At 39.4% G+C, this 72,089-nt stretch overlaps 1 protein-coding gene across 1 annotated transcript; it reads right to left on the bottom strand.

The window, feature by feature from the left end:
• Nucleotides 1-47,134: 47,134 nt before the first annotated feature.
• Nucleotides 47,135-71,185, bottom strand: LOC109239863 (insulin-degrading enzyme-like 1, peroxisomal). The gene is made up of 26 exons (XM_019406454.1): nt 70,997-71,185; nt 70,790-70,865; nt 67,483-67,550; nt 67,269-67,360; nt 67,087-67,160; nt 66,950-66,993; nt 65,796-65,847; nt 57,229-57,351; nt 57,040-57,152; nt 56,221-56,383; nt 55,423-55,515; nt 55,186-55,271; nt 54,135-54,221; nt 53,608-53,711; nt 53,376-53,478; nt 53,169-53,264; nt 52,666-52,855; nt 52,410-52,471; nt 51,922-52,026; nt 50,200-50,401; nt 49,914-50,122; nt 49,556-49,680; nt 49,403-49,454; nt 49,218-49,304; nt 48,058-48,180; nt 47,135-47,801 (listed from the first exon to the last, which is right to left on the bottom strand). Exons 1-26 carry the CDS (start codon nt 71,129-71,131, stop codon nt 47,550-47,552), a joined length of 2,916 nt encoding a protein of 971 aa, XP_019261999.1. The 5' UTR covers nt 71,132-71,185; the 3' UTR covers nt 47,135-47,549.
• Nucleotides 71,186-72,089: the final 904 nt, after the last annotated feature.

The following is a 72,089-nucleotide window of genomic DNA, read 5'->3' as shown; positions in this document are numbered from 1 at the left end:
CCCCGGCAATGGATACTTTTTCTTGATAGTGACTTTGTTCAACTGCCGATAATCTATGCACATCCTCATCGATCCATCCTTCTTTTTCACGAACAACACAGGCGCACCCTACGGCGAGACACTAGGTCTAATGAAGCCCTTATCAAGAAAATATTGCAATTGCTCCTTCAATTCTTTCAACTCTGGCAGGGCCATACGATATGGCAAAATAGCAATGGGCTGAGTGCCCGGGGCCAAATCAATGAAGAAGTCAATATCTCTATCGGGTCGCGTCCCCGGCAGATCTACAGGAAATACCTCTAGAAACTGACTAACCACTGGCACAGAATCCAACGAAGGAAGCTTCGCACTAGAATCACGGACATAAGCCAAATAAGCTAGACACCCTTTCTCGACCATATGTCGAGCCATCATATAAGAGATAACCCTGTTGATAGAATGGCCAGGAATCCCTCTACACTCTAATCGAGGCAGCCCCAGCAAGGCTAAGATCACCATCTTGGCATGACAATCCAATATAGCATGACAAGGTGACAGCCAACCCATACCCAAAATGACATCAAAATCAACCATATCGAGAAGTAAAAGATCTACGCTAGTCACAAGACTCCCAATGGTGATGACACACGAACAATAAATACGATCTACCACAGTAGCATCTCCCATAAGTGTGGACACATACACAGGAGCACTCAAAGAATCACGAGGCATAACCAAACATGAAGCAAAATAGGACGACACGTATGAATAAGTAGAACCCGGATCAAATAGAAATGAGGCATCTCTACTGCAAACTGAAACCATACGTTAGATGACTCAGCCTTAGGCTTGGGTGAAAAGGCATAGCATCGGGGCTGGGCCCCACCACTCTAAACTACATCTCTAGGACGGCCTCCTGTTGGATGGCCTCTATCTCTAGTGGCCTGACCTCCACCGCTAGCATCCTGACCTCCACCTCTAGCGGCCTGACCTCTACCTCTGGCTCCCTGACCCCTACCTTTAGCTGGCTGAGCGGGTGGTGATGCAACCGATGCTGGAATCATGGCACGAGAACTCTGTTGTGGCATGCCACCCAATAATCTCGGACAAGTCCTCCTTATATGCCCAAACCACCACACTCATAACATCCATCCTGGTGCTATGGCTACTGAAACTGAGAATAGGCCGAACAGGCCGGATGACCACGGTAATAACTCTTAATAGGAGGGCACCGATAGGAGCTGGCGGTGCACTGAAGGTTGGCTGCCCAAAATGAGGCACATAAGGATAGCGACTCTCTGAAGCACTGTGGGATGCCTAAAGCGCTGACTGATATGGCCTAGGAGGATGGTCCCTACCAAAAGTACCCCTGCCTCCAGATGAGTCACCACTAAAACCACCTGAATGATGAGGCTCTTATCTGACCCCTGCCCTCTCTCTTGTGAAAGAACATCCTTGATCTACCTGGCGACATTGGTAGCTGTCTAAAAAGAAATCTCACTCCTGGTTTCCTTGGCCATCTGCAACTTGATAGGATGAGTGAGTCCCTCAATAAACCTCCTCACCCTCTCTCTCTCTCTCTCTCTCTCTCTCTCTCTCTCTCTCTCTCTCTCTCTCGGTAGGAAGCAGAAGAATAGCATGACGGGCTAAGTCTACAAAGCGAGTCTCATACTGGGTGATGGTCATACTGCCCTGCTAGAGGAGCTCGAACTGCCTGCAGTAGCCCTCTCTCTGAGTGATAGGAAGGAACTTCTCAAGAAATAGCAGAGAGAATTGGTCCCAAGTAAGAGCAGGCGACCTCGCTGTCCTGGTCAACATATAATCGCTCCACCATTTCTAGGCAGAACCCGACAACTAAAATGCAGCAAAATCGACCCCATTGGTCTCCACTATACCCATGTTCCATAGCACCTCATGACAGCTGTCAAGATAGTTATGGGGGTCCTCTGAAGATGCACCACTAAAGTGAACTGGAAAGAGCTTAGTAAACCTGTCCAATCTCTATAAAGCCTCAGAAAACATAGTTGATCCATCACCGGCATGTGCCGCTACACTCGGTGAAACTACCCTAACTGGCTGGGCAGCTTGAGTCTGAAATTGGGGAGCCATCTGCTCCGGAGTGTGAATAGCGGGAGTCTGTGCTCCTCCCCCAGCCTAAGAGACGGCTGGTGCCACAGGAAATGTGTCGGCCTGAGCCACACTCTCCATAAGGCCCACCAAACGGACCAAAGCATCCTGAAGTACGGGGGTGGCGATGAACCCCTCCGGGACCTGAGCTGGTCCGACAGGCACAGTCTGGATGGAACCTCCTCACCAAACTGTACATGAGGCTCCACCACCGGTGCTACTGCTTGAGCTCTGGGCTGAGCTTTGCCCCTGCCTCGGCCTCTGGAATGACCTCGGCCTCGACCTCTCCCCCTCGTAGGAGTTGCTACTGGGGCTCCGGCTGTTGTCCAGCTAAAGATGCGGTGCGTGTTCTCGCCATCTACGAGAGAAGAGAATAGAAGTGTTTAATCAGCAATGATAAAATGAAATCGCATGACAGAGAAGAATAGAAGTGAAACTGTTCCTAACTCCATAGCCTCTGGGAGATAAGTACGGACGTCTCCGTAGCGATCCCCCAGAGTCTACTAAGTTTGCTCGTGACTCGTGAGACCTATGTAACCTAGTGCTCTGATACCATCTTGTCACGAACCAAAATTCCCACCGTCGGGACCGTGATGGCACCTAACATTTCACTTGCTAGGCAAGCCAACGTTAGAACATATTATCCATTTTTAAAAGTTGGATTGGATAATGAGAAATACTGAAACAACAGAAATATGAATGCGGAAGCTAAAGCTGTCAAACACCTTCAACAAAATCCCTAAACCTGGTGTCACAAGTGCACGAGCTACTAGAATAGTACATGCAAGGGTCTGAAATAAATACAAGTTGTCTGAATGAAAATACACAGCTAAATAGAAAGGGGAAGGGGACTCCAGGGGTTGTGGGTGCTGAGCAGTCGTACTTCAAGTCTCCGCAACTGTTCGATCCGAGCTCTCTAGTAGCCGCCGCTGGGACTAACTCCAAAATCTGCATAGATCGCTGAGTGTAGTATCAGTACAACCGGCCCCATGTACTCGTAAGTGTTGTGTAACGACCCGGCCGGTCGTTTCATGAGTTACCGCCCCGTTTCCCCCATTTCCACTTATTATTGTCTTGTTCAACTGTATTATGTGTTATCGAGTTGGTTGGCTCGGGTTCAGAGAGGTTTTGGTAAGGTTTGAGACACTTAATCTCTTTTGAGAAAGCTTAAGCTGGAAAAAGTCAACCGGATGTAGACATATGTGAAATGGGGCTCGGATATGAATTTCGATGATTTGGATAGCTTCGGGAGGTGATTTGGGACTTAGGAGTGTGATCAGAATGTGTTTTGGAGGTCCGGAGTAGATTTAGGCTTGAATTGGCGAAATTGGAATTTTGGCGTTTTCCGATTGATAGGTGAGATTTTGATATAGGGATCGAAATGGAATTCCGGAAGTTGCAGTAGGTCCGGTATGTCATTTGGGATGTGTGTGCAAAATTTCAGGTCATTCAGACGTGGTTTGATAGACTTTTTGATCAGAAGCATTTTTCAGAAGATTTTGGAACTTTAGGCTTGATTCGATGTTGTTTGAGGTGTTTTGAAGATTGTTAGAAGTTTGGATAGTGGTATGTGACTTGTTTGTGCCTTTGGTTGAGGTCCTAGGGGCCTCGAGGTGATTCTGGATGGTTAACGGGTGATTTTGAGACTTGGTTAGACAGGTGATGTTTTATGGCTAATGTCATAACCACATCTGCGGTTAGGAGACCACAGGTGCGACTCCCATAGATGCAGAACCAAGCCGCAGAAGCGGCCAGGCAGGGTGTCAGGCGGAACCGCAGAAGCGTGCGCCAAGGCGCGGGTGCGATTGCGCAGGTGCGGAAGGCTGACTGTAGGTGCGGTCCCAGCCGCTTAAGTGAAAATCGCAGATGCGGTTGATTTGACCGCAGAAGCGGTGCCGCGGAAGCGAAAAAGGACTGCAGGTGCAGAATCCCTGGGTCAGAATGTATATAATTCTTCCTTTGCGATTTTCAGTGGTTTCACCATTTTTAAACACATTTTCTGGAGCTTTTGAGCGATTTCGAGGGAATTCAAGGGGACTTCATTGAGGTAAGGTTTTGGATCATAAAAACTCGTCCCTATGGTATTATTTCACGGATTAGACTTGGACTTTGTGGAAAAATTGGGTAAATATGGAAGAAACTAGGGCATGGGAATTTAGGTCTTTGATTAAGGATTTGAAGGGCCATTTGGGGTCCGATTTTGGTGCTTTTGGTGTGTACGAACTCCTGGCGCAGTAAGGATTTCCATTAATGAAAAAATTGTCGAATTTCGAGACGTGGGCCCGAGGGTCGGGTTTGGTTAATTTCGGGATTCATGTCGTATTTTCATTATCTTTGCATGGGCTTCGCTCCCTTAGTATATTTTGACATCGTGATTCTGATTTTAGTTAGATTCAACACGAGTTGAGGCCGAGACGAGAGGCAAAGGCATCGCGGGCTAGAGATTGGACCGGATAGAGGTAAGTAATGATTGTAAATGTTTTTCTGAGGGTATGAAACCCCGAAATTCATATCGTTGTGCTATTTTGAGGTGACGCACACGCTTCGTGACGAGCGTGGGGTCGCGCACTTTTGGGGATTCTGACTTAGTCCGTCCCATATGACTATTTAATTGCGTATTTGATTGAAAAATGTCGATATTATCATGTTTTGGGCTGAATGCCATATATGGGCCTCATGCCAGGATTTTTACTGCTATTCCTCACTATTTTGACTTAATATTTGTAATCAGTCATGCTATATTCTACTGTTTTCACAACTCAGTCGTCTTTACTCATTTTTGATATTTTTATGATATTTTTGGGCTGAGCCTCATGTTTTACTAATGCCCGTATGGCTTGTGAGATTCTGACTGATTAAGGCCGAGGGCCTGTGCTGTAAGGATACTATGGGATTGGGCTGCACGCCGCAGCATGTGGTACTGATTGTGATATATGAGAGGCCGAGGGCCAGATTTATTATTCCACGAGGTGGCTTGTGATTTATATGAGGCCGAGAGCCTGTAGATTATGCCACGAGATGGCTTATTATTGCGCTTGGGCCGTAAGGGGCCCCTCCCAGAGTCTGTACATCCTCAGTGAGCGCGGGTACCCAGTTTGTGATGTGATATAGCCCGAGGGGCTGATGTTGTTCCATGTTGTTGCCCGAGGGGCTGATACGAGTGATTGTGAGATAGCCCGAGGGGCTGGTTTTATTGGTATTTTTGCCCGAGGAGCTGTTTGTTGTTTCTATATTTTTATACTGGTTTCATTCACCCGTTTGAACTGCTAAAACGTGTTTTTAAAATGGTTTTACTGAATTAAGAAGTTTTTATGAGTTTTTACTGTTTATTGTATTGTGTTGGTTTTACACTGCCTCGCTGTAGCATTTTGCTGTGTATTTACGTGTTTTCTTATCTCTCAGCTACCTTTACTTTTATTACTTACTGAGTTGGCGTACTCACATTACTCCTTGCACCTCTTTGTCTAGATTTAGGAGTCTCAGGTCACACTAGCGAGGGTTGATTTTCTTCCAGCAGGCTGTTTGGAGTTGACTAGGAGTTGCTCGGTGTTCGCAGCCCAGTGCTTCTCCTTCCTACTTTTATTTTGTTGTCCTAGTTTCGTAATAGACTATGTTGTCTTTTCATACTCTTAGACAGATTTTAGATGCTCATGACTGGTGACACCCCGATGTCGGGCTATGTTTTGTTTCCGCAATTGATATATTTTCACTTTGTTTTGGAATTTATGATTATTAATGACTTGATTATGAATCATTATATCTGTTAATTAAACTTGGGGTTTGTGTCGGCTGGCCTTGTCTTCACGAGATGCGCCATCACAACCGGGTCTGGGTTTAGGGTCGTGACATGTTGAGCTTAACCTCGATGAAGTAGTGACGAGGCTAAGGCGGTTCACTTACAATACAACATGTATGTAGTATAGATAATGATGACAGAAAAATAGAAATACTGAACAGGAAGAAACAGTCAACTGAAAATGATAATTACCGCCTCAGGAAATAAACCAATATTGTCCACAATTACAAATCCTTAACAATTCAAGTGAGAATACCGAAAACCATCACAGCTCAAGTGTCATGACCATAAATCCAAACAGTCGTGATGGCACCTAACCCATCTCTCTAGGTAAGCCAACTCATCAACTCCAATACAAATATAACTTACTGAGGAAAAATAAATGATCTCACATACGCCTCCCAAGGACTGGTAGTACAAATCATGAGCTTCTAACAATAGAGTTTACAAAGCTGGTATGAAATAAATACATCATTTGTTTGGAATATACATAAACAGAGATTTATAGATCTAAGGCTACCAAGAACAAGAGGCAGCTATAACAGGGATGCAGGTACACCTTCAAATCCAGCTTTCGCCATGCACAGCAACATCGGCATCTGAAATCTGCACGCAATGTGCAGGAAGTGTAGTATGAGTACTACCGACGCCATGTGCTCAATAAGTAACAAACCTAACCTTTGGTTGAAAGTAGTGACGAGCTGGAACATAGGTCGGGTCCAACACCAATAACCAACAGCAGTTCATAACAACGTATGGCATATAAACAAGGAAATAACTCAGAGATAAAAATGTTCAGCTTTTGCATAGTTTTTTTGAAAATAGTTCCGCTTTTCAAGAATATCAGAGAAAACCCAAATCCTTTACCGAAATCGTCGAAAAAATATGAGACACTTTGAAAACTGTAATTTTCCTGAAAAATCGTTTCCAAAATAAATAAAATGTTTCATTTCCTTTCCAAATAACAAGTGTGAAATACCACTCTATGCCACATATCAATGAGTGTAAAATTCATGAATGATGTGATATCGTACAGCATGAGGAAAAATGCATGTCTATGCATGTATGCTATGTGTGCATGCCAATGCCATGTATCTCAGAGATGAATCATGTACTCACACTCTCAGAGTACTCAATCTAACTGTCTCACACTTTCCACTCATCATACTCAACCACTCGGTACTGTATATGGCCCATACGGCCCGGGGAAGATCTATCCCGGAATATATACATCACTGACCATCAAGTCACTCAGTTACCGAGGAAGGCCAATCCAGCCCCATGCAGAAGATCCATCTCCACGTATATAAATGCTTCGGACAAGATCCATGTCCAGGGAAGATCCATCCCTCAATATAATCAACCGGCGCTCATTAGGGGTGTGTTATAGACCCCGGAGAGGCTCCTACAGCCCAAGCGCTATCATTATCATCAATATAACCACTGTGGCGTGCAGCCCGATCCCATAACTGTCACTCATAATCAGGCTTTCGGCCTCACTCAGTCAACAATCTCTCCAGTCTCACCCACGGGCTCACAAATGTCATAAAAACTGACCCGGAACAATGGTATGGTGTATCAATAAATAACAAGTGAGACTGAGATATGATATGAATGCAAGAATATAACCGAGTACATATCAGTAAAATCAGTGAGATGACAACAAGAAATGACCACTATGGGTCCCAACAGTATCGGCATAAACCCTAACATGATATCTAGCATGATTGACAGCTCAATTACTTTATCACATGGTGAAAACACAAATAACAACAAGATAGGGCCATTATACAGTGCATAGAAACAACAGAGTCACAATTCACAGGGTGCACGCCCACAGGCCCGCAGCCTAGCATGTGCGTCACCTCAATTCCAATCACATAACACAAAATTTGTGATTTCATACCCTCAGCACTAAGCTTAAAAGAGTTACTTATCTTGAACAAGCCGACTCCAATGCCGAGCAAGCAACCAATACTCCGAAAATTCCATTATATGCGTACCAACCTTCGAACGCCTTCCAATCTCCTCAATTCCACACCAAACGATTCAAAACTAGTCAGACAACGTGCAAATTAATCAAAACATACTCAAATTCTTACAATTTAACAATTTATGAAAATTCCCAACTCCGCTCAAAAATTTGACAGTGGGGTTCACGTCTCGGAATTCGATGGAACTTACAAGATCCGACAACTCATTCAATTACGAGTCCAACCTTACTAATTTTACTCAAATCCGACTCTGGATCGATGTTCAAATCTCAAAAATTCATATGGAATTTCAGAAAATTCCTCCATTTCTCTTGAAATATCAATAATCTAACGCCAAAAATGAAGATTAATTCATGAAATATAATCACAAGGGAGTCAAGAACACCTTCCCCAAGTTGTGTGGTGAATTTTGCTTCTGAAAATCGCCCAAACCGAGCTCCATAGCTCAAAATGTCTAAAAATGGCCGAATCTCCTGTTTATAGAGTTTTACCATTCGGGCGCCACAGGTGCGTGGGACGCAGCCAGTTGAGCTATTCCAGTAACAAAACAAGTTCCCGATGCCAGGGATAGCGCCCCATGCTACCCTGGGCGCTGGTGATGGGAAATTATTTTTCCCCGACACGAAAATGGGCATAACTCTCTCATACCATGTCCGAATTCGACGATTTTTTTTGCTGTGGCTCCGAAATTTCAATAAGAATCTAATGCTTCAATTAAAACTGAATTTGGAGCTCGTTTTATTAATGTGATACCAATTATTGAAGAAGCGCATTGAAACATTCTTTAAATGCCCAAATTAAACTCCGTTACCCATCTGAAATCCCCCTGAAGCCCTCGGGCCCTCAACCAATTATTCCAAAAAGTCCTAAAAACATCATATGAATTTAGCCGATGCCTCAAATCACATCAAACAACACTAAAAACATGAATCACCCCCTCCCCCCCATTCAAGCTTAAATGAAACTAAGAACTTCCAACTTCTATATTCGATGCCGAAACTTATCAAATCAATCCGGAATGACTTCAAATTTTTCACACAAGTCATAAATGACATATCGCAGCTATTCCAATTCCCGGAATCGAATTTCGACCCCGATATAAAAAAGTCAACTCTCGGTCAAACTTCCGAATTCCATTTTTCCAACTTTTGCCATAATGCTTCAATTTATTCTACGGACTTCGAAATAAATATCCGGACACACTCCTAAGTCAAAAATCATCATATGGAGCTATTGGAGTCATCAAAACTCCATTCCGGGGTCGGTTACACATAATTCACCATCCGGTCAATTATTTCAACTTAAGCTTCCAAAACAAGATTGTCCTTTCATTAAATCCCGAATCATCCGAAAATCAAACTTGACCACCCTCGCAAATCATAATACACATTTCAAAGTTGCCTGAGCCAAAGGGAAATTTAATTCTCAAAACGACAAGTCGGGTCGTTATATTCTCTCCCACTTAAACGTATGTTCGTCCTCGAACGTGCCAAGAGTTGTTCCTACATCTTCAGATCACTATTTCACCTTATCACTCACATACGTGGGGGTGATTCCAGGTCACCCTATTCCATATATGCCTGACGGCACCACATAACATAAATGAATATCATTACTTTAACCTTGGCCCATACACCTTGGAACCAAATTTCTAACACACGAAATTCTTTTCAAGGCCCGAATTTTACATTTACACATTTTATAAGACTGAACAAGCTGTATTAAGCCTTAACCATAACCCAAGATATAATCACATAACATACCACACAACTCGTATACTTGCAACACCAGTTTTGATCATAGTAACTATACAAAACCAACCAGGTACTAGTATTAAACCCCATATAAAAAAAAACCACGTTCCAAAACCTTCGTATATTGTCGATAATGCAAGAAACACGCAAAATTTCATAGCCGCTTATCAGACCACCAGGTCGTGGAGCTTTCCCTCGTTCAACAAGCACCATAGACAATTATATAAGCTGAATTCTAAATTATTCTTCCAACACACTGTAATCAAACCTGATAGTATCCATTTTAGGTCGAATGACCTTATATCACCAAACACTACTATTCTGGTTATTCCGGTGTAATCGCGCCTTTCCGGCACATAACATTATTTAAAACCAACTCATCAAATTCCGTGAGAAGAACATATGTGCGTTCGTGTGCACAATTTCCTCAAATTGCCCTAATCAGGCAATATCCTAACATGTAGAGGAAAGAAAGAATTAGTCAGATAAATGATCGAGGAATCGCAAAATTTTGCTCACTGCACGAACAACTCATGTGCTAATAATGTACCCGCACGAAAAACTCACGTGCCAATAATGTCAACATATGGATCTGCATGGACAACTCACGTGCTAACAATAGTACCCTCACGGACAACTCACGTGCCAATAATATCAATATATGGGTCTACATGCACAACTAACGTGCTAATAATATAGTCTGCCCGGTATAGTCCCAGGCCTCCAGTCCAAACATATTATGTGGGAGCCTTTAAAAAGGTATACATGTATATGATGAGTGAGATAAGATTATCATGTTCCTGGACTGGTATAAAAGACATGCTAAAGTGTAGGCATGTACAAAGTATGCTATCGTAGCTCAAATCGAAAATCTCTAGTCACTGAGGCATTTATCTAAGTTCATTCAGGGATTTTAACTCCTATGTAGCCTCAATCACGGCTAAAATAGCTCACGCAATGTTATAGATATGAGAAACATCATAGCTTAAAGCTCAATAGTTGATTCCAGGCTTATTATAGCCCAAACGCAATCTGAGCATGGATAAATAGCCCTCTAGAAAGTCCTCAATGACTTAACCATAACACGTACTATTATCTAGTTAACTTGGCCACATTTTCATAGTATGGGCCCCGAAACAATTTCCTTTTGAGAACTCCTAGTCCCAAATTCATAGAACACATGAACCACCATAGCTGATAACACCTCCAACACAGGAATGACTAACACATCCCTCAAGCACAAACATCCCACTAGGAATACTTCCCTGATTTTTTTCCGTGCCACGTAGCAATAATTTGAATACCGACAGTCTATCAACCAGGTGAGTACCACAATTCCAATGAACATACGTAAGTTAAAACACAATGTGACTTCTGAGATGTGCATCATTCTCGGGAATTATCGAGCAGTTAATAACATTCATCTAAATATCTCAAACTGCCCATGATGTCAAAAATTCATGATCTTCTATTCAAGACTGAACTGCCACCTTGTACATGCAATTCTTATTCCCACATGACATACCGCCTCTATTAGACCACCATACGAAAAGTACGAGAATTTTATATCAACTCTGAGTCACCAGTAGAATGCATACCCGATTATTTAGAAATCTTCCATCTTCCCCCTTCCAGGAGGAAATCACAATACACAACACGTTTCTCACACCGGTAGAAAATATCCGGCTCAAACCATAGTAGAAATCGTCAAGAACACTTTGAAATCTGTTTGCACATAAACAAGCTATCAAAACTGAATTCCTCTAACTCGACCAAGCCACGTAGGTTACCTAACCTAAAAATATTGCCACCTAAACATCTGTAGAGCCTCACCATATCATAATTACCCTCATAAGTACCACAATCGAGACACCCACTCTGAAGAGACCTTATGTGAAATTAAAATTGTTCCTTTTACCTTTCTTATACCGAAATGTAGAATCCATAGTCATACAGAATTACCGCAAGTCCCGGCACCATCAAATGCAAATCTCAGATTTTATCCATACACAAGCCCAGAAAATTTCTCAATTATCATATATAATTCTCGAACCCATTAGAACCTTCTCGAGAGTCATCCACTCCACTCAAACATGAATTGCACCGCCCAAATGGGCCGAAAGGCACATGCCCCGTTAGTACAATAACACTCAAAGAAGTAACCCTGCATTAACATCACCGGTCGAGTTCGTTGTTCCATGCGCACTACATTCTTTGCAATTAATAACTTAATCATTCCATGATTTTCATATACTTCATAAGTGCATTATATCCCGTATTCAGGAAATTTTACTCAAGTCATCCTCGATCTGAACCTATGCAGTCATAACTGTTCCACAAGTATGTCTCGAACCAAACCCTATTTTTAACATATAACAATGAAATTAAATTGTCAACAGCAGGCTCCCCCACTTGGCTTAAAGTCATAGATAGAAACATTCAAAAAATTTCAATACCCCCACTCATTTACCGCCATAACAACGTAGTGAGATTTAACTAAATTCTTTCCAACTCATGCAACGCAACTTATATGGCACCTCAAATCGTCTACTAAGCTCTCCTTCATTCTCGTGACGGTCAGGTGAACTTTCTTGACTAATTCAAATTCAAATCCCAATACATCTAGCCTACTGGTAGTAAAGAAAATTCTCCACATAACATTTTAAGGATCGCACCTCTGTAGTTTATTCCGCAGGTGATAACCCGCTTGTTTAGCCTCAAACTGGCATCTTTCTATACATTTTTTTACTGCCATAAACACTATGTAATCACTTAACTTTCCTGGGTTTTAACTCATCAACAAGTCATGAAAAATTTAATTTGTTCCACAATTACCCCACATGAAAGATCCTTCAACATGCTCATAACTCAATATTATAAGACAATTCAAGACATTTCAATCAACTCCTTCCATCACAATCAAACCATCTGAACACATTCCACAGTCGCATCATAATCATCATTTAGTCATTCCATTGCTCGTCGAGACACAAATTCCACTCATACGGACACTACCAGAAGCATAAGTCTAAATGTACAAGTTCACACCACTGAAGCTACCGAGCCTAAGCTGCGGTCAAAACCCAGCCTCAAGCCCTCCAAATTGGCCCATTACCGAAACACAGAATATACATCTCGAATCTAGTTCATGGAATCACAAGGTGGCAATGCACATCTGATACCGAGCGATCATATGTGCGCATAGGAATGCGTGGAAGGGATTTCAAGAGATTTCAAGCAGAATAAATGCCGAAACATAAGAAAGAAAGATGGGAAGTATATCCTAAATGTCCTGTAGCCTCTCGAAGATAAGTATGGACGTCATCATACCGATCCGTAAGACTCTACTAGACACTTGCTCATGACTTGTAGAACTGATGAACCTAGGGCTCTGATACCAATGTCACGACCCAAAATCCAACTAATCGTGATGGCACCTAACCCATCCCGCTAGGTAAGCAAACTCATCAAGCCCAATACAAATATAACTTACTGAGGAAAAATAAATGATCTCTTATAAGCCTCCCAAGGATTGGTACTACAAATCATGAGCTTCTAAGAATACAGTTTACAAAGCTGGTATGAAACAAATACATCATCTATTTGGAATATACATAAACAGAGTTTCATAGATCTAAGGCTACCATGAACAAGAGGCAGCTATAACAAGGATGCAGGTACACCTTCAAATCCATCTTCCGCCATGCACAGCAACATCGGCATCCAAAATTTGCACGCAATGTGCAGGAAGTGTAGCATGAGTACAACTGATCCCATGTGCTCAATAAGTAACAAACCTAACCTTAGGTTGAAAGTAGTGACGAGCTAGAACATAGGTCCGGTCCAACACCAATAACTAACAGCAGTTTATAACAACGTAGAGCATATAAACAAGGATATAAATCAGAGATAAAATGTTTAGATTTTGCATAATTTTTTCAAAAATAGTCCGCTTTTCAAGAATATCAGTGAAAACCCAAATCCTTTACCGAAATCGTCGAAAAATATGAGACAGTTTGAAAACTGTAATTTTCCTAAAAAATTGTTTCCATAATAAATAAAATGTTTCATTTCCTTTCCAAATAACAAGTGTGGAATACCACTTTATGCACACATATCAATGTGTGTAAAAATTCATGAATGATGTGATAGCGTGCAGCATGAGGAAAAATGCATCTCTGCCTGTATGTCAGGTGTGCGTGCCAATGCCATGTATCTCAGAGATGAATCGTATACTCACACTCTCAGAGTACTCAATATCACTGTCTCACACTTTACACTCATCATACTTAACCACTTAGTACTGTATATGGCCCATACGGCCCAGGGAAGATCTATCCCGGAATATATACATCACTAACCATCAGTCACTCAGTACCGAGGAAGGCCAATCCAGCCCTATGCATAAGATCCATCTCCAGGTATATAAATGCTTCGGACAAGATCCATGTCCAGGGAAGATCCATCCCTCAATATAATCAACCGGCGCTCACTGGTGTGTGTTACAGACCCCGGAGGGGCTCATACAGCCCAAGCGCTATCATATCATCAATATAACCGCTGCGACGTGCAGCCCGATCCCATAACTGTCACTCATAATCAGGCTCTCGACCTCACTCAGTCATCAATCTCTCCAGTCTCACCCACGGGCTCATAAATATCAAAAGAAACTGATTCGGAACAATGGTATGAAGTATCAATAAATAACAAGTGAGATTGAGATATGATATGAATGCATGAATATAATTGAGTACGAACATATCAGTAAAATCAGTGAGATGACAGCAAGAAATGACCACTATGGGTCCCAACAGTATCGGCATAAAGCCTAACATGATATCTAGCATGATTGACAGCTCAATTACATTATCACATGGTGAAAACACAAATAACAACAAGAAAGAGCCATTATACAGTGTCATGGAAACAACAGAGTCATAATTCACGGGGTGCACGCCCACACGTCCGCAGCCTAGCATGTGCGTCACCTCAATACCAATCACATAACACAAAATTCGGGGTTCCATACCCTCAGCACTCAGTTTAGAAGGGTTACTTATCCTGAACAAGACGACTTCCAATCTCCTAAATTTCCATTATACGTGTATCGACCTTCGAACGCCTTCCAATATCCTCAATTCCAAGCCAAACGATTCAAAATTAGTCAAACAAACGTGCAAATTAATCAAAATATACTCCAATTCTTACAATTTAACAATTAATGAAAATTCCCAGCTCCGCTCAAAAATTTGACAGTGGGGCCCACGTCTCGGAATCCGACGAAACTTCAAAAATCCGACAACCCATTCAATTACGAGTCCAACCATACTAATTTTACTCAAATCCGACTCCGGATCGCTGTTCAAATCTTGAAAAATCATTTTATGCAATTTTAGAAAATTCCTCCATTTCTCTTAAAATATCAATAATCTAACGCCAAATATGAAGATTAATTCATGGAATATAATCACAATGGAGTCAAGAATAGTTACCCCAAATTGTGTGGTGAATTTTGCCTCTGAAAATCGCCCAAACCGAGCTCCATAGCTCAAAATGTCTAAAAATTGCCGAAACCTACGTTTTATAGATTTTTACCATTCGGACGCCATGTCGCGCCCCTTTTTCTCGCGAAATCGGGTTTCGACACATGATAACTCTTTTAAGAAAGGGTAATAAAAGAGAAGAGTCACCACCTAATGGGTTTAAGGCGCGTTAGGGCACCTATTTGCAAATAACTCAGGTTTAACCAGTTTGCGTTCGGGTAAGGGCTCAAAGTACCTCGAGGAGAAGGTGTTAGGCATTCCTCGAGGTCCACAACTATGGGTCCCGGCCGAACTCGGATTATATGAATTAGTCCAAAACAAGAGTTAAAGACAAAAGGTTGGGAAATTGTTACCAAAAGTCTTTGAATAAACATAAATAATTGATTTAAAGACAAGGTGGGGCTCCTAAATTTTTAAGCCTAAAGGAGAACATCGTGCAACATAAATAATACTTTGTAACTCCCTCGAGATGGAATGTTACTCGTATTATTCAGCGAGAAAAGACTATCATCTCCTACTACTCAATTACTGTCTTTAAGTTGTTACCTAAAGCGCACTAGTTGATTCTAAACTATTCCTTATGCATGCACTACCCGTCCCATGCCTACGGTCCAGGAGGCTTTGGACCTCTATTTGGGTAGTTCTAGACTTTACTCAGGCTGCTCAAAATGATAAAACTAACCGACAAACAAAACATATATAGACTTCACACAAAGGCAACTAAAGGCTCACATTGACCCCCACACTTAGATAGCAAATGCACGCAAACTCATATGCAAATTAGGAGATTTCAGAATTCAGAACCTTGGACCTATAGACATGATTCCTAGATGATTTTGAACCAAAGTACGGGAAGTTCCAGATGCAAGGTGCCATTTTACACTTATAGACAACTAATAGTTTTAGGGGGCGTATTTGGTATTACAAGCTGATTATTACATTGCAAATTATAAGTGATTAAGCCTATAGACATGAATGCTAGGTGATTCTGGATTCCAGTATTATAAAAGTAATGTTGTAGTTTCTGACGTATTAGGATGTTGCAGGTCCTATAAACATGATATCTAGTCGTTCGTATAAATGGACAGTGAAGTCGTCAATAAACATCCTCTGAGCATGTCTTCTAACGATTGACAATTGGCCTTGATTTTAAATGCTTTATCCCTATAGGCATGCTTTCTAGGCGGGCAATATGATGCAATAGTAAATTTAAATAGTTAAAATCCTATAGGCATGATATCTATTATACAATGTAGGACAATAGAAAATAAAGTTATTAATCCTATAGGCAAGCTTTCTAGTGATCATGCTGAGGTGAATTGAAGAATAGTTCATTGACGTTTGTTCCTAGAGGCAGGTTCTCTAACAATGCATAGCAGTAGGAAACAATTCGTGTTTGCTAACAGGCAGTGTATATGTGTGTGCTTACCCTATTGACATGATCTCTAAAGCGCACATAAAGATCAAGCGGCACATATAGCAAGTGAATCAATAGGTCATGCATATTATCTACCCATTATCATGCAAACACTAAGAATCTACCCATTCTCCATTTTTACTAACACCCAGTAGTTCATTACAAAGATATTACAGGCCCAATAGTGATGTAATTACAAGTATTGTACAAATAACGACAGTAGGCTCATAGCAGGCCCAAAAGGAAACACATTGCTTGGGCTTTCAGCAACTCTTATGAAGCATACCCAGGAATCATATTCATCAGCACGACCCAGAATTCATAGAACAACATAGGCTAGATCACACAACCATAGATTGACCATCCAATTTACATATTTAGTAGACCATACGCAGAAAGAGTGGAGTGTCAGGAAAAATGCAGGTTTCAGCAATAGAGGGAGTGATTAAAGGACCCCAACTCTTAGTGTGTCAGAGTTCACAAGGGCCTCAAATGGACCCCGAGCAGTGCTCACACTAGGGAGATCAGTAGTAATGTAACGACCCAGCCGGTCGTTTTAAGAATTAATGCCCTGATCCCCTATTAACTGCATTCCCCGTGTTTGTTTCTGCTATTGTGAGTTGTCGGGAGGGTCGTTTTGAGTTTCGGAGTGTTTTGGGACACTTAGTCCATAAATGAGAGCTTAAGCTTTAGAATTTGAACCGTAGTCGGAGCAGTGCGAAGACGGCCTCGGAATGGATTTCCATGGATTCCGTTAGCTCCATTGGGTGATTTCAGGCTTAGGGGCGTATTCGAATTGTGTTTTGGAGGTCCGTAGCTTAATCAGGCTTGAAATGCCGAAAGTCAAATTTTTGAAGCTTCTGATTCAATAGTGAGATTTTGATATCGGGGTTGGAATGGAATTCCGGAAGTTGGAGCAGGTTCGTTGTATCATTTGGGATGTGTGTGCAAAATTTCAGGTCATTCGGACGAGGTTTGATAGACTTTTTGATAGAAAGCGGAAATTGGAAGTTTTGGAATCCTTAGGCTTGAATCCGAGGGTGTTTGATGATTCGTTGTTGTTTTAAGTGTTCCAAAGATTGGTACAAGTTTGAATAGTGGTATATGACTTGTTCGTATTTTTGGTTGAGGTCCCGGGGTCCTCGAGATGATTTCGGAAGGTTGTCAGAAGAATTAGGAGTTTGTTTGAGCAGCTTCAGTTGCTGAACTTCTGTCATCACCGCACCTGCGGATTGGGGACCGCAGGTGCGTGATCGCAGAAGCCTGGGAGCAGCCGCAGATGCGTCCATACGCTAAAAGACCAGAAGTCGCGGGTGCGAGAGTCTGAGCGCACCTGCGAGACCGCAGGTGCGGTGAATGAAGCGAAGATGCGGTTTTTGGGAGGTTAAGTGAGTTTCGCAGATGCACACCTGGGACCACATGTGCGGGTCTGCAGGTGCGAGAAAAAGGACGCAGGTGCGGATTTCCTGGGCCAGAACCTATATAAGGTTTCTTTCGCGATTTCAGCTCTATCTTTCACCATTTTTATTTGGGATTGAAGCTTTTTGGGTGATTTCTAAGAGAGAATTCAAGGGAGCTTCGAGGAGGTAAGATGTTTGGAACCAAAACTCGTTTATATGGTGTTATTTCACTGATTTGGCAAGAAATTTATGGAAAATGAGGGTTAAAATTTGGGGTTTACAGTTTGAAATTGGAGACCTTGATTTAGGAATTTGAGGGGTTGCTTGTGGTCCGATTTTGATGTATTTGGTATGTATGAACTCGTGAGAGTGTAAGGATCCTAGTTTTGCAAATTTTATCCGATTCCGAGACATGGACCCGGGGAACATTTTTGGCGATTTTCCTAATTTCGCGTGTTAGCTTCGAATTTATTAGTTGAATTAGGTACTTGCAGTTATATTTATATTATGCAATTAATTTGAATAGATTTGGGCCATTTGGAGTCGGGTACTCGTGGCAAGAACGTAGTTTCGAGTTGATTGAGCTGGTTCGAGGTAAGTGGCTTGCCTAACCTTGTGTGGGGGAACTCCCCTTAGGATTTTGTATTGTTGATATATGAAATGCCTTTTACGTGAGGTGACGAGTGCGTACATGTGCTAATTGTTGAAAATCCTATTTTCATTAAGTAACTACAATTATGTTTTCTTCCTTGTCGAACTCTACTTGCAATATAAGCCTACTATTAGCTTAGGGAAGCATGTCTAAGTGATTTAATTGCCTCACTTGCTCAAACTGCTTTATTCGAATTTTGTGCAGCATGCTAGGTTAGAAATATCTATTTTTCCTTGGTATGAAATTAGATAGAATTGAATATTCTTTGTGATGCTGTTGTGTGTTTACTTTGGGACTACGGGCGATATCCCGGGGAGATCCCCTTGCTTGTTTATTTGGGACTACGGATTGGTATTCCGGGAGATCCCCCTGCACATTTATATTGGGACTACGGGACTGCACCCAGTAGATTTCCCCATGTACTGGAGATTTACATTTGGGACTACGATTGGTATTTCGGGAGATCCCCTGCGCATTATAAACTGGACTACGGGACGATATCTCGGGAGATCCATTGGATATTTACATTTGGGACTACAGGATGATATTGGAGATCCCATGTGGCCATCTCTGTGTGGAGTTACTTTCTTTCTGTGATTTCTCTCTCCGTTGTTGATGTTATTATCTTTATTACCTTGTGTTACTTCATACTGTTTTAATATTTTGATATATATATATATATATATATATATATATATATATATATATATATATATATATATATATATATATGCATATGAGCNGACGGAAGTAACTTTCAACCCACAGCAAGAATATTACTAGTACTACTGGTGAACCTATGAAAAACTCGCAACTACCTGTCAACCCACCACCTTAATCCTCGACCTCCTCACCTTCCTATCACTAGTCATGTCCTTAGTTAGGTGAAGCACCGACAAGTCCTGTCTAATCACCTCTCCCCAATACTTCTTAGGCCTACCCCTGCCCTTATATATATATATATATATATATATATATATATATATATATATTCATATGACCGGTAGGGGCCCTGACCTTCCTCGTCACTACTCGACCGAGGAATTACTGGGTACCGCCGTGGTGTACTCATGCCCTTTCCTGCACATGTTTTTTGTGTGCAGATCCAGGTTCATCGGCTCAGCCATATCGTTAGTGAGGCGAGGCAACCTTCAGAGACTTTGAGGTATATCTGCCGTGTCCGGAGACCGAGGAGTCTCTCTCTCTATTCCCTCTGTTAGCTATAGATCTTCTGTACTTCCTTTTGACTAGACATTCTGGAGTTAAAACCGTATGTAGTGTTTCTCAGCTTGTGATTTCATGGGATTCCGGGTTTTGGGAGTTGATTCAGTTTTTTAGAGCATGTATTGGTTTATGCCGAGCGGCATCTCAAACGTTTCTATTTTGTTTTATCTTCAGTTTTTATTCATTTTCGTATTTCATTTCTTTTCCGCAAATTGTTAGGCTTACCTAGTCGTAGAGACTAGGTGCCATCATGACAGTTCACGGAGGGCAAACTTGGGTCGTGACAAGTAAGAGCCTGGATAGCCTTGGCTTTCGGCCGGCTAAGAATAAGGAGTTCATAATAGCATAAGTGACAATGAGGGAGAATGGACAATAGCTGAGGGACAGAAGTGGGGAACACACTTATAACCTAAAGCAGACATAGCCATGGAGAGCAACTAATCAAACATGCCAGCAGGTTTAGCATTATTTCAACACATAGGAAGACACCACATAGATAACCACACAATGAAAGAGTTTGGGAGAAAGAAACAAGTTTGCAGGATTAGCAGTCATGACACTAAACCAATTGAGGCTTAAGAGGTTCTGGTTAAGCTAAACATGCATCCTGGGATCATGCTAATCAGTATTTAGACATGATGGGGAACACATTTGTGATAAACACTGGAAGAAACAGGGTATCAAATGAACAAGGGACATACTGAAAAACATATTAGCAAGATCATAGTCGATAGAAAGTAGTTTTAATACAAATTGCAACAAATTGTATGTGCAGAACAAACATTGCAAGGACCTTGAACAGTGTAAGATAGCAAACTCATACCATATATCACATATGGGTATTCTGGGATTGTCATAATAGACTAAGCAACTAGAAAGGATCTGAATCATGTCACAAAATAGTTCAAGCAAGGCATGGAAAAACAGGTTGAGGTAACTGTTAGGATCTCAATAAGTCACTAATAGGGTACGGGGATCATGCTAAGTGACAAAATGGCAAGTGAACATGTCATACAGACATTCTAGCATTTACTATAGAGGTTAAAGACAAAACAAATAGGCATGAATTAGGGAAACATCTAGACCCCTGCACTCAGATTACCCAAGTTAGGCTTAGGCAAACACAGAACTAGTAGCATTAGGAGGAGAGTCAGAGGCTAATAGACTTAAAACAAAGTAGAATTAACAAACTCATGCACAAAAGTAATCCAAAAAACATATTAAGCCAGGTATTTCAGAGGTGAGATCATACGCAAATCAAGAACACATAGGGATGAAACTGCAAGAGTCAAGTAGCATACCAGTTAAACGAACAACAAACAAGAGCAAAAGATCCACAGGAGTCCAGAAGAGTTCGAACAATAGATTCTCTGTGGCCTTGGCTTTCATCCAGCCACCACAAATAAAGAACAAGATAATAAAGGAATTCACAGAGCAAAGCCTCAAGTTTTTAGTGAGATTATATCGATTAAGGTCTTTTCAAAAAGGGGAAGGGGAATGGGTTTATATAGCAGTAAAATCGGATGCACAAACAAGGAAAATAGTTGATTAAACACAGTTAAGGAAAGAAATCAAGTAAACACGGATGAAGAAAAGGGAAAAATCTCGCATGCAAGTCAGTAAAACAACAAAAAAGGATAAGTATCAAACTCCAAACCCTAGTTAGGGTTTTAAACTCGAAATCGGACAACTTGTATGAAGGATCCAGTTCATCTCGCGTATATGGACGAAATATCACACAAAACTTCGAGATTGAGTCGATTCTTGCCCGATATAGAGGTAGTATTTTCCAAAATTAGGCAAATACCTAAGTAATATCAAAATCGAGTAACCAGTACCAAAGGAAACAAAATATGGTAAGCAAATAATAGAAAAATCGCATTATCAGCGGGATTAGGAGAGGGGATTTGGGGGGTGAGACAACTAGGGTTTGATAGAGATGAAGATAGCGTTAAGAGAGTTCAAGGCGGCATGTTTAGAGGGAATGGGGAATTGGGGTTTGGGGTTGGAAAATAAAAAGGGTAGGTTAATTGTAGGTCGTTGATCTTAGAGATCAACGGTCAGGATTTTAAAATAGGACAGGGGCGGGTTAAAGAAACGGATACCGACCGGGTTTATGGGTTAGGGGTCGTTTGGTTTGGGCTGGGGGTATTGGGATGATGTATTAGGTGATTTTGGGCCATTGTTTGGTCCAAAAATAGGTTTAGTGTGAGGCTAGCTTTTTTAAATACCCAACATTTTAGCAAAAATAATTTATAAAAGTAATTACTGAATAAAAAAATATTAATTTGTATACTTAAATGATTAAACATAATAACTTAACATTATAAAAATATAAAAAGCTATTTTTTGCATAAATAATGTAATTATATATGAATATAGGCTATTATTGCAAAAACATGCAATTGGCCTAAAAATACAAATGTAGTTATGAACAAATGCAATAAAATATTTTAAAATATTTACGTTGGTGTAAAAAATAAGTTTGGGTGATTAAAATATCATAAAAATAATTTGAAGGATAATTATCAAATATTTATATAATAAAAATACAAAAGGAAATTATTTTAGGGCTTCTAAAAATCATGGAAAATCTTGTATGATGTTGCAAATATACTATTTTGAAAGTATATGTATACAATTTAAAAATATGAGGAAAAAATTGGATATCAACACGCCACAAATGGCCCGTGGCGCTAATTCTAGTAGTAAAAAATCGCGGCGCCAGGGATAGCACCCCACGCTACCCTGGGCGCTGGCGATGGGAAATTATTTTTCCCCGACACTAAAATGGGCATAACTCTCTCATACGATGTCCGAGTTTGACGATGTTTTTTGCTATGGCTCCGAAATGTCAATACGGATCTAATGCTTCAATTAAAACTAAATTTGGAGCTCATTTGCTTAATATGATACCACTTATTCTTGAAGAAGCGCGTTGAAACATTCTTGAAATGCCCAATTTAAACTCCGTTACCCATCCGAAATCCACCCGAGGCCCTCGGGACCTCAACAAATTATACCAACAATTCTTAAAACATCATATGAATTTATTCGATACCTTAAATCACATCAAACAACAATTAAAACACGAATCGCCCCCCACTCAAGCTTAAGTGAAACTAAGAACTTCCAACTTCTACATTCGATGTCAAAACTTATCAATTCAATCCGGAATGACTTCAAATTTTGCAAAAAAGTCATAAATGACATATCGGAGCTATTCCAATTTCCGGAATAAAATTTCGACCCCGATATCAAAAAGTCAACTCTCGGTCAAACTTTCGAATTCCATTTTTCCAACTTTTGCCAAAATGCTTCAATTTATTCTACGGACTTCAAAATAAATATCCGGGCACACTCCTTAGTCCAATATCATCATACGGAGTTATTAGAGCCATCAAAACTTCATTCCAGGTCGTTTACACATAATTCACCATCCGATCAATTATTTTGACTTTAGCTTCTAAAACAAGAATTGTTCTTTCAATTAAATCACGAATCATCCGAAAACCAAACTTGACCACCTCGCAAGTCATAATACACATTTCAAAGCTGACCGAGACCTTAAGCCACCGAACGGAATGCTAATTCTCAAAACGACAAGTCGGGTCGTTATATCAAGAAATGCAAACACAAAAGTTGTTGCGGCGCGCAACCCGATCCCACCAAACAACGCTAAGTCCTCTCTAATTTAATCATAACAATATCAACAACACTAAACAATATATATATATATACATATATATACATACATATATATATATATATATATGTTGCAGTGCGCAACTCGATCCCACCATATATAAATATCAGTATCATAATTCACCCTTATTTTACCATATCAATCCACCCTTATTCCACCTGTTGTGGCGTGCAACCCGGTCCCATCGTGCAGTACGAATTCACCCTTGTTCCACCATATCAAACTACCCTTATTATACCTGCTACGACGTGCATCCTGATCCCACCATATCAGTACCAAACATTCAATGTGCACGGTCAAATCAACAATTCAAACCACAAAACCTTTACGATCAACAAATGCCAAACTGAAACCAAAAAGGAAACATTGTACAATATAAGAATCTACACAATTAATACTACACAGCGAGACCAATACAGTAATTTATAATTAGAAGGTGCAAGCAAGTCAATTTGAGCAAATAGTAGGGATTCTTGAAACCATGAGAAGAGCTAACATCATTAACAGGAGAAGATATTGATTAACATGTAGCAGTTAAGCATGGAAAGCATTTAGGGCATATAACAGTTAAGACACGAAAGGAAATAATTAAGGAAAAGAGGTAACAAAAGGGGGGGAAACAGACAATTCAGCGGCGTATAAGCACTCGTCATCTCGCTTATACGCTGCTCAAATGAGAATCACATAGCACATAGTCCGAGGGGTCCTATTCCCTCAAGTCAAGGTTAGATACAATACTTACCTCACTCCGCAGTCAATTCAAAGCTCTACCGGGGCCTTTCCCCTAGAATCCGCCTCCAAACCACACTTATCTAGCCACAATTGGCTCAATAATATCAAATATTGCTAAAGAAATGAATAACAATGCATAAATTTAGAATTCCCAAACTTTTCCCCAAAAAGTCAAAAATCGACTTCGTGCCCGCTTGGTCAAAATCCGAGGTTCGGACCAAAATCCATTTACTTATTCACTCCCGAGCCTGATTATATAATTTATTTTGAAATCCGACCTCAATTCGAGGTCTAAATTCCAATTTTACAGAAATTCCTAATTCTACCCAAACCCCAAATTTTCACCATGAAAATCCTAGATTGTAGGTTGAAATCTCATGAAATGTAATAGGTAATTGAAAGAAAGTAGGTTAGAATCACTTACCAACAAATTGGGGAAGAAAATCTCTTGGAAAAATCGCCTCTAGGTCTTCTAGTTTTGAAAATTTGAAATAATGGCAAAAATTCCGTAATGAGATTGTTTTTAATAACAGGGCGTCAATGTTCATCGCGTTCGCGAAGAGCACAGCCTAAGAGGCCTACAAGATTGCGAGTAACTGTACGCGTTCGCGAAGGTCTATCCCACCTGACCTTCGCGTTCGCGAGACTAGGCTCGCGTTCGTGTAGAGTTACCTCAACTCCCCATGTCCAGCCCAGCTAACGCTACGCATTCGCGCGTGATGGGTCGCGTTCACGTATAGCAAACCCCCCAATGCTCCTCGTTCGCGACCATGGTCTCGCGTTCGCGTAGTGTAAAATCCTCCCCCAGCCCAGATCCCCTTTGCGATCGCGAGAATGGCTTCGTGATCGCGAAGCACAATACACCAGAAAACCAGTTGCAGCAAAAACACTAGATTTTCTAAGTTCAATTCACCCCGTAGCCTATCCGATACTCACCTGAGCCCTCTGGGCTCCAAACCAAACATGCACACAAGTCCTAAAACATCATACGAATTTGATCGCACGATCAAATCTCCAAAATAACAACTAAAACTACGAATTGAACACCAAATCAAATGAAATCTTCAAGAAAACTTTAAAACTTCTATTTTCACAACCGGACGTCCGAATCACGTCAAACCAACTCTATTTCTCACCAAATTTCACAAACAAGTCATAAATATAATAATGACCCTGCACGGGCTCCGAAATCTAAATACAGACCCGATATCAACAAGACCAAACATCAGTAAATTCTTAAAATCGTAAACCTTCAAACTTTTAATTTTCAACAAAAATTCATATCTCGAGCTAGGGATCTCGGAATTCGATTCCGGGCATACGCCTAGGTCCCAAATTACGATATGGACTCACTGGGACTGTCAAAATACGAATCTGTTTGCTCAAAAAGTCGATCGAAGTCAACTCAAGTTAATTTTTAAGACAAAAATTTTTATTTTTATCAGTTTTTAAAATTAAGCCTTCCGGAAAAATACCTGGATCGCATACGTAATCGAGGAAGGCTAAAAGGAGTATTTAAGGCTTCGAAGCATATAATTTAGTTCTAAAACCTGAGATGACCTATCGGGTCATCACAAAAATCCAGCCCACTACCAGCCCGGGACCCTAACCCACTAACCATCTTACCCCACTAATCGAACGGGCTGTTTTTTTCCATGTACAGCCCATCTGGTAAACACCCTTAAATTTCTATCTGGAAGGCTTAAATTTAATTAATTTGTATTTAATCCAAATAACCTAAATTATAATTTGATATTTGTGATGTGCGGGTACTAATACTAGAATTTATATAATAATAATAAGAAAATAGAATTAGTCAAATACAAAGTAAGCAAACTTTACTATGTGATATATATATATATATATATATATATATATATATATATATATATATATATATATATATATATATATATATATATATATATATATAGACATAATTAGTATTAGGTACTATATTTTTTTTTAAATAAAAGCATTAAAAATATTCTAAATTACACAATAGAATTAACAAAAGAATGCCCTTATGTTGACGGTTATGTTTGAAAACCAAAAAGCTCCAAGAAACAAATTATAAATAGACAACGAAACTCATAATTCCTCTTCGCCTCATTTCTGATTCTGATAATTCTGATTGTTCTCTCTAACCTCTCTAACCTCTCAGCTTCTTTCAATCATTTCAAGTAAGATCAAAAACCAATTTATTTTTTTAGACGATTATACTGCTTGTTGTTATTTCTGTATTTCTTTCTTGAATGAAATATGCATTCAAGAAAGTTTAAATGAAATATTTCTTTCTATATTTTTTTGTTGTTATTTCTTTCTGTTTAAGTTTTGTATCATTTCTTGAATGAAATATGCATTCTTGAATGTATGCATTCCAAATTATTAGACATAATGGACATAATTTGTAAGCATTCTGGTTACCACAAAAAAATTTGGTTAGACATAATGGACATACTTTCTGTTTAAATGAATGCTTACAAATTATGTCCATATCTCATTTGTATGAATGAGATATGGACATAATTTAGAATGCATTCTCACAGCTAAGTATCATACAAATTCTTTTGTGGCATTCGTATGTAGGATAATTTAGATATGGACATCGACTTGGAAGAAACAAACGCAAGTGAGACAATTGTCCACATGGACATCGAGGATGCCGTCCATGACATTGAAATGGAGGATGCGTAGGACCAAGAATTGAAATGATAGTGGAGGATACAGAGGAGTGCGACCAAGATACGGAGATGATTGATGCAGAGGAAAAGACAGACATTGAAATGATGATGGAGGATCAGAGGAGTGCGACCAAGACATAGAGATGATTGATGGAGAAGAAAAGACATCGGATTCAATTCCATCTGAAAGTGGAGGGCCTACAACTCTAATTACTTTTCCACACTGCAACTCACTTTGGATGAGAATTAAATCCCAAAAAAGATGTTTCTTTCCTCTGAAATCTTGCTGAAGGGATTGTGTAATTAATTTTATTTTCTCAAGGCTTGTCTGAAATTATTGGATCTTTCATTTGGGAAAATTTTCCATGCAAATATTGACAAACTTGGGTTTCAGTCGAATTTTGTATTGCTAAACGCACTTCTTTATTGTACGCTAGTTGCAGAGCAATGGCGAATTATTCTATTCAGTGAATTTTATTAGATTGAGACCAATTACCAATTGTTGCTCTTTCTGCCCTCTTTGGACAAACCTTATACTGATTCTGAATCCACTGATTATAAATATTTGGTGCACCCGAGCTGTCGTTTAGTTTGCCATTTGTTGAGCATATTATTCTTTATTATAGGTGGTGTTGGATTTATACAGCTTCTTGGCGTTGGATTATGACGCTGTTGTTAAACTATTATTGTTGCACTTGTTCATTGGCATCTTATATTGGACTATGTAAATTCCCTTGCCATTTCTGTGGATAAGATCTTCAAAATTCTTGCTGCTGGAATTGCCAAATATGGTAAAATTACGAAACAGTTGTTAAGCTATCAGAGATGAGACTAAGAAAAGAACTTCCACTGTTTATGTAACTTCTAACCAACAGATCCTTAAGTTGAAGTGCCTTTGCTTCTCCAAAGCTAGCATGTGCCACGTATTTACAATTCGTTATTGTGGATCTTATTGTAAAAAATTGTTATTTATCAATATGAAGATTTGAGTATCTTAATTTAAAGTTCTAAAATATTTAAAAATAGATAGTCTTTCTTTTCATTTTATAAGTATTTAGTATTTTTTTCTATAAACTTTAAATAAGCGAAAATAAGATAGTAAATCTACAACTAAAATATTGTTGGGGTACCAAAATTTAGGGGGCCTAAAGCAAAGGCTTTATTAGCTTCCCCCTTGAGCCACCCCTGAATACATTTTAACTGTATTGAGCAGCCAGAAGTTTCTGTGCGGAATAGCTGATTGAGAAATACTGCTGAAGGGATTGTGTAATTAATGTCATTTTCTTGTTTCATCAAATGCGCATTTACAATGTTGTACCTAATATTTTCACTTGCTCTTTTGTTCTCAAGGCTTGTCTGAAATTACTGGATCTTTCATTTGGGAAAATTGTCCATGCAAATATTGAGAAACTTGGGTTTCAGTCGAATTTTGTATTGCCAAAGGCACTTCTTTAATGTTTGATACTTGTAGAGCAATGGCTGATTCCATGCTTCTGTTTGATAAAAAATTTTGATAAATTTTGAGAAATTCTGCAAAGATCATAGCTTTTGTTTACCCAAAACGGATAACAATTGAATTTAGATGTGGTTTTAAGGATACGTGATATAACTTGGCACAAATTAAGAGAATGTATTTGGTTTGTGTAGCACTGTATGATTATTTTGGATTCTATAGGTATTTGTGAATTTTCTTAAAATTAAAGCAACCGAATTATTATATTCAGTGAATTTTATTAGATTGAGACCAATTACCAATTTTTGCTCTTTCATCCCTCTTTGGACAAACCTTATACTGATTCTGAATCCACTGATTATAAATACTTGGTGCACCCGAGCTATCGTTTAGTTTGCCATTTGTTGGTACAACTGACTTAGCCGGGAGAGGCTCTGTTGTTGGGTACGGATCTAGTACAGGATGCCTTGGACAAGGTCAGGATCATTCAGGATAGGCTTCGTACAGCTCAGTCCAGGCAAAAGAGTTATGCCGACCGTAAGGTTCGCGATGTGGCATTCATGGTCGGCGAGCGGGTGTTGCTTCAGGTGTCGCCTATGAAGGGCGTGATGAGATTTGGGAAGAGGGGAAAGCTTAGCTAGGTTCATTGGCCCATTTGAGATTCTTGATCGAGTGGGGGAGGTGGCTTACAGACTTGCGTTGCCGCCGAGTTTATCAGTGGTGCATCCAGTGTTTCATGTGTCATGCTTCGGAAGTATCACGGCGATCCATCCCACGTGTTAGATTTCAACACAGTCCAGTTGGACAAGGACTTGTCCTATGAGGAGGAGCTGGTAGCTATTCTAGACCGGCAGGTTTGTCTGTTAAGATCGAAGAGTTTCCCTTCTGTTCGTGTTCAGTGGAGAGGTCAGCTTGCTGAGGCATCAACCTGGGAGTTCGAGTCTGATATGCAGAGCCGTTATCCCCAGCTTTTCTCCGACTCAGGTACTTCCTTCTTATGTCCGTTCGAGGACGAACGATTGTTTTAGAGGTGGAGGATGTGATGACCCAAAAGGTCATCACTTGTTTTGGAAATAAATCCTGTTTTCCGAGGCCTTAAAACCTCCTTTTTGTCTCACCTCGATTTGCGTGCATAGTCCGGGCGTGTATTCGGAAAGCCATTACGTGAAAATCTGTGAAAAATGATGAGTTTTGCTTTTAAAATGAATTTAGGTTGACTTCAATGAATATTTTGGGTAAACAAACCCGGACTTGTAATTTGACAGTCCCGAAGGGTCCGTAGGAAAATATGGGACTTGGGCGTATGCCCGGAATCGAATTCCGAGGTCCCAAGCCCGAGAAATGAATTTTTGAAGAAAATTGTTACACTGAAATTCTTAGAGTTTTTTGGAAATTTGAATGTAATTGCATTCGATGGTATCGGGCCCGTATTTTGGTTCCGGAGCCCGGTACAGGTCTTATATGATATTAAGTTGAGCCTTAAAATTTGGTAAGAAACGGACTTAAAATGACGTGAACCGGACCTTCGGTTGTTAAAATTTGAACTTAAGAGTTCATGAGATTTTTCTTTGATTTTGATGCTAAATTCATAGTGGTTGATGTCATTTTGATGATTTGATCGCACGAGCAAGTACGTATGATGTTTTTGGACTTGCGTGCATGCTTGGTTTGGAGCCCCGAGGGCTCGAGTGAGTTTTGGATAGGCCTCGGATTGGATTTAGTTTTAGAAAAATAATTGTTGCAGGTTCAGAGAAGTTGCAGGTCTCTGAACCCGGCTTTGCGATCCGCAGTGATTTGTCGCGACCGCGGTGAGATTTATGCGGTCCACGGTGAGCAAGGCCAAGCCTTCGCGACTGCGCTCGATATTTTGCGGTCCGCAGTGGAGCTCCGCGGCCGCAATCCTTTTTATGCGGTCCGCAGTGAGGGTCTGAGAGGAGTATATAAACGGGACCTTTCAGTTATTTTTCAATTTTCAGAAACCTAAAACATAAGGGGCAATTTTTAAAACACTCTTTCTTCCCCAAAACACAAGTAAGTGATTTTAAACTCATTTCTTTCACTTCTTAATTTCTTTTTATAAGATTTCATCCTAGAATCTAGGGTTTTCATGGTGGAATTGAGAATTTTGGGTAAAACCTAAGAATATTGAAATTTGGGGATTTAGACCTCAAATTGAGGTCGGATTCCAAAACCAATTATACATCCGGGCTCGTGGGTAAATGGGTAATCGGGTTTTGGTCCGAATTTCGGGTTTGGGCCAAGCGGGCCCGGGGGTCAATTTTTGACTTTTTGGGGAAAACATTTGAAAATCCATTTTCATGCATTAGAATTGATTCATTTAGCATTTATTAATAGTATTAATTAAATTGTGGCTAGATACAAGCGAGTTGGTGGTGGAAACAAGAGGTAAAGCGGTAGTTGAGGCTTGAATTGTGTTCGTGGCATCGAGGTAAGTGTTTGGTCTAACCTTAGCTTGAGGGATTAGGAGTTGTGTCTTATTTGCTATGTGTTAATTGTTGAGTACGACGTATAGGCATGGTGACGAGTATCTATACGTTGGTGTCAAGCATGCCCGTGAGTCTTATGCTATGATTAATATGACTCTGTTTTGTATTGTTCATGCCTTATGTTATATTTCTATTGTTGAACAAGGCTTGTGGAAGTAATTTTGATAATTGAACAATGAAGAGCGTTGGTTCCAGTCATGAAATGATTTGTGAAATTAATGTTGGCAATTGGACATTATAGAGCTTTAGTTCAAGTAGTGAATTGAGTTGTGAAGTAAATGTGCAAAAGATAAAGAGGATTTTGATATTGTCTCCCTTGCCGGGATTTTATTGTGATTTTACTTATTTCCTTGCCCTTATTGCTTGTGATTGTTGATTGGGTGAGGGAGAGTGTTAAAGCACGAAGGGTGATGCCGTGCATTGTATTGGTGAGAGAGTGTTAAAGCACGAAGGGTGATGCCGTGCATGATATTTGTGAGAGAGTGTTAATGCACGAAGGGTGATGTCGTGCCGCACGATGTACCATTCCGTGCGTTTATATGAGTGATGATGCACAAAGGATCATTCTGTGCCATGATTATGTGAGGTAAAAGAACGAAGGGCGATGCCGTGTCACTTATATCGATTTTATGGTGAGGACAAGAGTAAAAGCTTGAAGGGTGATGTCGTGCACTTGTCTTTGATTTCCTGATGTTTACTGATAATTGAGTTATGGTGTTCTTTGTCACACCTCCATTTTTCTACCCCGAAAAGGATATAAGGGAATTTTTTCCAATTTAAGTGACAATCGAAACGGAATTTATTTATATTAAATTCATAGTCGCCACATGGGATAATTTATGGTGTCCCAAGTCACCGGTTTAAAATCCCGAATCGAGGAAGTTTTGACTCTGTTTTACAGTCCGCGAAACACAAAAATTCGGGTAAGGAATTCTCTTAACCCGGGAGAAGGTGTTAGGCATTCCGAGTTCCGTGGTTTTAGCACGGTCGCGCAACTATTAATATTGGCCTAATTATATGATTAATTACATATTTTATACCTATTGTGCATTTTTATCTTCCTAGCCGCTTTTAATGTTTTTTAGGAAAATTCATGATTTGCCCTACACATATTTGCTTTTGAAAACACATCGTAAACCATGCTACATGAAATGCACCCGCGGTTCACGATATATTTATTTATTAAACATTATTGGAAATTAAAGTCGGGTTACATGAAATGTACACCAGATTTGAAAATTGTATATCACAACTACGCTACGGGAACCGTACCCGTAGCTATGACAATTTATTTAATTAACGCACCTAAAACAAACTACGAGAGTTCAAAGCATTTTTCTACATTAGCTAGGATATTAATGTGAGGGCCATAGACTATGTGATTGGATGGCACACCTCAATTTATTTGAAGAAAGGATTTGTACTCAATTTAAAGCGAACTACAGGTATTCGTATTTAAAACTAAATCGGAATTCACTACAAAGCTACTAATAATAGATATGCATTGGACGCTAGGTTAAGCCTTTAATTATTTTGTGAAAAAAAAGACATTAGGCCAGCAACTGCTTTCAATAACTTGTATGTGCCAACCAAAATAACTTGTATTGCAATCGATACACTAGAATCCCAGCACGTAATGCATCAGAATATATCCTCAACAATGGAGAAAGTAAAAGACGAGCAGGGACCCTTTTAGTGATTAGCTTTCGCACAGAATCAGCTTTCAACTTCAGTTTTGGTTCTGACGTGGAAGTGTATTGAGGCTTCAATAACATAAGTTCCAAATTGCACAACGGAAACGCACAAACAATGAAGAGAAGGGAAGAAGTACAAACCACTCGAATACAAATTGCACAACGGAAATGCACAAACAATAATCATCAGAACAAAAACACACACAAACACTACTAAGGCCTCACAAACAACAATGAAACATTAACTAAAAAGATCAACAAAACAGAAACATGAGCTTAAGCCAAAACAGTAAAAGAAAGGGAGAAATAGACCTTGAACAAACCTGAAATTTGATTGTTTGACAGCTTGACAATACTAAGCGACAGAAAATCTGCAATAAAATCGACAAACTCAAATTCGACCACAACGAACCTCGAATCGGCACCTCAGATTTGCAAACGACAACTTGAAAAAGAGTAAATCCAGAATAACACTATCCAAACGACCAATTGATGGGAACCTCGATATGGCTACGGAACCGGAATTGCGAACCAACTTCAAACAACCTCCTCACTTTAATCAAACTCCATGGTTTTAACATAAGAAATTAGAAGAAGAAGAAGCTAGCATTTGAAATGAAATCAAAGGGATTTGAATCAGAAATCAGAATAGGAAAAATCCCGTTCGTTCCCTTTCCCTGCTTCCCTATTACTTGCTCTGTTTTCAGATCTATTTTGTCGATGGGTTTGGAGCTGGTTTTGACGCAGTGAAGCAGCGACAGATCCGTTGGGAGATGAGTGAGGGTGGTCAGCGTTCTGGTGGTGCCACTGAAGCGTGGTCGTTGTTTTCTGCTGAAGGAGATGAACGGCAGTCAAGGGTCTGTTTTTGTGCGTTGGGTTCAAGACTATGGTGTTTTTGGGTCGTTCATGGAGCTTGGGATTTTTGGGGTTAAAGATGGCTGATGTGTTATCTGTAGAGGAAGGATGGTCGTTCGTTTGGTTAAGGAGAAGCCATGGAAATTGGCTCTTCTTCTCTGAAGAAGAAGATGAATAGATAGGGGGGTTTCCTTGTGTTCAGCGGCTCTTCCAGGTCGGGTTGGGTATTGGGTATTGGACTTAGGTTATTTTGGCCTTAAAATTGGTCCAAGACTAAAAATAGACTACAAAATTCATTAAGATGGGATAAACCAACCCAAAACTAACTCTTTCTTCTAAAATTATATAATATTTATAATATAAAATATAAAACTAATCTTAATTAATTAAATTAAACTATATTAAAACATAAAACTATTTTTTGTGTTTTCAAGATTATATAAAAATAAAAATAAGGTACTATTTTTGTATATTTTTTATTTAAATTTATGAAAGATACATAAACTATTTTTTTGTAATTTTTATTTTTGTGACGAAATAAAGTAAACGAGTCAAAATTAGTTGAAATAACAATATTAGGCCTAAACTAAATATTTACATGCTAAAATATAAAAAATCTTGGGGAGGGTCAAAAAGCACATGTCTACATTCTTTACATTTAACTGTTGGTTTGTGTTGTTTCTTGTTGTTCCCCGTAGCATGTTTCCCCCTTCCTATCTTTAATTGTAAAGTTTGCCTTTATTTTCCGTTGTACATGATTTAACTGCACAGGTTTATTTGGTAGTCTGGTCCTAGCCTCGTCACTATCTCGCCGAGTTTAGGCTACGCACTTACCAGCACATGGGGTCGGTTGTGCTGATACTACACTCTGCACTCTTTTGTGCAGATCCCAGTTATGTAGCTTTAGGACCGCAGTGAGGTTGCTGCTTCCAGTTCATCATGCGACCCGAGGTAATCCTGCAGGCGTCTGCGGACCTTGGCGTCTCCTTCTATCTTTCATTCTGTCTCCTTCATATATTCCAGAGACAGTGTTGTATTAATCTTTTAGACCTTTATTTGTAGTATTCCTAGACAGTCTGTGAAATTGTGACACCAGTTCTGGGTAGTTTATGTTATGGATTGGTATTGGTATCATTATTAAAATATTACATTTCAGTATTCCTCTTATTAAATTTCGCTGTTTATATGATGTTGGTTCTTAATTGTTAAAGGATTAAAATGGGAAAAAGATAAATAATACAAATGGTTGGCTTGCTTAGCTTTCACTAGTAGGCGCCATCACGACTCCCGAGGGTGGGAAATCCGGGTCGTGATAAGCTGGTATCAGATCTCTAGGTTGCTTAGGTCTCACAATTCACGGACAAGCTTGGTAAAGTCTAAGGGATCGGTACGGAGACATCTGTATTTATCCCCCAGAGGCTACAAAGTTAGAAAAAACTTCAGATCTATTATTTCCTATCGTACGGTTTGGTTTCTCAATGCTAATTGAATTTCTACTCCGTTCTCTCACAGATGGAGAGAACATGCGCTTATTCATCCGCTGATCAGCAGCCCGAGCCCCCAATGGCAGCATCTACGAGGGGCAGAGGGCGAGGCCGAGGCCGAGGCCGTGCTAGAGGCCGAGGCAGGGGCAGAGCTCAGCCCAGAGCAGCAGCACCAGCGGCGGAGCCTCAGGTTGAGTTTGATGATGAGGTTCCGGCCTAGGCAGTTCCGGTGGGCCCAGCTCAGGTCCCAGAGGGGTTCATTGCTACCCTAGTTCTCCAGGATGCTCTGGTCCGTCTAGTGGACCTTATGGAGAGTGTGACCCGGGCAGGCTTGCTTCCTGTAGCACCAGTCGTCTCTCAGGCTGGAGGAGGAGCCTAGACTCCTGCTACCCGCACTCCGGAGCAGATGGCTCCCCAGTTTCAGACTCCAGCAGCTCAGCCAGTTGGAGCAGTTTAGGTGAGACCTAAGTGAACCTAGTGCTCTGACACCATGTTGTCACGATCCAAAATCCATTAAAGGCCGTGATGGCACTTAACACCGCTGTCAGGCAAGTCACAATAATTCATTAACTCGATTACTCATTTGAGTATTTGGAAATCATAATTTTCCTTCAATTAAATAATAAAAAATGAAATTACCGAGTAATTGATAATATTTTCCCAACTACAATACTGAACAACTCATAAGTACTCCCAAAATCTGGTGTCACGAGTGCATGAGCATCAACTAGGAAGTAAAATAAAATACAACAGTTGCCCCGAATATAAATTAGACAGGAAAAATATAAATAATTTTGAAGGAGACTCTGCTGGCTGCGGATCGTAACACGAAATGCAGCTCACGGTAAGTCACCGCATCATTCGCGCCTCCACGCCCAAAGAACCACCAGACATAAAAGCACATGCACAAAAATGTGCAGTAAGTGTAGTATGAGTACGTAAATCAACGTGTACCTAGTAAGTATCTAGCCTAATCCCGGAGGAGTAGTGACGAGTGGTCGAGATCGATACTTACTAGTGGTCCAATAATATCAGGTACAGTAAAGAGGTAAATAAATGAAATAAACAAGTATACAATACGTGGTACAATTCCCCTTTTTACAATGAACTCAAGCTCTCAACTAGNTTCATTCAGGAAGATTCAGTGGTGCCTCGTCTGGAGGTAGGGATTCTTTTGGTAGAGGCCATCCTCCTAAGCCTTTTTAGTCAGCACTTCAGGTTTCTCATGGTGCTTTAGGTGGCCGTGGTTCTCATATGCAGTACTCTGATCAGCAGTCCTACAGTGCACCATCAGCTCCTATCAGTGTACCGGCGCTCCAGAGTTTTCGGGGTGGTCATTCAGGTCGTAGGGGTCAGCAGTCTTAGCAGCCGAGGGCTTGTTATACTTGTGGCGATACGGGTCATATTGCTAGATTTTGCCTCGAGCATCGAGCAGCTCTCAGCATCAGGGTTCCTGTGCCATGGTTCAGGCACCGAGTGTTCCACAGCCCGCTCAGCCAGCTAGGGGTGGAGGTAGAGGTGCTAGAGGTGGAGGTAGAGGTATTAGAGGTGGAGGTCAGGCCGCTAGAGGTGGAGGCCAGACAGCACCAGGCCGTCCCAGAGATGTAGTTCAAAGTGGTGGGGCCCAGCCCCGATGTTATGCTCTTCCAGCCAGGCCTGAGGCTAAGGATTCCGATGCAGTTATCATAGGTACCATTCTGGTCTGTAGTAGAGATGCTTCAGTTCTATTTGATCCTGGATCTACATACTCCTATGTGTCATCTTATTTTGCACCGTATCCGGTCATGCCTAGTGATTCCTTAAATGCTTTTGTATATGTGTCTACACCGGTGGGTGATTCTATTGCGGTAGATCATGTCCATCGCTCATGTATAGTTGTGATTGGGGGTTTCGAGACTTAAATAGATTTGTTACTTTTGGATATGGTTGATTTTGATGTCATATTGGGGATGGACTGGTTATCACCTTACCACGCTATCTTGGACTGTCATGCCAAGACTGTGACCTTAGCCTTGCCGGGGTTGCCTCCTATAGAGTGGAGAGGGACTCCTGGTCATTCTACCCGTCGTGTTATCTCATATATGAAGGCTCGGCGTATGGTCGAGAAGGGGTGTTTGGCCTATTCGGCATATGTTCGTGACTTTAGTGTTGAGGTTCCTTCTATGGATTTTGTGCCTGTTGTTCGTGAGTTTCCTGAGGTTTTCCCTTCAGACCTGCCGGGTAAGCCACCCGACAGGGATATCAACTTCTGCATTTATTTGGCTCCGGGCACCCAGCCCATTTCTATTATGCCGTATCGTATGGCCCCGCTTGAGTTGAAAGAATTGAAGGAGCAGTTGCAAGACTTGCTTGATAAGGGCTTTATTAGGCCCAGTGTCTCGCCTTGGGGTGCGCTGGTGTTGTTTGTTAAGAAGAAGGACGGATCGATGAGGATGTGTATAGATTACCGGCAATTGAACAAGGTCACAATCAAGAATAAGTACCCATTGTTGAGGATTGATGATTTGTTTGACCAGCTTCAGGGTGCCCAAGTGTTTTCTAAGATCGACTTGAGATCGGGCTACCATCAGTTGAGGATTAGGGCATCTGATGTCCCTAAGACAACTTTCCGCACTCGGTGCGGGCATTATGAGTCCTTGGTGATGTCATTCAGATTGACAAATGCCCCAGCAGCTTTCATGGATTTGATGAACCGAGTGTTCAAGCCTTATTTGGATTCCTTTGTGATTGTCTTCATTGACGATATTTTGATCTATTCCCGGAGCCGGGAGGAGCACGAGCAACATCTTCAGACTCTGAGGGATAGTCAGTTGTATGCTAAGTTTTCGAAGTGCGAGTTCTGGTTAAGTTCAGTTGCATTCTTGGGTCACGTTATTTTAGTTGAGGGTATTCAAGTGGATCCGAAGAAGATAGAGGCAGTCAAGAACTGGACTCGACCCACATCAGCTATAGAGATCCGGAGTTTCTTGGGTTTGGCAGGCTATTACCGTCGGTTTATGGAGGGGTTTTCATCTATTGCAGCCCCGATGACCAGGTTGACTCAGAAGGGTGCCCAGTTCAGATGGTCGGACGAGTGTGAGTTGAGCTTTCAGAAGCTCAAGACAACTTTGACTACGACGCCAATGTTGGTTTTGCCCACAGGTTCAGGGCCATATGCAGTTTATTGTGACGCATCTCGTATGCGGTGTTGATGCAGGATGGCAAGGTCATTGCTTATGCTTCGCGGCAGTTGAAGATTCATGAGAAGAATTATCCAGTCCAGGGTTTGGAGTTAGCAGCCATTGTTCACGCGTTGAAGATTTGGAGGCACTATCTGCACGGCATGTCATGTGAGGTGTTCACGAATCACAAAAGTCTGCAGTATTTGTTCAAGCAGAAGGAACTAAATTTGAGGCAGAGGAGGTGGTTGGAGCTATTGAAAGACTATGATATCACCATCTTATATCATCCGGGAAAGGCCAATGTGGTGGTCGATGCTTTGAGTAGAAAGTCAGCCAGTATGGGCAGTCTTGCGTATATTCCGATTGGTGAGAGACCGCTTGCTTTAGATGTTCAGTTTTTGGCCAATCAGTTCGTGAGGTTGGATGTCTCTAAGCCCAGTCGTGTGTTATCTTGCACAGTCGCTCCTTCTTCATTATTGGAGCGTATTCGAGATCGACAGTATGATGATCCCCATTTGTGTGTCCTAAAGGACACGGTGCAGCACGATGGTGCCAAGCAGGTCACAGTTGGGGATGATGGATTTTTAAGGATGCAGGGTCGTATTTGTGTGCCTAATGTTGATGGACTTCGAGAGTTGATTCTAGAGGAGGCCCATAGTTCCCGGTACTCTATCATCCGGGCGCCGCTAAGATGTACCAGGATTTGCGGCAGCATTATTGGTGGAGAAGGATGAAGAAGGATATTGTTGCATATGTAGCTCATTGTTTGAATTGTCAGCAGGTGAAGTACGAGCATCAGAGACCTGGTGGTTTGTTCCAGAAGATTGAGATTCCTGAGTGGAAGTGGGAGCGTATCACCATGGACTTTGTGGTTGGACTCCCACGAACTCAGAGGAAGTTCAATGTAGTGTGGGTTATTGTTCATAGGCTGACCAAGTCAGCGCATTTCATTCTTGTGGCAGTCTCCTATTCTTCTGAGAGGTTAGCTGAGATCTACATTCGGGAGATTGTTCGTCTTCATGGGGTGCCCGTTTCTATCATTTCGGACCGAGGTACGCAGTTTACCTCACATTTCTGGAGGGCAATTCAGCGTGAGTTTGGCACACGGGTTGAGTTGAGCACAGCATTTCATCCTCAGACGGAAGGGCAGTCCGAGCGTACTATTTAGATTTTGGAGGATATGCTCCGAGCTTGTGTTATTTACTTTGGAGGCTCGTGAGATCAATTTTGCCTTTAGTGGAGTTTGCTTACAACAATAGTTACCAGTCGAGCATTCAGATGGCTCCTTATGAGGCTTTATATGGTACACGATATCGGTCGTCGGTTGGGTGGTTTGAGACGGGAGAGGCTCGGTTGTTGGGTATGGATCTAGTACAGGATGCCTTGGACAAGGTCAGGATCATTCAGGATAGGCTTCATACAGCTCAATCCAGGCAAAAGAGTTATGCCGATAGTAAGGTTCGCGATGCGGCATTCATGGTCGGCGAGCGGGTGTTGCTTCAGGTGTCGCCTATGAAGGGAGTGATGAGATTTGGGAAGAGGGGAAAGCTTAGCCCTAGGTTCATTGGCCCGTTTGATATTCTTGATCGAGTGGGGGAGGTGGCTTACAGACTTGCGTTGCCGCTGAGCTTATCAGCCGTGCATCCAGTGTTTCATGTGTCCATGCTTCGAAAGTATCACGGCGATCCATCCCACGTGTTAGATTTCAGCACAGTCCAGTTGGACAAGGACTTGTCTTATGAGGAGGAGCCGGTAGCTATTCTAGACCGGCAGGTTCGTCATTTGAGATCGAAGAATTCCCCTTGTGTTCGTGTTCAGTGGAGAGGTCAGCCTGCTGAGGCATCGACCTGGGAGTCCGAGTCCGATATGTAGAGCCGTTATCCCCTTCTTTTCTCCGACTCAGGTACTTCCTTCTTATGTCCGTTCGAGGACGAACGATTATTTTAGAGGTGGAGGATGTGATGACCCAAAAGGTCATCACTTGTTTTGGAAATAAATCCTGTGTTTCGTGGCCTTAAAACCTCCTTTTTGTCTCACCTCAATTTGCGTGCGCGGTCCGGGCGTGTATCCGGAAAGACATTATGTGAAAATCTGTGAAAAATAATGAGTTTTACTTTTAAAATAAATTTAGGTTGACTTCAGTCTACATTTTGGGAAAACGGACCCGGACCCATAATTTTACGGTCTCGGAAAGTCCGTACGAAAATATGGGACTTGGGTGTATGCCCGGAATCGAATTCCGAGGTCCCAAGCCCGAGAAATGAATTTTTGAAGAAAATTGTTTAACTGAAATTCTTAGAGTTCTTGGAAATTTGAATGTAATTGAATTCGATGGTATCGGGCCCGTATTTTGGTTCCAGAGCCCGGTACAGATCTTATATGATATTTAAGTTGAGCCTGTAAAATTTGTTAAGAAACGGACTTGAAATGACGTGAACCGGACCTTCGGTTGTTAAAATTTGAACTTAAGAGTTCATGAGATTTTCTTTGATTTTGATGCTAAATTCATAGTTGTTGATGTTATTTTGATGATTTGATCGCAGGAGCAAGTCCGTATGATGTTTTTGGACTTACGTGCATGCTTAGTTTGGAGCCCCGAGGGCTCGAGTGAGTTTTAGAGAGGCCTCGGATTGGATTTAGACTTAGAAAAATAACGGTTGCAGGTTCAGAGAAGTTGCAGGTCTCTGAACCCGGCTTTGCGGTCCACAGTGATTTCTCGCGACCGCGGTGGAGCTTCCGCGATCGCGGTGGGATTTATGCGGTCCGCGGTGAGCAAGGCCAAGCCTTCGCGACCGCGCTCGATATTTTGCGGTCCGCGGTGGAGCTCCGCGGCCGCAATCCTTTTTATGTGGTCCGTAGTGAGGGTCTGAGAGGAGTATATAAACGGGACCTTTCAGTTATTTTTCCATTTTCAGAAACCTAAAACATAAGGGGCGATTTTTCAAACACTATTTCTTCCCCAAAACACAAGTAAGTGTTTTTAAACTCATTTCTTTCACTTCTTAACTTCTTTTTACAAGATTTCATCCTAGAATCTAGGGTTTTCATGGTGGAATCGGGAATTTCAGGTAAAACCTAAGAATAGGGGTGTTCATAAAAATCCAAAAAACCGAACCAAATCGAAAACCAAATCAAACCGACCAAAAAAAATGATACTTTTTGGTTTGGTTTGGTTTTGGTTTTGAATTTTAAAAACCGATCAAATTTGGTTTGGTTTTGGTTTTAATCAGAAAAAAATCGGAAAAAAACCCGAACTAAACCGACTATAGGAGTAGCTATTTCAAATTTATTATTACACCAATATATATGTATATTTTTATACAAAGTTTCAAAATTTTTATGGTAAATGTTAATAGTTTGCACTTTTAGTATTGTTTTTTGCCTTTACATTCTAGTTTGATTGGTAATTTTCTTTTGTTAAGTGTAAGAATCTATTTCTTGTTGAAAATAATATATTTTTAGTTGAGTCCTTAAATTATTCATCACTATTTGATTCAATTATCATCTATATATCTTGGTAAATAATATATTTCTCAAAGGACAATTGATTTGATAGTGTTACGTTGAAAATATGGTCACCGAAATATGTGTTTGGTAGTGTATGTCTTATATTTAAGAAAAAACCGACAAAAAACCGAAAAACCGATAAAACCCGACATAAACCGAATCGAGAAAAAACCGACTCAATTGGTTTGGTTTGGTTCTAATATTTGAAAATTCGACTTACTTGGTTTGGTTTCTTTTTAGGGAAAAACCGATCCAAACCGAACCATGAACACCCCTACCTAAAAATATTGAAATTTGGGGATTTAGACCTCAAATTGAGGTCGGATTCCAAAACCAATTATATATCCGAGCTCGGGGGTGAATGGGTAATCGGGTTTTGGTCCGAATTTTGGGTTTGGACCAAACGGGCCCGGGGGTCGATTTTTGACTTTTTGGGGAAAACATTTGAAAACCTATTTTCATGCATTAGAATTGATTCATTTAGCATTTATTAATAGTATTAATTAAGTTGTGGCTAGATACAAGCGAGTTGGTGGTGGAAACAAGAGGTAAAGCGGTAGTTGAGGCTCAATTGTGTTCGTGACATCGAGGTAAGTGTTTGGTCTAACCTTAGCTTGAGGTATTAGGAGTTGTGTCTTATTTGCTATGTGTTAATTGTTGAGTACGGCGTATAGGCATGGTGACGAGTATCTATATGTTGGTGTCAAGCATGCCCGTGAATCTTATGCTATGATTAATATGACTTCGTTTTGTATTGTTCATGCCTTATGCGATATTTCTATTGTTGAACAAGGCTTGTGGAAGTAATTTTGGTAATTCAACAATGAAGAGCGTTGGTTCCAGTCATGAAATGATTTGTGAAATTATTGTTGGCAATTGGACATTATAGAGCATTGGTTCAAGTAGTGAATTGAGTTGTGAAGTAAATGTGAAAAAGAGAAGAGGATTATGATATTGTTTCCCTTGCCGGGATATAATTTTTGTACTATTGTTCCCTTGCCCGGATTTTATTGTGATTTCACTTATTTCCTTGCCCTTATTGCTTGTGATTGTTGTTTGGGTGAGGGAGAGTGTTAAAGCACGAAGGGTGATGTCATGCATGATATTTGTGAGAGAGTTAATGCACGAAGGGTGATGCCGTGCCGCACGATGTACCATTTCGTGCCTTTATATGAGTGATGATGCACGAAGGATCATTCCGTGCCATGATTATGTGAGGTAAAAGCACGAAGGGTGATGTCGTGCCATTTATATCGATTTTATGGTGAGGACGAGAGTAAAAGCATGAAGGGTGATGTCGTGCACTTGTCTTTTATTTTCTGATTTTTACTGATAATTGAGTTATGGTGTTCTTTACATTTAACTGTTAGTTTCTGTTGTTACTTGTTGTTCCCCGTAGAATGTTTCTCCCTTCCTATCTTTATTCGTAAAGTTCGCCTTTATTTTCTGTTGTACATGATTTAACTGCACAGGTTTATTTGGTAGTCTGGTCCTAGCCTCGTCACTACCTCGCCGAGGTTAGGCTAGGACTTACCAGCACATGGGGTCGGTTGTGTTGTTACTACACTCTGCACTCTTTTGTGCAGATCCCGGTGCTATAGCTTTCGGGCCGCAGTGAGGTTGCTGCTTCCAGTTCATCATGCGACCCGAGGTAGTCCTGCAGGCGTCCGCGGACCTTGGCGTCTCCTTCTATCTTTCATTCTGTCTCCTTCATGTATTCCAGAGACTGTGTTGCATTAATCTTTCAGACCTCTATTTGTAGTATTCCTAGACAATCTATGAAATTGTGACACCAGTTCTGGGTAGTTTATGTTATGGATGGGTATTGGTATCATTATTAAAATATTACATTTCAGTCTTCCGCTTATTAAATTTCGCTGTTTATATGACGTTGGTTCTTAATTGTTAAAGGATTAAAATGGGAAAAAGGTAAATAATACAAATGGTTGGCTTGCTTAGCTTTCACTAGTAGGCGCCATCATGACTCCCGAGGGTGGAAAATCCAGGTCGTGACACTCCACTACTAGAAATTCGGCAAAAACCGACCAAGAAAAACCGACCAACTTTGGTCGGTAAAAAAACCGGCCAAAAACCGACTAAAGTTGGTCGGTTTCTCAAAATATTTTAATTTTTAATTTTTTTTACGAAATCGACCAACTTTGGTTGGTTTTCTTTGGCGCAAAAATGAGGGAAACTATTTTTGAGTCCCGCAAAATTTATTTTTCAAGAAACCAACCAACTTTGGTCGGTTTTTGCAATTAAAATAAATAAAAATTAATATTAAAAAAACCGACCAACTTTGGTCGGTAAATTCGACCGGTATTTTAAAAAACCGACCAACTTTAGTCGGTAATTTTATTTTTTAATAAAACTGACCAACTTTGGTCGGTTATTTTCATGCAAAAATACAATTAAAGAGTATAAATAAAAATAAAAATAAAAAGACAATCTTAAAAAAAAATGTACCAATGGTCTAGTGGTAGAATAGTATCCTGTCACAGTACACACCCCGGTTCGATTCCCAGACCAACTTTGGTCGGTTTTTTTTTGCAATATTTTCTTTTTTTGAATTTAATTTACCGACCAACGTTGGTCGGTAATTTCCGACCAACTTTGGTCGATATATTAAAATGACCATCAAAATACCATCCAAGCGTATTTGGTCGCGTTTTGGTCGGTAATTGGCCATAACCAACCAAAGTTGATCGGTTTTTTGGGTTGGTATTTACCGGATTTCTAGTAGTGCTCCGAACCGGAGGAGGTCGGTGAAGGAGTTTTCGCCGAAGCTCCCGAACCAGAAGGGGCTGAGGCTACTCTGCCCCAAGCTAGGGGGTCAAGAGAGAGACCGGGTGCGAAGCTTCTCGACCAGAGGGAGATACCCCGAGAGACGAGCTTGGGGTGATCGACATTGCAGGTCCCCCCAGATTTCAGTTTCTATGATCTGAGAGGTCGGTTTGTTAGAGAGCCGTTCATACGAGGGGCCTCAGGGGGCAACCGATATCCATCATTTCCTGGACGGATTGGAGTCCACTACTTTGGAAGATGTCACCGGGTTTGGTAATTTTTCGGTGCCAAGGAATGTGGTGTCTTCGGGTGCCACTAGGTCTTCTTTGAGCCCAAAACTGGTGGACCAATTCCCGGCCCCAAGTGTTAACCCTGACCGCAGGCGGTCGATAAATTTCTCAGTCCCAGAGGATGCTCGGGTTTTCTCTGCCCCCGTGGGGGTTGCTAGCTACCTCAGGTGCTTGGTGACCGAAGAAGACCAGGTCATGATGGACGCGGTGGAAGGACCCTGCTTATTCAATAAGGCCCAACATGCTTTGAATTGGGTAACTTCGAGAGTTACTTCATTTACTTGTTTTAAATTTGAAGTTGTAAATAATCCTAACACCTTTCTTCACGCTTGCAGGCCTCGGTATTGCAGCATGAAGCTTTCCTCCGAATCCGAGAGGAGTTAACCCAGCACGAAGCTGAGGTTCGAGAGCTCGCCGAGAAGAGAGATACTTACAAGCTTCTGAGTGAGAAGCTTCAGGTCGAGCTAGAAGAAACTCGGAAGGATCAAGCTGGTTTGGTCGAACAAGTAATACGAATATTCGATCTTAACAATGATGATTCAGACACTTTGGCTAACGACCCGAAACTACAGGCTCAAAAGAGAATTGACCAGATCGGGCAGCTTCATGTAGAGGTGGATGCGGTAAAGGCCGAGGCCGAAGAATGGAAGAAAAATATGGACCGTCTGGCCTCAGAAAAGGAAACTGCCCGAGCAAAGTTGGCTTCTGCCGAGGTTCAGCGTCGGGCTGCAAAGGAGAAAAACTCGATGCAAGCCAAGAGGATCGGGGAGCTCCAATCTGAGCTTAACTCGGCTATTTCCGGCCAAGAGAGACTAGCTAAGGAGCTTGAGGTGGCCAAATCGGAGGTGGTCGTGGCCAACTGTAGAGTTTTCAATGTCCAACTGTGTATCAACCATCTTCTTAAGATATTCAATGATTGCAGTTGGTTCCATATTCTGATGTTTCCTCTGGAGTTCAGAACTCATAGAAGCGAGAATGATGCGTTTAATAGCAAGACATTCTTACCAGTATTTATGATAAACCTTGATGCCTTCAATATCATTCTCTGGTGGGACTATCTTTGCATGCTTATCGAGCACATAAATGAGCTTTTCATGCATGAGAATAATTCTCAAATTTTTACGCCAATCATCAAAGTTTAGTCCTACCAACTTGTTGGTCTCAAGTACTTCACGCAGTGAGATAACAAACATATTGAGAAATCTAAAATATAGAAAAGAAAAGGCAATAATATAAGAACATAGTTACATATACCATAAAGACATGAACTTTTATCTAATTTATATTTTCACTAATTATTTTAAATTATTTACCCTCATTATAGTTTAAGAAATCTTTATTTATGTTAGTGGAGTAAAAGAATCCTTTAACAATTTGTATGAGCCCCTTCCTTGAATGTATCATTCAGTTAACTATGTATTAATATTTGGTGAAATAAACAAGGGTTTAAAAGCAGAGGTCAGACCATGTTCACCTATTCATGGCATGTCCCTTATATGGTTGTGGAGTACCTCAAATTCATGTGCCTATGATATCGAATAATCAATACTCTTTCCGATTCATATTATTTGTCTCTTTAAAGTTTTTGCATACCCCTTTATATTGACCTTCAATTGCGTTTCAGCTATAGAAAACTTGGTAGTTGGTCAAGGAATGTGATTGTAGCAAAATTGGAAAAGAAAGTTTTTCGTAGAGGTGGCAAAATGGTTAAAAGAAAACAGTTATCCATCCATATTATTCATCAAAAATGGGATGAATAATGAACCATTTAAAACAGGTCGAATATGGATAAAAACCATATTATCCACTTAGAAAATGGTTAACCAAATGGATAACTATTGTGCTTAACTTTTACATTTGTTAATCCTCAAATTGGAGTTCCTCAAGTTTGGAAGACTAGGAATTCTCTCATAAGTGATCATATTTAAGAAGCCATGGATAATATGGATATCCATATTATCTGCCGGATAAACCCATTTTTATCCGTCTCAAATACGGATCTGGTCGGATAATTTATCCGTTTTTTAAATTACCCGTTTGACCCGCTCATATCCGATCCGACCCGCTCATTTGCCTCCCCTAATTTTTCACAAGTCACCCACTCCATAAAGGGAAAAAACAAAAACAAAAACAAAACAAAACAAAACAAAAAATGGAAAATAGTACAGAAATTTGCACGGTTTGTCCCCCGTTTTGATTGGTCATAGTAAAATGTCGTTTATGTGGGATATTGATGCTTATGTTCATATATATTTCCAGAGCATTTTGAAGACATTATGAGTCTGCTATTTCAAATATATTCATCGAAGTTTACCCGATTGATTCAACTCTACTAACCCGATAGATAAATCTCTAAAGAGCAAAAGTATGACAATCGTCTATCGCTTCATAATCGGAAAGACCTTATTCTTTTAGTAGCATATTTGACAACCCAAAGGGGCCTTCAATACACTGGTAAAATAAGAAAATTTAAGTAACAAACAAACTAAAGTATAATGTAGTTTATTCTTCCTATAAAAACACATGAATGAATATTTACCTTTTCAGGTTTCATACATGCCTCTTATGTCTTCTAATACATCTTATTCAGCAATCAAAATAGAATTGACGTTACAATGAGTACATTTACTTGTCCAAATCTCTAAGCAATCCATCATCAAATCAGTTGAGCAATTGACACAACTAAATATGAGAACAATTTTGCAGATCAACTGCTCTTTGATGGACTCGCTAACGCAACATATCAACTCCATTCGGGGGCCTTCTCTTGACCATATATAGCATTCAAAGCTGCTATGCTAACCTCTTACAATCTCACGTGACCAAAGCCTCCTTTAAATGAACCATAAAGAGGCCGAGATCGTCTAAAGCTAAATATGTCTTCTATTTGAACTGCATTTGGTTCGATCTGCTCGTTCTTATGTTCTTGGAACTGAGAAGAATGTGAGCTTCCATAGACTCTGACACTTAAAGCCTTCTTCTCAGGTACACCAGCCTTTATATATTCGTCGAAGAAATCAGTCAGCTCCTTCTGCGTCAGTTGCTTCAGTGCTTCAATCTGTTTCAACAATATCATCAAAATGATTAGATACATTTTTCCCTACGATTATGGGAATGTTCTCAATTTCTTTCAGCTGTCATGATATTGGAGAAGATATTTTTCAGCAACAAATAGGGTCGTATCATTTAGTACTTGGACAGGTTTGACCGTTTTCAGTTTCATTTTGTGCAAAAGCAAAAATTAAGGAGATAGGAATATTATTACTTAGCTCATGAAATGATAGTCGCTTGACCGACAATAATAATCATCATACCTCACGTTCTCTTCTATCAAACTTGAGGGTCGCATCTGAAATCTCCCTCCAGTAAAATCGAGATTCCTCCCGTAAATTCTTGTGTTTCTCAAGCTTCATATCAATAAGTGCATTCACGTTACTCTGTCATAAACGGATAGAAGTTAGGGACAAGAAAGCTATACTGGAAAATTACTGATGTTATAATATAGAAAATATCAACCCAGCATGTACTGCAGACATGATACTTTGACAAAACCTACATTGTATTGTATTATGTTGATTAATAAGCAACCGTAGCAAGCTAGGTACACAATCGGGAATATTTTAGTTGAAAATTATCTTTTAAATGTCAAAATTAAAAACAGTACAGAAAAAGAAACGACTTGAAAGTTATATGACTTAAAAGCTACGGACGGACATATTTACTGACAAAAAAAATAGGGAAAAAAGTGAGGTCCACTACATAGGTAAATTAAATAATACTCAGATAAAATTGAGAACTATGGTTTCCAACTTTCCCTGCTATGTCCAGAAACATTTATCAGTAATTGTTGAACCACAAAAAAAAAAAATCTACGTGAGGATTTAGAGAAGAGAAATGATGTAATGATAACATGATGATTTGAAGAATACAAGTTACACTTATTTATAGGCATCAAACACATTACACATAAGATATTGTCAACATGGGACAATATCCAACTTAAAAGACACTTTGTAATAGAAGACATTTAAATTTGAATGGATTAAAACACAAATGGAATTTGGATTCTGTCCTAAATTCAAATCATATTAGTCCGAGTAAATATTGTTGGGTAATATAATTAGATTAATTATTTATGTCATTATATATTGATTTAAGACAAAGTCCTATTTCATTGGGTTAGCCCATTTAATTGGGCTTATATTAATGGACCGATTTCATTAATCCATGATCTACTGGATGTCAACTTATCCAAAAGGTCCAAGTTAGTACCACGTGTCAAGCTATGTGGCGCCAAGTCAATTGAAGGAGCCAGAAGTGGTCAACTTTGTGGATAAGGATTTTCCTTAAGAACATAGTCCTAAGATTAAACGAGTGACAGATTACTGGATCTTCCTGAGAATACTTGTACTGAATCAGTTGCTACGAGGTCTTCTCATTGGGAAAAAAAAGTAAAAAGTGTTACTAAGCTCACCTTGAATTCATCACTAGTCATCTCATAAAGTTTGCTCTCAAACATCTTCAGAAATAACTCCACTCTTGAGTCAATGTATTTGGGATCCTGCCAAACAGCCAGTAGATTGATCATAAGCCATGCTCAAGAGAAGCAAAATGCCTGATCTCATTTCATGCGACAGTATCTATAACAAAACCCCTTACCTTTGCAGTTGACTGAATGATAAACTGCACCCCGTGAACACCAGAGTCACTCCTAGAATGAGAGTTGTAGTTAAGTTTAGGTAAAATAGAACCTTTCAAGATGAACAGCAGACAACTTGCCGAACAGTATTCAGTAATAAAAACATTATATACCTCTGCATGAGGACGGTGATATAACCAAGTTGCTCAACTGATCTAAGCTGGTGGAAGGCTGGCTGCTTTGCTATGAGAGCAAAAAGCTGAAGTTTGACATTCAGCGTAAAATCATCCTGATGCACCTAGAAACTCAAGCAAAATTGTTTAAGAAGCAAAGAACCAGGAAAAGCCTGATAACACAATTCATTAATAATGCATTGAGCATGCTTCTTTTCCATTTAGAAAACAATAACCAAATGTACAAAAAATCTTGCAGATCAATTGGTAAAGTCTCTACGGGCTTATGTACATATGAGGAATAGCCTCCTATTTCTAGCCTCTCATTCCATGCACGTTCCTTTAACCTAAGATGTACCTGAATATAATGAAGGAGAGAAGAATTTTCATCATTTGGATTTAGGCCCTCTGCAGCATAGAAGTAATTTACACCTCTTTCAAGATTAACTACTCTGTTTGTCAGATGCTGAGATGCAAATAGAGGCTTGGATATTGGCTGCGGACCCTTGAAGAACACATCCTCAATAAGTTGTGTCATGGACTCTGCTTCAGCTTGTTCAATGTTTCCTGAGAAGAGCAGTGAAAATCACAAGTTAAGAGATACAGAACGAAAATAACTTTAAACAGTCATTGAGAAAAGTTACCTGCTACATAGCACTCTAGAAAGGACCTTGCCAGCAAAAGTGGATAGAATTTAACCAGATCATCCGCTTTAAGATGTGGAAGAACTTCAAGTTCATCAGTCCAAGGCCACGTGTTTTCTTGCAGCAGTAATGAGCAGTAATACATAGCCTGCTGATATGGCTGTTGGAACTTGTAATTCTGAAATTGCTTTGTCACTAATTCCTATAAACAAAAAAGAGAACAAGAAGCAAATAGTGTTGATGCTCTTGATTAGTAAATAGAAAGAGATTAAGAAGGAAGAAATAAAGACAAATAGTAAAATTCATGAGTAAACATGGACCCTGAACAATAGAAAATCTAAAAGGCTGGCAAACATCGCAGGTAATGGTGACCTTACGAGAGAACAGACAAACCAATATCGCAGGTAATGGTGACCGAAACTTCTCACATCTAGATGACCAAAAGCGAATTCACGTAAAAGGACCCAAAAATAGAAAAATGACTTGTATAATCTCCTATTTGTTTCTTTTGAATTAACACTGCACGACATAATCACAAGAAAAAGTGGAGGAACTAAAGAAAGAAAATCAATTTGTATGTTACTCCTTCGATCCCAAAAACAATGACCTACTTCCCTTTTTTGGCTCATCCAGGCAAAATGAACTCTTTCCTAAAATGGCAAAATCTTGTCTCTAACAATTTTAAGAAATATACATTACATTATTTCAAGTTGAGGTGACACCTTTTTACTAATTGTTCCACCTTATTATACTTGTCTAGCAAGTTCAACATAATAATCCATTCAAACAAGTTAACAGGTCAAAAGTACGGCATTCATTCCTGGGACTGAGATCTTAAAAATTAAAGGAGAATATCATAAGGTTGGCATTCAACTATTTAATGAGACTCCTTTCTTGAGAAACTTTTTTTAATTTATGCAGCTGATTTCTTATACTCCTTACCGATCCACTTTGGCAATCTGACTTAAGTTAATCCTGCTAGTATATATGTCTGCGTGTATTCAAATACATACTAGTGCATACATGGAACAAGAGAATTTACAAGTCCGCACAGTAGCACTCCACTACTTACAGGTGTTATGTCATTTATAACGTCGTGGAAACATATTAAGCAACGGGAAAAGAAGACACTGATCATATAACACAACATTCTCTGGTATAAGCCACAAGGTGACTGAAAAACTTCAGAGTGATACATCAAATATAAATAATCACGATTCATTAGTATGTATGGTACGATAAAGACCAATTTAAATTGAAGGTAGAGATAACTGGCAGACATGTTGATGCACACAATAGTATCAAAAAGCAGGCTAGATAGATGCAAATAAACCAATAACTTGACAATAAATTTTCTCTTTAAAAACACCGAATGAAGTGATAAGTGCCCAACTGCAACTCTAACAACGCTTTGACACAAGAGAATAGGATTTGATTAGAAAAAGTAAGTGAAATGGGGAACTTGAGAAGAACTTCGCTATTGATTACATGAGGAAATGGTTCAGAAATGTTAGCCGTGAACAGTGGAAAACTTTGTTGAGAAAACGGATCTTCAGAATTTTCTTACATTCTTCTTAAGTTATCAATGTTCACCTAGCCTAGACTATGGCATACTAGGAACCATTATGTTAAAGCCAACTGCCACAGGGTAACATTTTGGCTTGGCGAGTTATGCATTCTTGCAGAGTGTGCATAAGCAGAAAATAAATTGCTGACGCTCACCTTGATCACAGAGAACCTGTCCGGTTTTACTTCAAATTTTGCGATTTTTTCAACTACTGCTTCCAGTAAGACTCTTAACTTGTCGTTATATCCAAATAATGTCAACTGCAGAAAAGAGAGGATGAGAGGGGGAACAAATGAAGAAAAAATAGATAGTATCATATTCAGGTCTAACTTTAAGAATTATTAAAACGCCACAGCAAATGCAAGAAGCTCAACAGACAATGAAGTAGCACTATCAGTCAGGATGAAGCAGATAGTTCATGTTTTCACGGCATCAAAAGATTAAATATCTTTGGGCCAGCAGGAAAGAACTTTAGTCTAGGAAAGCAAACAAATATGGGTTTAATGGATGTAGCGAATATTCATTTTATGCATGAAAGAACTAAACTTGAAAAAAGAAAAGGGTTAGACACCCACAAAATAATCAAGATAAACAACGCTCTTCAAAAGTTTGTACACATAGAGACAGGAAGCAAGATGATTACCTGAAAACCATTGTTTGTTTTGTTTATACCATAATAAAGACCAGCGACTTGTGCATGATAAGCTGAAAGAAGCAAAAAGAGAGATTTACAGAAGTGTTATACCTTATGGAGAAAAAGCGCAAAATTGACATTGCAAATAATATATTGACAACAAGAAGAAGTGAATGAAAAATATATTAACATGAAGTTAAGTCCAGATTAATAGTAGAAGAGTTGTCCTACAGTTTGTAACTAGTGAACAATCTTTCAGCCATACCATATTCATTCAAGTAATCCATCAATAGACGTGTAAAGATCTCCGTAAGAACCTCAGCTTCTGGAGAATGTCCACAGAATGGGCAACTAAAATCGATCATAACATAGGCTTTTGGAGATGAAAATGCTGTATCCGGCTTATACCATAACCTTGAATAAGGTGACTTCCGCAGCAGTACTGGCACTTTTGTCTGTTTGACAAGATACATATAAGAAAAGCCAAGACATCAAAATTATACTCCCTCCATTCTACTTTACATGACGGTGTTTAATTGGGCATGGAGTTTAAAAAAGAAAAAAAATTCGCACATATTTAAAGTACAGCTAGAACTTGTGGTTTTACCATACCATGACATGACATTTCTATAGCTATTAAAGGGAAAAAGTTTTGAAGTTAAAGAGTTCTCAAATAAAAAGGTATCACTCTTTTGGAACAGACTAAAAGGGAAAGAATGTCATATAAAATAAAACGGCCGGGGTAATAAATAAGTTCCAAATTAGCACCTTCTCAAAGACAGGCTTAAGTGATAAGTCAGTTGGTATGAACACATTAGGAGCGGGGAGATGCAGATCTTCACTGGGCGCCTGCTCCATCCAGTGCTGCAAAAGTAATTGTCATATCAGCAAATGTTTAAAGAAAATTATTTTGGTCTCTGCAATAATAATATAACAATTCAAGACTTATTTAATGAGAGAGTGCTGTCATCAGACCTGGATAGTGGCACCACTAACTTTCTCTATAGAATACGCAGTTCCATACCATGGCTCAGTCATGCTAGTATTACCCTCAAACTTTGTCGACTCCCAGAAGATCCTGTTTGAAACCAAATTTTATTGAGGTCTTTATATACCTTCCACTTTCAGATTTCCCAAAAATAAAAAACTCTGCAAACTGGGAACTAAAATTATGTGCAGGCTAACTCTTTGGGCAACAGTAGCTAACCTGACATTGTCTGGATTGAGTTCATTCAAGAATGACTGAATGACGCTAGGATTAAACTTTGAAGGCAAAGAGGATCCCACCAACCAATCTTCTGGAGGATAGTGCTGACAAGTAACATCACAAACTTACTAGGTTGTTATTTCAATGTCAATATTCTACCAAAAGTTGCCAGGTCAAAACTGAAAAACTTAACCACCATTGTTGACTTTATCCAAGTACATATTTTGTGCATAAATGACATATAATACATACAGATACAAAACTTTTCCAAAAAAAAGTTCACTCGCCTACCAAAAACTGGAAAATAAATGGTTTTCTCACTTATTGTCCAGGAAAATATTTTCCATGGAAAATTTCCTGCATACAACACACAACTGGTAGTTATGATGGTCTGCCTTCAGCTATAAACCATTAATGACTCCAAGAAACTGCATATATTTTTTCTTCCCTTTTGTCTCTATATAGTAAATATAATTGGCGTAGATACATTAATCCAAATAAAAATAGGAACAGATGTTAAAAGATACCTGCATATTCATTGCAACATTAACCACGTAATCACTTGGTCGAATCTTGTCTTGGTAATGGAAGGCAGTCTCACAAATAGCTGAAAGCTTAATAGACAAATTTTAACGCAAAATTAATTAGAACAAATAACAACAGATTAAGAAAAAAGTAAGTTCACTAAGAGCAATAATGACACAACAAGAAAAAGAAGGCCAGGAAAAAGCCTGGTCATACTACGTGCCAAGATTAACAAAGGAAATTTACAAAAGCAAGATTGGAGAAGAGATGACTATGTAAGAGAGCTAAAGCTCTATTTTTGGGTCAATCATAGTTTTGCAATCTATCATGCTAAAATGGGTAAATGAACAAGGAGGACAATGCGGGATGATCTATTGGGATCCTAACCGCATTGATAAGATGAGGAATAGTGTACATGCAATGTAACAATATTCCTTTCTGGGACCAACCCATTAGTGACCCTCCATTTTAGAATAAGAAGCTCTTCCTTCTCGGTTCGTGAAAATTTTAAGAACTTCACATGAATTTAAAGATAGTAAGGATAGAGATGTGGTGGCATGGCCTAAGCTCATTTTAGATGGAAGGTAAGAAATCGAAAGTATGAACTGGGAGTTCATTTTTTCTGTTTCCCGCAACAAAAAATAAAGAGGCATAAGGGGTAATTATTAAGAACTTTGGTTTCACATGCTTAAAACAACAAAGAAATTTTTCCTTTCAAATTAAGGATACACACATACTAATTATGTACCTTAAAACTACTCATTAATATCATCTATAACAACGTTATTGGCGTGATACGGTCAGACCTCTCTATAACAGCATCCTTATATAACAACACTTCACCATAAAAGCCAAGCTTTTCCGGAACCAATTTTCATGTTATGTTATAATATATGTTCTATATAACAACACCTCGCTATAACATCCAAAAATATTCAGAACAAACGAGGCTGTTATAGAGAGGTTTGACTGTAGATGCAAATGACATATAATGCAGTCACGAAAAATTATCAAGGCATTGACCGGCATGCACGAGGATGCAACTAACAATACCTCTTCAAATATCCATTTGCAGCCACCGGCCTGTTGTAGGAGATGAATATATTTGAATAGCAGACCCATAATGTCTTCAAAATGCTCTGGAAATAAATAATGGACATAAACATCAATATCCCACATAAAGTTCAGGAAAAATCCCACCTTCAGTTTCACGCAATAAAAACTACTGTTAGCGGGGGAACAAATAGGGGTTTGTTAACATATTAAGGTTCAACACAGAAAAACAAGTACCTTGACCAGCATCAGTCAAATCAATACCCACTTTAAAGAAAGAGAACTCATCAGTCCAGTCTGATTCCCCAGCAGACAAACTTGTAGCCCAACCTGTAACAACAACCAAATAAAAGTACCTTTCTGAATGTTAAAATAGTTTGAGAAGAGAACGTTCACGCACTTGAATGACTATGATAGCATTGTCAAGGATAACATGTAATGAATTCCAATGCAAGATCCAAAGAATGAACTGTAGTCACAAAATAGTATGGCATTTTAGCTTCTTAACATTGATTTCATCATTCAGGCATATGTGAAACCACACCTTATCACATTGACCAGATAAAAATTATTTCCCTGAACTGTTGAATAAATGTTCTCTCATAATTGTCCTAAATTAAATGGTTGGTTGCAATAGTAAATATGAAGGGCTTAACATTGACTCAAGCATGTAGGCACACATATCGCAACTATCATGTCAGCAACTCAAGGATGAAACAAGTTATAAGTGTACGGGTTGTCGTCATGTTTGCAAAGTGGCAGACAACCTACATACTTATTAGCTATATTAGGACTTTCTACTATAAGCATTTCCTAGGACCAAAGAGATTCATCCTCAAGGGTACTGTTTCAGAGTCCTAATAATAAGAATATCTTTTACAGTCAAAAGAAAAGGACACAAAAAAGTTTTTGCCTATGATTTGTCATTTCTCTTTCTAAATTAAAAAAATGGGGAAAGGTGAGTTGAAGCCAAGAAATGAATGAGGTAAGGATAGGACAGATAAAGGGCGTACAATTTTTTAGTTGACAACTCACCTAAATTTTTCAAGATATAAAACAACGATCCTTCTCCTTCATGGCCAATCAAGTGGCCCAAGTACCTACTAGGCCCTTCCTTGTAGTGACGTATTCCTGGGGTTACTGGCCATACAATTTTCAACTTGTGACCTTGTTTTATTGGAACAGCTCGAACAAGAATCTGAGAAAAAGACGTAACAAAATAGAAATATTAAATGGACAATAAACAGTAAATTCAGTTTGATAATCTGCAGAATATGGCACTCGCCAATTGCTCTTCAAATCTCTGAATTATTTAAATTACTGAATTTTTAGTTATTTTTTGAATGTTATCAAATGAGTTATCTATTTCTATACATGAATAGGAAATTAATATGTAAAACTTATTAAAGGAAAAACAAAATATACGAGGCATATGCAAAAGACAGAGGTACACAAATATGACTCTACAAGGAGCACCCACGTGTACACGAACACCCATGTGTACACTAATTAGAATCTCATAGTACTCCAAATATTGCAGAAAAAGAAAGTTAATTTTTAATCAGTAAAAGGCATTTCATTAATGTCAAAACAGCACTAAGGCCAATTTAGCTGAGAAAGAGCTTTGGTTTTGGCCTCCAGTTCAATAAAAATGAGTTATATCTTCTTTTTTATTTTTGATAGTAAAAAATGAGTTATATCTTAAACAAGTTGAACAAGTAGATTCAGACAACAGACGTCATGAACAGATCACTTGTTGAATTCAACAGCTCAATTGAAAGAAGCCAGTTCAAAACCAGCGCGGTAAAAAAAGGAAAAGAAAGGTAACACATCTGCGCGTTGTCACTTGGATACCTGGAGATGTTCCGTGGTGCAAGGCTGACCAGTAAAACGAATTTGATTACGATCAATGTTTGGGATATCCTGAAATTTGCTCCGTACTAGCTGCTCGGCTTTATCAAGACTATCTGAAGTATAATTATACAGAATTAGCAGTTGTTAATTTGGGCCACCAGTAATGTATTTGCAAATAATTATCCATACCTTTTGAATAGACGACCAAGTGCATGAGGTTGGCTGAATAATTTTCTAAATAAAATTTAAGAAGCTCCTGTCTTGTATCTATGCCTCGTTCTTTTGGCCTCACTTCTAATGTATCCCAGCTGCCTATGCACAATGATGAGTGATGTGATCATTTCTTTTTCTTGGGATAAGTAAAACTATAATATGATCATTCTTTTATGTCAGCGGAAAAATCTTCTGTGATATGAGCATATAAAAAGAATCCAGTATGCTTAGTTCAAAACTGAATTTCAAAGAGAGGATTTTATAAAAAATAAAAAAAACTAAAGGAAATCCACAGACTAAACTCTGAAATCTAGCAATTCAAGAAGTATGATTGAGACACTAAAAAATGTCCAAGGGTGAAGAGGAAATCTTGAACAGAAAATCAGCTGATACTATTCGAAGTGTTCACAAAGAAGGCAAAAGCACTTGCATGGCTGCACATTCAAGAAGAAGGCTCCTACAGCCATCAAGAAGATCAAAAAAATTGCGCAGAGATCTATCGGCACCAAGGATGTAAGAGGGGATCTGAAGCTGAACATGTATGGAGCAGCGGCCTCCAAAGCGTTGCCAAGAGAATGATGATGAGGAAACAAAGGAAGGATTACTGTTGCAGAGATCGCGCCAGAGGGATTGAAGGGTCCAGGTACCTGTAAGCACGTAATTTTTGACCCGCACAATTTTTAAAGATTAGTGTAGTGTTCCTAGTATTTTTTTTTTTAAATATTTATTTGAACTATTCTAATGGGGTTTTAGTCTACTCTTACTTTTAATTTTAGAATATAAGTTTGAGAACACAAAAATAGTTTCATAACTTATTTTTCTCTACTTTTATTTGAGTATGATATTTGGAAAAAAAAATTGATATTATGATATAGGTTACTTTAATTAATTGGAATTGATTTTACATTTAATAGTATATTTTTAAAGGAAAAGGATTAAGTTTCTTAGTTGATGGACTTTAAGAGTTGAAATCCCAAATTTTGAGCCCAATTTCGGATTTTTCGGGCCCAAACAAGGCAATCATGGCTAGTAAGGAACTGGACACAGGTGTCGTTGATCCGTCAAGGAAGATTGTGGACTCGAAATCTGAGTTGAAAGAAGAGGTCCAAAGGTTGAAACAACATATGGCAGAGATGCACCAAGCTTGGATGAGTGGGCATCCTCCACCCTCATTCCCCACTAACTACATGGAAAACCAAGCCACCATCCCACCACTACCACAAGCCCAGATTCTCACTGCTGCTGATCTTTCCCCAACAGAGTCGTCAAAGCTGTCACACCCCTTTTTTTCACCTCAACCCTTTTATAATAGATAAAATGGTTTTTAAAGCTCAAAATGGTTTCAATTTGAAAAGTGACAAAAATATTTTGTATAAAAGGGTATTTCCAGAGTCGCCACTTGACATAAATCTCGGTGTGTCAAGTCACCGCTTAAAAACATATTTGGACTCCAAAACCAGTTTGCACCAAAGATTCTAAGTAAAGGGGTTCATTTGACTCGGGGAAAAGGTGTTAGGCATTCCCCAAGTCCCGTAAAAAACACTGTTGCATACTTGCTCCGGTTGGCTTTTAAGAATACTCCAGTTAAGGTAAAACACACAAAAAAAAACACAAAGGAGGTTCGAGGTTGTCCCCACCTAAATAAAAGAAAATAAAAGGAAAATAAAATAAGAATAAAGATAAAAATACTACGCCTCTTTAGTGTTGTCCCATCTTTGACCTCCAATTACATAATACTACGGGGCATCCCCTGAATAAAATATTTACAGAGTTTACGAGGCATTCCCCTGAATATAAACTAAAGGGTATAAGCGAATAGTACCCAAGTGCGATCGGCCTAAACATGCTACTAGCGAATAGTATAACAAAATAAATAAATAAATAAAAGAGAGCTAATAAAAGGGAAACTCTTAAATCATGCTCATATCCATTTTAACTTTTTAGTTTATTCTTTAGACCAAGCCCAATCCTAAAGCATGAAAACAATTAAACTACTAATGGGCTTGGCCTTTCCCCCTCAACACCCACGACCCACTTCAAACAATTTATTCATACAAGCAAAGATAACGAAGCTTCTCTCAAAGAACACAAATGAATAATATAGGAGGAAAAGAAACAAAAAATAAAATAAAATAAAGAAGGGTGGAGTAAAAGGTGATAAGAGCCATAGGACACTCCCTGGACAACCCAACTGTCACTTGCCTCGTTCTAAATAAAGGACATAGACTTAGTATGATTTTTAACACTAATCTCACCAATTTACTGTCTTACTCTTTGACCTAGTGTTGTATGGATGACTTGCCAGAATGCCACAAACTAACCACCTCCCTGAATGATAGCAATGAAAATAACAGAGAGGAGCAAAACAAAGCCAACATGTTAGCTTTAGGGCATTTATCAGATAATAATATCACATTACGTGCAGTGCACCTCGCAATAATTAACGGTTCTAGAATGATTTTGAGGGTCATAAGGTCACATGGCATTATCCAAATTTGCTCGTTCCAACCTTTCTCTTTTTTTCTCTTTAACGCTCCTTGGTTTACATCATTTTCTTTCTCCTCTTTTTCTTTCTCTTATCATTCTTTCCTTTCCTCTCATCTCCCAACTTCATCTCTCTTTTTTTCTTTAATTTTAAAAATGATTCGATCGAACCCGATGTGGTTGTCTACGTATCATGTTCCACATGAATCAGATTAAGCATAGTTCTGGAAAAGTGATGAACTAAATAAACTAAAAAAAAATAAAAAACTTTTTGGATTTTTCATTTATAATAATTTTATTTGGTTTTAACAAAAGACTCGACAAACTCAACTAGACTGTGACACCACATAAAGGACTCAATACTAGTGGACGATACTAGAAAGTAAAAGACAACATAAAACAGACTTAAAACATATAAATAAAAGCCTTCTCAAGTAGCTCTAGAATGTGACGGTCCTGACTTGGATGGTCCTGGGGTGTCTGTCATGCTCAAGCTCTGCAACATGCCCCGTAAAGATACACCAATGCTGGGAATGAAGGTCTTGGCGTGTACCCCCGCCTCCGAAGGCCGACCCTAAACAAATGCTGACCATGATGTTCCACATTTGCTAACAAACCTGCTAATTGAGACCCTAGCAACCCAAGCCTACCCCAGGATCTGGATCCAAAACCTCCTGAGAATCATCTATCTTAACTGCTCGACCCGTAAGCTCTGCTGGTAATGGGGTACTGACCCCTGGTGGAATAGACTGCATCCAAATCATGTACTCATGAGTACATTCGGACCTGCCAATGTCCTCTACTAATGTATTCTTTTTCATCTTCTTTGCATTGTTCCAATATTGCACATACTTGACTTCATCAGCTGCCTTTTTGCTAAAATTCAATATGTGCCTTCGAAGATTCAGAGTTGGCGGCTCCCCTCGCCTTCTACCCAATTGTCGCATCACCCTAATTGGTGCGTACGGCCTGACACACCTAAGTCCTATCAACATCAAGAAAAAGTTGCATGCAACATCCTACCAAGATCTCATTTATATGAAGCAAAAGGTAAGTCCACAAAATATTCCTACTTGTCCTTAACCCTAGAAACTCAATCCAAGCCACGACGCCTACTGGACATGTAAACTTAGGAGACTTCATCCTATGTTCAATGCATACCACTCGATCACGCAAAGCAGGGAAGCGGTGTGTAAGTGCTCCACCATCCACAACGGTAGCAAAAGGTTACTCCCCTAAAAAACCTAACACCTCCCCTAACCTCACCAAGGCTCGATACAACTCTGCCAAGATCATTGGCACAATTGTAACGGTTTCGCGCTGTGTCTCCTGAAATAATGCCATGACAACTGATTGTAGTCGTGTACTAATATGCCTCTCGTCTAAGGAAATACCAATATACCTAACAAAGCAAGGCTAAAAGCATCAAGGCGATGTCTTTGCCACTTTGCTTTGGTCGTGCAAAACTCATCCCAAAAGGCATCAAAACCATCCTGAGGCCCAAATGCAGCAAACAAATACTCCAAAGATATCCAAGACTGCTCGAGGCATCCCAAGTGCTTATTGTCTTTAACGCCCAAGTCGCTAAGGAATCTAGTTCTAAAGTGATCTCAGGGAAGTATCATGTCTTTGCCTATGTAACTTAGACGAGTGAGACCAGACATTTCTGACAGGGAGGGAGTCATTTCACATTCTCCAAATCTGAAAACCATATTCTGCCGGTCCCAGTAGGTCAACATTGCCTCCACTAAATCCGGGCGAGGTGTGATATCAAGAAGCGAAGTAAGAGTGTCCGCCTTATCCATTAGCTCGTGTTGTTCTAACAGTGAATACATTTTTCACCACTTGACCAACTTCCTTGGAATCTTCACTACCAACACTTTGGATCTAATTAGTGGGTCCATCCATACCTGAATGAAAAGAACACGGTTAGTGACTCAAGACACTATGTAACACCACAGCACCTCCTTTTGGCCACATCGGCCGTTTTGCAAAATAGGATTGTTTTCGCAAAGTGGCTTGTTGAACCGTGTCCAGAGAATCTTAAATCCACAATTAGTTGTCTCCTTACTTTCAGGTCCATCCTTGTTGAATTTGCATGTCTAGCTAGTTTAGGCCATATCGTTTGTTCTTGCAAAATGGGACCATTTTTGCATAAGTGGTTCAATGACCCAGTCTTAGAATTTTAAGTCCACAACTAGATGTTATATTACTTTAAGGTCCGTCCTTGTTGAATTTGCATCTCTGGCCGCGTTTGGCCATATCAGCCATTTTTGCAAAATGAGTCATTATCGTAAAGTAATTTTGAGGACCATGATTATTGGGAGTTTGAAGCCATATAAGCTTTAGTAAGGTATTTCCATGTCTTAGAGGTCACCTTTGTTGAGTTACACTAATAGCCACCCTTGGCCACGTAGACCATTTTGTAAAAATAGCCCAATCATGTCTTGCATGTGTCCAATAGGAGGTGTTGTGGTGTCACATAGTGTCTTGAGTCACTAACCATGTTCTCTTCATTGAGGAATGGACCCACTAATTCGATCCAAAGTGGTGATGGTAGTGAAGATTCCAAGGAAGTTGGTCAAGTGGTGAAAAATGTATTCACCGTTAGAACAACACGAGCTAATGGATAAGTTGGGCACCCTCACTTCGCTTCTTGATATCACACCTCGCCCGAATTTAGTAGAGGCAATGTTGACCTACTGGGACCCGCAGAATATGGTTTTCAAATTTGGAGAGTGTGAAATGACTCCCTCCCTGTCAGAAATGTCTGGTCTCACTCGTCTAAGTTACATAGGCAAAGACATGATACTTCCCCGAGATCACTCTAGAATTAGATTCCTTAGCGACTTGGGCCTTAAAGACAATAAGCACTTGGGATGCCTCGAGCAGTCTTAGATATCTTTGGAGTATTTGTTTGCTACATTTGGGCCTCAGGATGGTTTTGATGCCTTTTGGGATGAGTTTTGCACGACCAAGGCAAAGTGGCAAAGACATCGCCTTGAAGCTTTTAGCCTTGCTTTGTTGGGTATATCGGTATTTCCTTTAGACGAGAGGCATATTAGCACACGGCTACAATCAGTTATCATGGCATTATTTCAGGAGACACAACGCAAAACCGTTACCATTGTGCCAATGATCTTGGCGGAGTTGTATCGAGCCCTTAGTGAGGTTAGGGGAGGTGTTAGGTTTTATTAGGGTGGTAACTTTTTGCTGCAGTTATGGATGATGGAGCACTTACACAACGCTTCCCTGCTTTGTCCTGTCGATCGTGCTTTGCGTGATTGAGTGGCATGCATTGAACATCGGATGAAGTCTCCTAAGTTTACTTATCCAGTAGGCGTCATGGCTTGGATTGAGTTTCTAGGGTTAAGGACAAGTAGGAATGTTTTGTGGACGTACCTTTGGCTTCCTATAGATGAGATCTTGGTAGTATGCCGCATGCAGCCTTTCTTGATGTTGATAGGACTTAGGTGTGTCAAGTCATACACGCCAATTAGGGTGATGCGACAATTGGGTAGAAGGCAAGGGGAGCCGCCAACTCTGAATCTTCGAAGGCAGATGTTGAATTTTAGCAAAAAGGCAACTGATGAGATCAAGTACGTGCAATATTGGAACAATGCAAAGAAGATGAAAAAGAATACATTAGTAAAGGACATTGGCAGGCCCGAATGTACTCATGAGTACTTGATTTGGCTGCAGTCTATTCCATCAGGGGTCAGTACCCCATTACCAGCACACTTTGGATCCAGGTCCTTGGGGTAGGCTTGAGTTGCGAGGGTCTCAGTTATATATATTCGCACTTCCTATCTTGTATCTGAAAACCAAAAAAAAATTATTATAAATGAAAAATCCAGAAAGATTTTTATTTTTTTTTAGTTTATTTTGTTAATCACTTTTCCAGATCTACGCTTGGTCTGATTCATGTGGAACATGATACGTAGGCAACCTATATCGAGTTCGATCGAATCATTTTTAAAATTGCAGAAAAAAAAAGATAGAAGTTGGGGGATGTGAGAAATGAGAGGAAAGGGAAGAATGATAAGCAGAAAGAAAAAAAGAGAAAAGAAGATGATGTAAACCAAAGAGTGTTAAAGAGAAAATAAAATAGGAATGTTGGAACGAGCAAATTGGGATGATGCCATCTGACCTTGTGACCTTCAAAGTCATTCTAGAACCATTAATTGTTGCTAGGTGCATTGCACGTAATGTGATATTATTATCTGATAAATGCCCTAACGCTAACATGTTGGCTTTGTTTTGCTCCTCTCTGTTATTTTCATTGCTATCATTCAGCTAGGAGGTTAGTTTGTGGCATTCTGGCAAGTCATCCATACAACACTAGATCAAAGAGCAAGATAGTAAATTGGTGAGATTAGTGTTAAAAATCATACTAAGTCTACGTCCTTTATCTAGAAGGAGGCAAGTGACAGTCGGGTTGTCCAGGAGTGTCCTACGGCTCTTATCACCTTTTAATCCACCCTTTTTTATTTTATTTTATTTTTGTTTCTTTTCCTCCTATATTATTCATTTGTGTTCTTTGTGAGAAGCTTCGCTATCTTTGCTTGTCTGAATAAATTGTTTGAAGTGGGTCGCGAGTGTTAAGGGGGAAAGGCCAAGCCCATTAGTAATTAAATTGTTTTCATGCTTTAGGATTAGGCTTGGTCTAAAGAATAAACAAAACAGTTAAAAAGAACATGAGCATGATTTAAGAGTTTCCCTTTTATTAGCTATCTTTTATTTATTTTGTTATATTATTCGCTAGTAGCATGATCGCGCTTGGGTAGGTAAACTTTAGGTCTTTTTTTTTATTTATTCGAGGTGAGAGGTCGTCCCCTTTAGTTTATATTCAGGGGAATGCCCTGTAGACTCTGTAAATATTTTATACAGGGGGATGCCCTGTATTATTATGTAATTGGAGGCCAAAGACAAGACAACACTGAAGAGGCGTAGTATTTTTATTTTATCTTTATTTTCCTTTTAGTTTCTTTTATTTAGGTGGGGACAACCTCGAACCTCCTTTGTGTTTGATTTTCCTTTTTGTGTGTTTTACCTTAACTAGAGTATTCTTAAAAGCCAACTGGATCAAGTATGCAACTGTGTTTTTCACGGGACTTGGGGAGTGCCTAAAACCTTCTCCCCAAGTCAAATGAACCCTCTTATTTAGAATCTCTGGTGCAAACTGATTTTGGAGTCCAAATATGTTTTTAAGGGAAAATTATTTTTAAGCGGTGACTTGGCACACTGAGATTTATGTCAACTGACGACTCTGGAAATACCCTTTTAAACACAATATTTTTGTCACTTTTCTAATTGAAACCCTTTTGAGCTTTAAAAACCATTTTATCTATTTTAAAAAGGTTGAGGTGAAATGAAAAAAAAGGGTGTGAAAGTAACAAACTCATTGAAGCTTAGGAGTATGAAAAACTTCGGGGATTGAAATCTTTTAGATGAGAAAAAATAACTTAAGGGCAAAAATGAAGAATAGAAATGAGGGGCCAAATATGTCCACAAGGGACAAAATCAGAATATATGAAACAAAGAAAGCTCTAGAAAGATAGATTTAGTTAGGAGGGTTCATAATCTTCTGTACTAAGTTGATTTTACTAATACAAGAAATATATCACCTTCCAGAATTAGTCTGTTTTCTGTAAGATTTGCTTTCAAGGGAACTCTACTTGTTGAAGATATATTTTATGTTTTTTCAGCCAAAGCGAACTATATCTTGATTCTTCACTTTATTTAACAGTGTTAACTGGGAACAACTCCTTCTGTGGCGTTATGATGTGCTTTTCTCCATCTTAGAGAGAACAACTGCAGTTTTATTTCATGAAGGAGAAACTTTCTGACAGGATTTTGTTCAATGTATAGTAAACTAGTCATATTTCTTCATGTAACATAGTAGACAATCACAAAGCAGACATTGAACAATTAAAACCCTGGTATAAATATAATAACAAAAAACACATGACAAACCCAAAACCATAATCGAACCTCTTTTTTGATAAGAAAAGCCATAATAGAATCTAAGAATATGCATCATTGAAAGCTGTGCAAACCTGTGCTGAACTTATGGTATGGATAACTTTTCGCACTTAGATGTTTTTGAAGCTGCACAGAACAGTATTTGAAAGTTAAAACCTCTTCACCAAAGAAAACAGTTGCAAAAGAAATAATCCAGACATCTTTGACATCATGAGACTTCTAATCTCTAGATACTGAAAATTCTCGATATTGTTGTCAAAAGAAGTACTCCTTAAAGCTTTTCTATATTCAAGGAGAGACTGTGTTTACTTGAAAGAGTCACCACTCTTACTATTTGCTTTAAAAAGATAAATGAAAGTTCAAACCACTACCTATCCTTCACATAGGCCCATCGTAGTGGAGCTGTCAACCTCTTTTTTTGCACTCTATGTATTTTGTTCTATATGCATTTTCTTGACGCCACTAATGACACTACAGACTTCATAAAAGAAAAACTGAGTGATGGAACAAAGGTCAAACACATTGGCGAGGGAAACTAAGAATTTTTTTTTTTTTTTTTTGGTTTTTCTTTCTTTTTCGGGCCAAATAAAACTAAGACTATTCATAACATATGCTCCTGGAATTTATGTAAAAGAATCTTGATTTAATCAGACAGTTCCATTTAGCGTATAGGTTGGTGAATGATTTAGAATACACTTCTTACTAAACATCTCATTGTATGCTCGTTGTCCTTATCCATCAAAAAATAAACATATAAAAAAATTATTAAGCAATAAAAAAGAGAATTCTTCTCCTAGTTACTATCTCTCTTGAACAACTTTCTTTTTCCTTTAATTTAGTCGGCAAGTGGGAGAGGCTTTCTCCAAGAACAAAAGGAGATAAAGTCAAATTCACGCTCATGTCACGTCGAGGTACTGCTAAGGAAAAAAAACAGCAAAATTCGATCCAATTTATCGTAATCGATTAGTAAACATGTTGGTTAACCGTATTCTGAAACACGGAAAAAAATCATACTGGCTTATCAAATTATGTATCGAGCCGTGAAAAAGATTCAACAAAAGACAAACAAATCCATTATCCATTTTACGTCAAGCAATACGTGGAGTAACTCCCGATATAACAGTAGAAGCAAGACGTCTGGGTGGATCGCATCAAGTTCCCATTGAAATAGGATCCACACAAGGAAAAGCACCTGGTTTATCCTTATCAAAAAAAAAAGGTCAAATACCTGGTTCATTCTCCAAGCATCAGAGAGTAGATTCTTCTGGTGTTCTGCATTGGCAAAAGAGTTATGTGATAATGAATTACTTAGAACATGTACAGCTAGCAAATCAATTAATATGCATTGGAAACACATGTACTGACCAGAATCAACAGCTTTAATTTCTCGAGTGGTAGCATCTGATGACATCAATGGTTTGATAAAGAACTGGGCAAATCTGGAAAAGTAAACCGAATAAATCAGTCGTGGAGTCTTTAAAAATACTAACATGATACACTCACCAAAAAAAAACATGATACTTGGCCATAAATATTAAACAATTTACCTGTCCAATGCTTCTTCAAAACCATCAGCATTTACTTCAAAATAGTAGTTGGTGTCCTCAGAAGATGTAAAAGCATTTGTACTACCTCCATTCTAATCAAGAAACAAAAAAAGGACTCGTAAAATACGACAATTTTGTTGAATCAATAGGAAAAAAAAAGAGTGTGCAGAAGCAATAAAGGATTTTATGAAAGAATGAATTACAGAGTTGTTACCTCTGTGATGTACTTCGAATAACTGTCCTCTACAGGATACTTCTCACTTGCATAAAACAACATATGCTCTGGCATGTAACAGAAAAAAGGCCAAATGAAAAACTAAAAGAAGACATATTAGACAATTCAAGGAAAGCAACAGAAACCTCTAAGGAAAGAATTAGAGATAAGAGTTGCACAGTAGCACACCCTTAGCAGTTCCTAAAGCCAATACGGTTTTAGTGCTTCCTAGCAATCTACTAATACATATCCTCTACATAGATGATTCATTGTGAAAGTTTGTTTCAATTGCCACAATTCATCATCATTCACCATTTTCTTAAATGAAAAACTATCCTTATGTCCATAGATATGCATATGTCTGCATGGAAGAGACAATTGAATAGACCCAACCAAAAAAAAGTTAGAGCAAGAATTTAAAAAAAAAAATCATGATAGAAAGATTTAAAATATGTTTTTTATAAGGTAAGATTTATTAGAAAGGTACCAAGATGGTACAAGTTACATCAGTCCAACATCTGCCGCTAACATGGCAACAATAAATCTCCTATCTCTTCCACATATTTCATGATAGAAATGTTTATGATGTTTACGCACAATGAAACCAAATCGCCTGCAACAAGATTAATAAATTGGACCTTATCTAGTCCATCTAACTACATAGATCCCATCAGAAACTATTATGTTTCACTTGACCACACTGGATTCAAATAACTGATCCTCCACATGTGACATGTGGCTAATCCACCAACAACCATCAGTATTCTGCAATAGCACTTCCTGGTACCATATCTTTTTTTTCCTTTTTTTAAAATAACGGTGGTGGAGGCGGAGTTTGGTGGTCCCGATGTACAGGAACAAGGGTGATATCCAGGTTTGCAATAACTATAGGGGTATCAAGCTGTTGAGTTATACCATGAAAGTTTGGGAGAGGGTGGTGGAGAAGAGGGTGAGAATGAGTGTGTCTATTTCGGAGAACCAATTCGGATTTATGCCGGGGCAGTCGACTACAAAAGCCATTCACCTGGTAAGGAGGTTCATGGAGCAGTAGGGAGAGGAAGAAGGACTTGCATATGGTGTTTATTGACTTAGAAAAAGCCTACGATAAAGTCCCTAGGGAGGTTTTATGGAGATGTTTGGAGATTAGCGATGTTCTTGTAGCATACATTAGGGTAATTAAGGACATATACGATGAAGCTAAGACTCGGATGAGGAATGCGGGAGGAGACTCGGATTATTTCTCAGTGGTGATTGGATTGCATAAAGGATCGGCTCTTAGCCCATTTTTAGTTGCCCTGGCGATGGATGTGTTGACGCAACACATTCAAGGAGAGGTGTCATGGTGCATGTTATTTGCAGATGACATAGTGCTGATTGACGAGACGCGTTGTGGGGTTAATGCTAGGCTAAAGCTATGGAGACAGACCCTGCAGTTTAAAGGTTTCAAGTTGAGCAGGACGAATACAGAATACTTGGAGTGTAAGTTTAGTGTGGGGCTCATAAACCAGAAGTGGACGTGAAGCACGATACACAAGTCATCCCCAAGAGAAATAGTTTCAAGTATCTTGGGTCTCTGATATAGGGTAACGGGAAAATTGATGAGGATGTCGCACATCGTATTGGAGCGGGATGGATAAAATGAAGGCTCGCTTCTGGTGTGTTTTACGTGACAAGAATGTGCCACCTAGACTTAAAGGCAAGTTCTATAAAGCGGTAGTTAGACCGGCCATGTTGTATGGAGCCGAGTGTTGGCCAGTCAAGAAATCTCATGTCCAGAAGTTGAAAGTAGCGGAAATGAGGATGTTGAGATGGATGTGTAGGCATAACAGTAAAGATAAGACTAGGAATGAGTATATTAGGGACAAGGTGGGTGTGGCTCTTGTGGAAGATAAGTTGCGGGAATCGAGGCTGAGATGGTTTGGACATGTGAAGAGGAGAGACCCTGATGTCCCGGTTAGGAGGTGTGAGAGGTTGACCATGGCGGGTCAAAGGAGGGGTAGAGGGAGGCCTAAGAAGTACTGGAGTGAGGTGATTAGGCAGGACATGGCGCTACTTCAGCTTACCGAGGACATGACCCTCGATAGTGGGGTGTGGAGGTCGAGGATTAGGGTTGTGGGTTGACAGGCGCTCTAGAGTTTCGTCTAGTCTTTCCATTAGTATTAGTACTAGTCTTGTATTATCCTATTCCTAACCCCTTGCTATTACATAGTGTGTCATTATTTCCAGCAGGATTGACTTTATTCTTACAGTGTCGTATTCTTAGATCTTTGTTATTGCATGTTGCACCATTTGCTTCCGGTCTTATTACCATGTTGTTGCTTATGTATGTTTACTGCTTCATTTTCACTTCTCTTGAGCCGAGGATCTTTCGGAAACAGCCTCTCTACCGTCATAAGGTAGGGGTAAGGTCTGCGTACAGTTTACCCTCCCTAAACCCCACTTGTGGGATCCGACTAGGCTTGTTTTGTTTTTAATAACAGTGGTGTGCGAGCCAGCTTGTGCACCTCGACTATTCCACTGGGTACTTGCTAACTTCTGACTAGCACAAGTATCGGGTAACTCTACTCACTAAAGCTTAGGCAGATGGGAAGAAATCACCTTTTTACTGAGTACTGTTACCTCACACCAACACAAGTACCGCGTAACTCTGTCACTAAAGCTTAAGCAAATAGGAAGAAATCACCTTATCACCTAGTGTTTTTTTCTTCCGTTGAGATCTGAAACTAAGATCCCGTGGTTCTCCTCCACTTCCAGGTACCGATTCATTGTATCTCAACTATTTTTCATCGGGAACATAGTTTTCTACAACTTAAATTTACCAAAATCCCAAAACCTTATTTGAACAAAATACTTACTCTAGTAATACTGAACCATGAAACTGACACAGAAATAGAAATTGGCATTCAAAATCTGATTTCCATCTTCAAAGACCTCAACCACAGCGGCGGAGCTACCTTTGGTGAAGGGAGTTCAATTGAATCCCCTTGGCCAGAAAATTGCACCGTGTAAAAAGGGTAAAAACTTAATTTTTTTGTATATAACTATATATCAAAACTATTGAATGTGTGATATTTTTTACATTTTTTTTTTTTGTATTCCCCTTACTCAAATTCCTGGCTCCGCTACTGCTCAACCAAGTCTAACTCTATTGCTGTGAAGATTACAGTGCAGAATGGTATTTCAAAAATTAAATCAAATTACAGTACAGCAACTTATTTACTCAAATTTAAGGCTAAAAATAAGGCAAAACAATAGACCCAATTAAGCACATAAAGAATGTATTTATTGACCCAAAAAAAATTCATACCAAGAAAATGGGCAAGGCCTTCAAGTCCCTCAGGATCGCTAAAAGCACCAACACACACATTCATTGAAGCTGCACACTGATAACAAATATCCCCAAAACAAATAGAAATGAAATTAATACGCTTTTAATAAAACCAAATAAATTCAAGCTAAACCCATATTTAAGAAACATAGAAAAATATAATATAAATGAATAAAAGTAACATACTTTATCAGTTTCTGGGTCACTGATGAGAAGGATTTCAAGATTATTTTGAAGAACAATTCTTCTGTAATCCCTTTTGTCAGTTCGGGGTTTCACTATCTCCACTCCCATATTTTCTTCCTTTCTTCCAACTGCCATGATTTGCTGTGTGTGTGTGTGTGTGTGTGTGTGAGAGAGAGAGAGAGAGAGAGAGAGAGGAGAGAGGAGAGAGAGAGAGAGATTACCTTGGTATAGAGTCTTGGAATTTGGTTATTATAGGAAGAAGCATGGAAATTGCAGCCTTGGAAAATCAGGGATGCTGCTAGTCCTAGTTGTACCTTTTCTTTTATTTGTTTTTAATTTTAACATATAAATGGAAAAGATAGTTGTACCTTTGCCTTATTTCACTTTAAAATAAGTAATTTATTTATAACAATCCCTTTATTATTAATTATTTTATAAATAATTGCTATATTATAATCCTCACGTAACAAGTTAGTGAACTTAGAGGTCGTTTCGCTCATTTATCAAAATATTAATTCCAACATAAAATCTCACATAATATAATACATTTTTTTTTAGCTGCATAAAACAGCTACATAGTTATTATTCTGGTTGGAGATATTAAATAATATAACTGCTGAAATAATACAGGAACTTATGTATTATTTTATACATGATATAATATAATGAGTAATAAGAATATATGTAGTAGTATCTCAAAACAAGGATGCATTTTTAAAGTAGGTAATATACAACAACAACTACCCAGTAAGATCCCACCAAGTGAGGTTTGGGGAGGGTAATGTGTACGCAGACCTTACCCCTACCCGATAGGGCAGAGAGGCTGTTTTCGATAGACCCTCGGCTCAGAAAGACGGAAATAAAAAAAACAAGAAAAGACAACTCATTAGTAACTCCAGTAGAAACCGTAATAGTAGCAGAAGCATAACAACCAAAAGATGAAAGACATGCAATAACAGTAACCAGTATCTAAGGCCCGGAGCTAAGATAAACAGCAAGTATAGTGTGTATTCAACATAAACTGCAAGCCATCTAAGATCAACCCTAATCCAACCCCGCCTCACCCCCGGTATGAAGTAAGGAAAGTTCTACT

This window comes from Nicotiana attenuata, unplaced genomic scaffold, assembly GCF_001879085.1.
Source record: "Nicotiana attenuata strain UT unplaced genomic scaffold, NIATTr2, whole genome shotgun sequence".
Lineage (NCBI taxonomy): Eukaryota > Viridiplantae > Streptophyta > Magnoliopsida > Solanales > Solanaceae > Nicotiana > Nicotiana attenuata.
Note: the sequence above shows the minus strand (reverse complement) of the source record. Positions and strands in the feature narration are given on the sequence as shown.

Coding starts and splice junctions, on each gene's coding strand:
- LOC109239863 (XM_019406454.1), bottom strand. CDS start 71,131: ATGGCAGTTGGAAGAAAGGAAGAAAATATGGGAGTGGAGATAGTGAAA. Junction 52,472..52,665: donor GGATTACTTGAATGAATATG/GTATGGCTGAAA, acceptor TGCTTCTTTCAG/CTTATCATGCACAAGTCGCT. Junction 50,402..51,921: donor ACAGGTTCTCTGTGATCAAG/GTGAGCGTCAGC, acceptor TTTTGTTTATAG/GAATTAGTGACAAAGCAATT.